This window comes from Pinus tabuliformis, chromosome 4_1, assembly GCF_031772625.1.
Source record: "Pinus tabuliformis cultivar Carrire ecotype Pingquan chromosome 4_1, CPIR1, whole genome shotgun sequence".
Lineage (NCBI taxonomy): Eukaryota > Viridiplantae > Streptophyta > Pinopsida > Pinales > Pinaceae > Pinus > Pinus tabuliformis.
The window spans coordinates 78,287,361-78,353,991 of NC_142303.1; the positions used below are offsets into that span (position 1 = coordinate 78,287,361).

General features: G+C 40.4%; 1 protein-coding gene and 2 pseudogenes across 1 annotated transcript; 2 read left to right on the forward strand and 1 right to left on the reverse strand.

Annotated features, from left to right (window-relative positions):
• LOC149174254 (calcium-transporting ATPase, endoplasmic reticulum-type pseudogene) overlaps positions 1-1,585 on the forward strand; it is a 1,771-nt pseudogene extending 186 nt beyond the window's left edge.
• Positions 1,586-32,079: 30,494 nt separating this feature from the next.
• Positions 32,080-46,233, reverse strand: LOC149174255 ((E,E)-alpha-farnesene synthase-like; annotated as a pseudogene).
• Positions 46,234-50,898: 4,665 nt separating this feature from the next.
• LOC149174256 (ER-bound oxygenase mpaB-like) lies at positions 50,899-52,372 on the forward strand. Its single transcript, XM_089419260.1, has 2 exons — positions 50,899-51,430; positions 51,520-52,372. The coding sequence occupies exons 1-2, from the start codon at positions 50,976-50,978 to the stop codon at positions 52,133-52,135; spliced, it is 1,071 nt and encodes a 356-aa protein (XP_089275386.1). The 5' UTR covers positions 50,899-50,975; the 3' UTR covers positions 52,136-52,372.
• Positions 52,373-66,631: the final 14,259 nt, after the last annotated feature.

Below are 66,631 nucleotides of genomic sequence, written 5' to 3' on the forward strand. Positions count from 1 at the left end.
GATACAGTTGTTAAAATACTTCTGTTGGCAGCTGGCATTTCATTTCTTCTCGCCTACTTTCGTGATAATGTGTCTTCTGAGGAGGGCATAACAGCCTATGTAGAGCCCCTGGTCATTCTCCTGATTCTCATCCTCAATGCCATTGTTGGAGTATGGCAGGAGAATAATTCTGAGAAGGCTTCAGAAGCTCTCAAAGAAATGCAATCTGATCATGCAAAGGTCTTGAGAGATGGACATTATGTTGTAGATCTTCCCTCCAGAGAACTTGTTCCAGGAGATATAGTGGAACTGAAGGTGGGAGACAAGGTTCCTGCAGACGTGAGAATTGTGTCCCTCAAGACATCCACCTTTAGGATGGAGCAGATCTCCCTGACCAGAGAGAGAGCATGCCTGTGGTCAAAAGAACATATCCAGCCACCTTGTGTGACTGTGAGTTGCATTCAAAAGAATGCATGGTGTTTGCAGGAACTACAGTTACCAATGGCTGCTACACATGCATTGTTGTGAGCACTGGCATGTTTATAGAAATAGGCAAAATTCAGGCACAAATTCAGGAAGCTTCAATGGAATGTCATGATACCCCTTTGAAAAGAAAGTTAGATGAATTTGGTGAAAGACTGACAACAGTGATTGGTGCCATTTGTATTCTTGTCTGGATCATGAACTACAAATATTTTCTTTCATGGGAAGTCATAGATGGGTGGCCAAAAAAAATATCAGGTTTTCCTTTGAGAAATGTACATACTACTTTAAGATTGCTGTTGCTATGGCAGTTGCTGCTATACCAGAGGGATTGCCTGCTGTGATTACTACATGTTTGGCTCTTGGCACTTGTAAGATGGCACAAAAGAATGTTATTGTGCGTAAGTTACCGAGCGTGGAGACTTTGGGTTGCACCACAATGATTTGCTCTGATAAGACAGGTACTCTTACAACCAATCAGATGTCTGTCAGTGAGTTTATAGCCATAGGGAACAATGCTGGTTCACTTAGAGAGTTTACTGTTGAAGGAACAACATATAATCCCGGGGATGGAAAAATATTGGATTGGCCTGCACATAATATGGGGGAAAATTTAGAAACTCTGGCAGAAGTTGCTGCAGTGTGCAATGATGCAGGGATATCTTGTCAAGGTCACCAGTTCCGTGCTACTGGTATCCCCACTGAGGCAGCCTTGAAGGTATTGGTTGAAAAAATTGGAGTTCCAGACCCAATGGCAGGTGATACAAGTGTCATTCTCAACAGTGGCACAGTGAAATTGGGCAATTGTGATTGGTGGATACAAAGATCAAAGAGGCGGGCTTTATTGGAGTTTGATTGTGATCGAAAATCCATGGGTGTTATTGTCATGGAACCAATGGGACAAAATCGTCTGCTAGTGAAGGGCGCCATGGAAAATTTGCTTGAAAGGAGTGCTTTTCAACAACTTGCAGATGGATCAGTTGTTGAATTAGATGATGCATCAAGGGAATTACTCTTGAGGAAGTTTCATCAAATGAGTTCAAAGGCTTTGCGTTGTTTGGGATTGGCATACAAGGAAGTTTGGGGAGAGGGCAGCAGAAGGAGAAATTGGCCGAGATTTTAGCTAGGGAGGCAGCACCTGTGCTAGCCACCCTAAGCACATCCATCCCCTCCATGAACACTCATTTTTTCAAGGTTCGGACACAATCTGGTCATGGTTCAACCTTCTACAGGAAGCTACAGGACTTTCTACAGGAAGTTCTGTATTTTTACCAGAAACATCCTGTAGAAGCCTTTGGGCAGGCCAAAATCAATTATGGAGAGGGATTTGAAGCTTGAAGTTTGTTGAGGAGGCATGCAACCACTCTTTTCTTCCATCCTCCACTGGTTTCATCTCCTTTCACCACCATTGCCACCATCATATTAAATATACTTGCACAATCATACCAAAGTTGAGAATTCTCTAGGAAAAGAAGCACAGGCAGTGGGAAGAAGCAAAGAGAAAAGCATGGTTTCATGACTAAGAAGAGGGCATCACTTCAGAAGCTTGGCATGACAGGGAGGCCACCAGGGCCATCAAAGATGAGGAGATATATTGGTTGCTCAGAGGATGAGCAACACTTTCAGTAGGGGGGTGATGATGAGCCCCAAAAATGGATAATTATTTGGGCTCATTCAACCTCCTAATTTGACTTAATCCACCATTCTCATTAGTTTATTGCATGTTTTTGATTATATTTATGCTAATAGAGTGAATTGGGTTAGTCATTATGCCAACAAGTCTAATGTGTGCTTTGTGTAGCCTTTTTGGTCAACTTGGAGACAAAATTGAAGGTCTTAATGAGCACTTGGCAGCCAAATTCGTGGGAGAACAAGCTAGAGGATTTGTAGGAAGGTGTCCCCTTCATTTATGGGCCCTTGCCTCGAATTCTCCACCATTAGCTCGGAGTTCAAGGGCCACCGAATCAATCAACACAAGGGCAGCCAAGCAAGTCAAGTAGGACTACTGTTAACTCCAAGTTTTGGGCAGCCGAGTCCCTAAATTTTAGGAGGACTGTTGGGTCCTCAAATTGTATAAATAAGAAGGCTTAGGGCCTCATTTGGGTTAGCCAGTTAGTCATTTTGTTAGCCAGTGGATGTTAGCTAGTTAGCCAGTAGATAGTAGCTAGTAGTTAGTCATTTCATAGCCTTGTTGTAGTCATTTTGTAAATCGATTTGTAGGCAATAGACTAGCTTTGCTTTCAGCTCATTATCAAGCTCTCCTTGTGGACAGTTTTGATGTAACTCTTCATTCTTGATTAATAAAGATGAATCCAGCTTTGCACCAGCTCTAAATCTCTCTTGGGAGGCTGTAGCTCTTGGGGTTGGGCCCATCTCAAGCGCCCAGTACCTCCCTTGTTTATCTTTATGTGTGTTTGCTGCGTTCGTAAAATAAAATCTGCTCTTTAGATCTTGCTTTGTTATTTTGGTTGTTTTTGTTGGTTAAAGTAGCTTTGTATGTTTGGGAATCGATTGGTAGGAGTTTGTCATGCATTTAGATCTTTCGGAATGTTCTTGCTCACGTGATGTACATGGTTCTCTTTCCAAACGAGGCTGCTGTTTATGCATTTCATTGACAGTTTGATTAAGTTAGCTAGGACTTAGTTTGTTTGCAAGAATTCATTGATTCGGTTGAATGTGCATTGTGCAGGGCATCTCTATCACTCACTCACATGGTCAAGCTTCATCAGAGCCATCTGATTCATCCCATATCTAGGCTTCTCGCTTCACACCCATCCTCTTGCCCACGTAACCCTACCTTCTTCTCCATTGTTGTCTCAACTACCTTAAAGCCAAATCAGCCTTCCACATATCATCTCACCACTCCATCCATCAGTTCCTGGGTCACTTCAGACCCCCATCCTACCTCCATAACCATCCATGCATCTTCCATCAATCACCCATCCTCAAAAATCCCATTTCGAAACATCCTGTAGAAGAATTACAGAACTTCCTGTAGAAACCCCTGCAGACTTCCTGTAGAAGTTCATAAACACAGTTGCATGGCATCCAGACTTTGTGAAACTCTTAGAAAGAATGTTAGGGATCCCTTAGACCCTCTCTGTACCATCCCAACCTTTCCCAAAGCATTTCATCCCTTGATCCATCCCTGCACAGTGGAAAACTAGTTAGAAGCACATGCATGATAATTTCAACAACTTAACCAAAAATACAAAAAGATGTTTTCTTCAGATAGTGATAACTTAGAAACATGCATTTTACCTTCCTAGAAGTAATGGCATCTCTTCTCGTAGTTTGCATTCTCATTTTTGCATCAGTAGGACTAGTTGGTAGAATTAGGGTTTGCTAGGGTTCGCTAGGGTTTGTATTTCTTTTTGGCTTTCAGTTTCTTTCCGCAAGTAGATTAGCTTCCTTTGAGTTAGCTTTCGTCCATCAGTTAAAAAGCTTCTTCTAAGAGCTCATAGAAGTTGGCTTGAGCCCCTAGCGGACTTGTGCCAGCTGACCAAGTGATAGCTGCGGCAAGAGCTAGTACTTGTGCATACAGCACCGTCGCTTCCAAGTTTGTTACGAACTACCGGGTTGATAAAATTAAAGAAGGGAGTTCCAGGAGTTGTAGCATTATTGCTACAATACTGGGGCCCACCACCATCTCATGAGCTTGTATGATGTTATTGAGAATTTGTCTTCCTTCCACATAACCAGTGTGCTCCTCTCAGACAAGAGCTGGAAGAAGTGGCTTGAGTCTGTAAGCGATCACTTTAGAAATAATCTTGTACACCACATTACATAAAGCTATGTGTCTGGATCTGTCCAGTGTCATAGCTTTTTCCTGCTTTGGAATCAAAACTATGAAAGAAGCATTGAGATCCTTCAAAACTATTCTGGATCTTCTGGAGTCTTCCACTACATCAAGGATGTCTTGTTTGAATGTTTTCCAGCATGCCTTGAAGAAGTCCCCATTGAATCCATCTGGGCCAGGAGTGTTACACAATAATTTGTCACCGTTTGTCACCGTCCCTGTTACCCCTCTCCCGCACACTGGAAGACTCATTCCGGGACCTGTGAGAAGTGACATGACCTGAAACCACTTGCATCATATTCCGCTAAGTATGAGCTTCATATGCCCTGAAGACATCTCCTACAGAATACCCATAAAAAGACCTCTTTTTGCATTGGCGTGGTTCCACAGTGTACTGATCGCGCCAATGGGGGAAATCCTCTAAATAGGGCGCGCCATTGGCGCTCTGTCTCAGAGTCGCACTCGTGCCAACCGAATTGGGTAAAGTTTTTAAAAAACAAGCTTCCGAAGGTTCTCCTTAACCCATTCACCAACTGAATCCTTGTTGAGTTAGGATGGTTTGGCTTCGAATCTCCATAGAAGGGAAGTGGTTTGCCACCTTTCATGGAAGCTTCTAAGTGATAAACCCAATCCCATTGAAATTGTGATTGATCTTATCTCCTTCCCCTCTATCTATAAAAGCTTGTCTCTATGCCTTGAGCAAGCTAGTTCCAGCATAGTGCTAGTGATAGAGAATTCCAGGAGTTTAAGAGTTTGAAGCTGCAAGAGCCTTCTTTGCACCCATAAGGCCAAATCTAAGTGAGGAGATTCTTGTCACCCAAGTGAGAGAGGCTTGTTTCCCATCCCAACAAGCTTTGCAAGACTTGTGTAGCTGACTACCTAGCCAAAGGAGGATTTGACGTCAGAACTATGGTTGTATTCTTCTTTGTTATTTATCAATAATAGATGACTATCATTATGGTTCCACTCTCATTGTCCTTTGTAATGATTGATGTTGAGTTATATCTTTTCTGACTGATATATAATTGCATCTATTGGATTTTATGCTTGTATTTGTGTTGTTCTTTGCATGTGCAGGTGTCCAATCACGGAGATCGTGGGGATCGTGACCGGCCGAGGTGAAGGAACAAGAGCGACGTCTCTTCTACGAATATTAGCGTTGGAATCCAAGTAGGTTCTCATCATCTACTTTTAATTTGCAATTAGGAACTTGCGTGATAGCATTGTTTGATTGTTGCTAGACCCGGTCTGGGATAGTAGGGTTCGTCTCTGTCCGCAGAGAGGATTTACCTCCACAACAATTTGGCGACTCCGCTGGGGAGTCTTGTCTCTTTGGTTCTCTCGTTTGATTGCTTAGATAGCTTTCTGGGATGGATTTCTTGCTGTCTCTTGCTTCCTCGTCTGCCTGGATACTGTTAACCAAGCCCTGGACTGTTTTTTTTTTTTTTGACCTAGCAAGCTTGATTAGCGCGCTTTTTTGCCTGACAGTCGCACCAATTGGCGCATGTTTCTCAAAGACAACCCGCGCCAATCCCTTAAAAGCGTGAGTTGCAGCCTGACAGTCATGCCTGGCCTGTCAAATTTTCCAGTTTGCTTGTTTTCAAGCCCTCTGAGCTTGGATTTGTATCTTGCTACATCTTTTTCAATTACTGGTGTGTGTTTGATCCTTGTTTGACTAGTTTTCGACTTCCATCCTTCGGGTGTTTGCCTCTTTCTATCGATTTCACATTTTAGCCCTAGGGCATCTAGTGGCTTTGTGCATCGAGCCTTCCGTAGGAGTCTTGGGTTCTTTGATCGTCCAGTCGACTTTGTGATTACTCTTTTGCATTTGCTCAGTAGTTGTCAAAGCTTTTTATTGTTATTCAAGTGATTTTCTTCTTTTCCGCTTGGATTTCGCTTGGCTTCGTTTGGGCTTAGATCACATAGCTCATAGAGGTCTTTGTGTTTTCTTTTTGGTTTGAAGGACTGCCTTGGTGTTTTGGGGATTTGATTGCGTTCTCATTGAGTGAAATTTGTCTCTTTTACTCGGTGTTATTATCTCTCAAAATTTGTTTAGTGCACTTTGCCATTGAAAAGAAAACGAACAGTCTCTTTTGCGTTGAATTAGTTAATGGAAATTAGAGCTTTTCATTGATTAGTGATCTTAAAAAAAAAAAAAATCGTTTATTGCCATTAGCTGCATTAGAGTGGTTCTTGATTGTTTATGGTCATTCTATTTGATTGAAAAATTCTCAACTCTCTCGTAGTTAGTGTTCATCGAACGAAATGATATTCTTTGGCATATAGCTTGCATTTAGGGAATTGTGAGAGATTACATACGGTAGGACCTGGAAATCGAAACCTAATCAAAGATCAACCGTAAAATGAACTGAATGAACTTAAAAACGCATTGGAACATAACGCTCACTGTTTAGAGGTCTAGGCTAGAGACATGCTCCGGCGTCGTTAAACCTAGTCACTGTTGTTTCACATTGTGGTTGGGTGATTCCTCCTTTTGTGACTCGATAGTGGTCTAGCACGGACTTGAGCTCCCACGTACCGTCGAGTGTATAGGGGAGACCCCAATAGGTTATCATCCTTTATCCACAGGAAGCCGTGTCTGCCACCTTACAAGCCGTAACGCACCGAACACAGCATTCGAGAAGATTGACTGCCGTAGGGAAGTCCTTGGTTTTCATATGACTGCCAAGGTGTATATGCAGTTTTACGGATTTGTTTGGTAAACCCTTTTGCCTAGTTCTCCAGAGTAGTCACTTTTGATCCTTTTCAGACTCCTTAAATGAAAAGGCTCATCTGAGCATTTGTCACTTCGGCCTCACTAAATATTCGAAGGAGACTAGAGTCATCTTTTTGTCCTTTTCTCTACTCTTAAAACATGAAAAGGTCAAGTTGTGTCCTTGCGTCTTAAAATTTATTTGGCCGCGATTAACATTACCTGGTTAGATCTTGTGTGCGTTAGTTTGAGTAGGGTCCTTTATCGTTAGATTCCTTTAGGTTTTGTTTGAAGTTTGTCATCCTGGCTGAACCATCGATCCCATCTCCCGTTCCAAGTGATCAAGGGTCTCCATCTTCCGTTGCTCCCGAGGTACCGGTTGTGAGTGATACTCTTCCTGTTATCCCGAGTATCCAACCGATCAACTCTCGTGCTCCGGACGACGAGGATTACGAAATTCATTGGAACCCCATTTGGGAGCCTGAAAAGGACGATATTCCTTTTACCCCCCCTGGTGTTTCGTCTCCAATGTCTACCTCTCACATGGATGAGACATCTCCTAGAGTAAGTGAGACACCCGTTTTGTCGAATATCAACACTCCTATCCCGGCCACTTCTTCGGTACCCTCACGCTACAAGTCGTTGAGGGATAATATAAGTGCCAGGATCCCCGCTTCAAGTACCATGTGGGACCTTCGTATCACTCCCACTACGGGATCTTTTGTTTCACAAGTCCACAGCACACCCGTCACTTCAGTTCCAACGAATCCAACTGTTTGTGTAGCACATTCAACTCCAGTTGTTAGTGCCGTTACAGCGTCTTCAACTCTGACTACTGGTGCTGGTCCCCCTCACGGGTAAGTGAGTAGCGGCTAGTCGGCACACACACCCAAAGTTGTTCATCCTGCACAAAGTGCACCACCCTCTTTTGGTCCCGTCCCAGGAGGGGGGCCATATGATCAGTATGGGCAAGCTGTTCAGGATCCGAACGCACAAGGTCCATTCTATTATTACGATTCTACTGGTCAGTTCCTTTATCCTTCTAGACCCTTGCCTACTCAACCTGTTGTTGAGGTCTCGGTACCATTATCCGTTGCTTGGGACGCCACCACTTTCCGTGGGGGCCAAGCAATGCCTGCACAGCTTCAGGGATTGCCTAACCAAGGCCAGCCGTCTTATATGCAAACCCCCCAAGGGCAGCAATATTATGGTCAGTCTTACCCAGGACAACCTGGGGGCCCACAAGGACAACCCTATCAGGGACAACCTTCGGCCGCTGGTGGTCCATCTTTTACTTATCTGACTCAACCTTCCGGTTATCCAGGGCAACCTGGTACCCAGCAAGGTTACCCGTCTGGACAACCAAGACAACCTTACATCCAACAAGGTCAACCTGGTGTCCAGCAAGGTTATCCCTCTGGACAAGCAGGATAAACTTATATTCAACAAGGTCAACCGACAGTTCAGCAGGGGCACCCTTCTGGGCAAGGGGGTCAGCCTTACGTATAGCAAGGCCAACCCACTGCCCAGCCTAGTCATCCTTCTGGACAAGCTAGTCAACCTCAAGGTCAACCGGTCGTCCAGCCCGCTCAACCATCTGTTCCGCAAGGAAAAACCTCGGTTGCACAAGGACAACCTAGTACCCAGCAAGCTCGTCCTTCTGGGCAAACAGGTCCATCCCAAACCCAACCAGGACAACCTTCCGGCCAGATGGTCCAAGCTCAACCTGTTCATGGACATCTGTCTGGGCCCCAGACTCAAATTGGTTTTCAGATGCAAGGTGGATTGCAATCCCAACCTTCTTACCAGGCACAGCCTGCTTACCAAGCTCAGTATGGAGCTCAGCAACCGTATGGTTACCAGCAACCCCAGGGGAAAACTCAGTTCACCCCTTATCAAAATTATCAACAAATGCAGGTCACCCCTTATTAGAATTATCAGCAACAGTATGTTGCACCTGCAAGTTAAGTTGCTAATCGGGCAGATCCAGGGTCAGCTGTTTGCTTATGGGCAGAATCCTTATGGACAGAATCCTTATGGACAGAACCCCTATGGGAAAAATCCCTATGGGTAGAACCCTTATGGTCCAGGCCCGTCCGGACAAAGTCCATGGGGGCAACCACCACCTGGTTGGAACCCTGGTACTACCTCTCTTCCACAGCCACAGATGTCCTTCAATCCTCAGTTACCTTTCTTAGTGACATTGGAACTGCCAGATGTGTCCAAATTGACAAATGATCCCATTCTTCATAATCCATATTGGCCACCAGTTCCGACCAAGATACCCGGTGATTGCCCGAAATTCGATGGCAAAGCTGGCGAGGACCCTCAAGCCCATGTCATGACCTATCACCTTTGGTGTTCATCCAACTCATGGCTTGATGATTCCATCCGGCTCCGCCTCTTCCAAAGGACTCTCACCGGCTCGGCCGCTAAGTGGTATATTGAGTTGAATCGCGGAACATTTCAAGATTTCAACTCGTTGGCTATGGCATTCCTAACTCATTTTCAGTTACCCATTCGGTATGAGACGAGGACGCATCTCCTTACGTCTCTAAAACAAGACATGGCCACGCATATATCCGATCATATACATGAATGGAGACGGCGTCGTCGTTTGATCAAGTTCTGGATTCCTGATCAGCTCCTAACCGATTGGTTTACAACCTCCTTTGTCCCTGCGATCACGCGAGACATTGCTATGGGAGCTTGTGTAACTGAAGAGCAAGCTATCGCGCGTGCTCAGTACCTCGACTTAGTTTATTCTCAGTCAGGTACTTTATATGATTATTTTCCAGACGCCCAGAGACCCGGAACATCCAAAGCTCCGCCAAAGCCATCTGTTGACGGTGTTATTGGCTCTGTAAACGCATCTTCAAAGAAATCATCCACGAACCCTGGGAAGCAAAAACTGAACGCTCCTAGCAAAAACACTTCTCAGGGTCAATCTAATTCTGGAAACACTTCCGAGGTTAACGTCGTCCAGTCCACCACGGTGGATAAGTCCTCGAAAGGGAAAAAGAAAGGGAAAGCCAAGAATAAGTCCGAACAGCCCAGACAGGACTCCCCTAAACCTCCACCCAAGGAAGGAGCTAAACGTAAACCTAAGTATCTTTGTCTTATCTGTGACGAGGATCACTATACTAAAGACTGCCCCAGGTGGTCCGAAGTTAGTTGATTGTTGAAAGGTGCTCCTGGGACTCCTGTTGTGCTTAAAGAACCTTTCCCTTCATAGCAAACTCAAATGGTGGCAGATCCATCGCAACCCTCTTCTTCATTCGGCTCTCAAGTATTTATGGCTGGGACGATTCCCGTCCACATCACTACTCGAGCAAAATAATATCCATCTCATGCCGGGAAAGAGCCTGAGGTCTCCTCCAGCGCTCCTCCGTCTAGTTCTGGTCCACTCCACATCGAGAGACCCAGCACTGAGACGACTATCTGACCCCCTCCAAAAGGTGTACTCCGGAAGTCTTCTTACAACCCTAATGCTCGTGCTGCCCAGCACTACAGCATCGTTGAGGACTTAGCTCGGGCCCCGGCTGCTATGTCTGCTCTAGAAGTGCTCCAGAGCTGCCCCTCCCAGAGGAAGTTCTTGCTATCGCCATCGGTGGCATAGACCCGGCTGACTCGGATCAGGTTTCTTTTGACCTCGAGGGCCATATGCCGAGACTGCCTCACCAAATCGCTTTCCTCATACAGGTCATTATCAATACTAAAACGATTCATCGTACAATCATTGATGAAGGTGCCTCAACTTGCATCATGTCTGTTGCCTGTTGGAAAGATATTGGTTCTCCGACATTGAATCAGTCTCCTACGACATTGGAAGCCTTTGATGGAAGAGAGTCCCGTCCTTATGGTATCCTCCAACGGTTGCCCATCTCTTTGGAAGGGAAGACGGTAGAAGTGGAGGTCGAAGTTGTCGATGCTAATCTTACCTACAACCTCCTCCTCGGACGTAGCTGGACATATGCCATGCAAGCCGTGGCCTCCTCTCTTTTCCGTGTCATTCGTTTCCCTCATCAGGGGAAGATTGTCACTGTGGACCAACTCTCCTTCTTCGCCTCCTCTTCCTAAGGCAACGTGCCTTTCGTGGAGCATACCTCCAAATCATGCGAGAGTGTGGGAGCCGGACTCTTTAAAGATCCATCCCTGATGGGTGTCTTTTCCCTCCCACCTCCTAATCTCACTCCTATTAATATGATTTCCGTGCGCTCTGATCCGTGGGTCCTTCCTCCCGCCGATCAGATAGAATCTTGGGGCGATATGATGCCGTTGAGTCCCGCCGAGCTCAACTACGTCAAAATCGTTGCTGCATCGGCTCCCCCTCCCGAACCTGCTCCTCCGAGCAGCGTTCCCGACTCGTATGTTCATTCCCCTTGGCTTGGAGATGATGCTACTTCAGATCCATTAAAGGAAATATTTCCTTCCGATGAAGCCATTATAGAGACCATGTCTCTTGAGGAACCTCCTTGGTCTGATTATCACCACCGTTCCTCGTTCCTCCCTGCCCATCAGGAAATGATCGCCTGTCTCGAACGGTTTGCTTCTTGTATCCCATTTCAGCCCCTTCAAACACCTATTCAAATTTATCAAGTGTCTTCTGAAGGCAATATGGGAAACATTATGCAAACCCAACCCATCGACATCTCTGTGAAACCAGGGATTGTCGAGCACATTCACATTGGAGTCACTTGCACTCCAGAGGAAGTTCAACTCTACACCGATCTTTTTCGTGAATTTCGTGATGTCTTCGCTTGGTCCTACGAAGAGATGCCTGGCATTGACCCTAGCATAGTGGTGCATGAGATACCTACGTATCTGGGTGCTAAGCCCGTTCGTCAACGCCTACGCCCCGTGCACCCCCGAAAGGCTGCAGCCATTAAAGCAGAAGTTGAAAAGCTTCTCAAGGCTGGTTTCATTTACCCCATTCCACTTATGGATTGGGTTTCTAATATAGTCCCTGTGAATAAAAAGCAGGGTACCATCCGAGTCTGTGTTGATTACCGTGACATCAACCGCGCCTGTCCTAAGGATAACTTCCCCACACCCTTCATTGATTAGCTCATTGATGAGTGTGCAGGAAGCGAAATCTATTCGTTTATGGACGGTTTTTCTGGGTATAACGAGATCAATATCGCGCTCGCTGATCAGCATAAGACGGCCTTTATCTGTCCTTAGGGCACTTTTGCTTATAAGAAGCTCCCTTTTGGTTTGAAGAATGCCGGTGCTACCTTCCAACGTGCAATGTCCTATGCTTTTCATGACATCCGTCACATTGTACAGCCATATCTGGATGATCTACCAGCTCATTCAGTCAAACGCCAGGACCATCCTTCCCATCTTCGTGAAATCTTTCTCCACTGTCGACACTACCGTATCAGGCTCAATCCTCATAAATGTGTCTTCTGCATTGAATCAGGCCGACTACTCAGGTTTATCGTCTCCCGAGAGGGCATCCGTCTGGATCCCCTCAAAGTTGAGGCTATCCTGAATCTTCCTCCCCCTGCTTCTTTGCAGCAGTTGCAGAGCTTGCAGGGCAAAGCAAATTTCCTAAGACAGTTCGTTCCGAACTATGCCGAGGTGGCTAAACGTTTTACACGGTTATTGAAGCGAGATACACCCTTTCATTGGGATGCTATCGCTCAAGAGTCCTTCGAGCATCTCAAGGGTCTCCTTGTTTCTGCTCCATTATTGCGACCTCCGAATTACCACCATGATTATACTCTGTATCTGGCCGCCGCCGATACCACTATCGGCATGGTTCTCGTGCAAGACGACGATGATGACAATGAGCACGTCATATATTACCTCAGCCGCAACCTCTTGGATACGGAAACTCGATATGCTTACGTCGAGAAGTTGGCATTGGCCGCCGTTTGTGCCGTCCAACGCTTCCGGCATTATATCTTGTTGCGCACCACGACCGTGATTTTTGATTGCAACCCGATGACGTATATTTTGTCGCGTCAGTTGCTGGGGGGCAAATACTCAAAGTGGATCGTCATCCTCCAAGAGTTTGACTTGGAATTTACTGCTGCCAAGTCTAAGAAGTCCCTGGTCTTTACTGAGTTACTTTGCTCTTTGCCATCTCCTTCTGCACCTCCTCACTCAGAGGATTATATCCTGGACGAAACTATTTTTCTGATTAGCACCCTCGATCCCTGGTATGAGGATATTATTGTATATTTGCATACATCCTCTTTCTGCCCCGCTATATCCAAAGATGCTCGGCGGCGGATCCGTCATCAGTCTCAACCCTATCGTATCATTGGGGATACCCTATACCGTCTCGGCGTTGACTCCATCCTCCGCCGATGTCTAACCCTCGAGGAAGCTAAGAGAGTCCTGAATGACTGCCACTCTGGCGCCTGTGGTGGTCACTTGTCTGGATATGCCACAACTCAAAAAATCCTTCGCGCTGGTTATTTCTGGCCCTCCATTTTTAAGGATTGCATTCTCGTCGTCCGTTCGTGTCATGCGTGCCAGATATACCAGTGAAAGATGCGTGTGCCACCAGCTCCACTGCACCCTGTAGTCACCGCTGACCCTTTTGCAAAATGGGGCATTGATTATACAACCTATAAGCCTCGCTCGGCCAGGGGGCATGGGTTTATCATCGTTGTCGTCGATTACTTTACAAAATGGGCCGAGGCGATGCCCACATTAACTGAAGACGGTCACACAGCGGCGCAGTTTTTGTTCAACCATGTTATTACGCGGTTCGGAGTTCTGCAAGCCATCGTCACGGATCACAGAAAGCATTTCTGTAATCACATGATGACCGAACTAACAACCCAACTAGGCTTACGGCATGATAGTTCGACCCCGTACTATCCTCAGTCTAATGGCCAGGTTGAAGTCGTTAACAAGATTTTGGTTACGATGCTTCAACGTACTGTTGACATGCATAAGTCTAATTGGCATCTGATGTTGTTTTCCGCCTTGTGGGCCTACCGAACCTCTGTGAAGGACGCCACCGGTTTCACTCCATTTCAACTAGTTTACGGATTGGAGGCTACCCTTCCTATAGAATGTGAAATTCCTTCGTTAAAAATAGCCGTCGAGCTGCTTCCCAACACTACTCCGGTAGAGGAACGGCTTCTTTACCTAGAACGGTTGGACGAGACCCGTTGCCTAGCCTCTCTAGCTATCGAAGCTTAAAAGAAGAGAGTTAAAACTCACTTTGACCATACCATCCATCCTCGTTCCTTTGTTGAGGGAGATCTAGTCCTGCTATACGGCCAAGCAGATGACAAGCTGGGGGCAGGAAAACTCGAGCCCATATGGCTAGGCCCTTATATTGTAAAGAAAGTGTTGCAGAAAGGGGCATATGAGCTAGTTGACTACGAAGGTAATCCTCTTGATAAGCCCCGCAATGGGCTATACTTGAAAAAGTACTATGCATGATTCCATGCACTTCGATTTATACATGTGTGTGTGTGTGTGCGTGTTTTCATGTTTTTGGCTTGGTGTGAAGGCGTGATTGCCCCTTATTGTGTTTTTGCTCCTTGTGCAGATGTCGGGTGCACCTTATGTCGGTTTCACTGATGGTGCATGCCGCAGCACTCGCAATTTGTCCTCTGCGGCGTGGGTGATCTACGATCCTCACGTTGAGTTGATAGATCTTCAAGGTGTGTGTTTAGGCTGTACTACAAACAATGTTGCTGAATATAGCGCTGTTATTGAATTATTAGCTGAGGTGATTAATCTCGGTATTCATACATTGGTTGTTAACGTAGACTCTCAACTTGTCGTCCATCAGCTCAATGGGCGATATTCCGTCAGAGACCGTCACATTTTAAGGTTGTACTTACGTGTCAAATTGTTAGAAAGGAATTTTGACTTTATTACATATCAGCATATTCCATGACAATTAAACACATTATCTGATGCATTGGCTAATCATGTATTAGATAGACATTTGTGTAATTTATAATCAAAACATCATACAAGCAAGCACATAAAAACACAATAATAAACCATAGGCATATGTATATAGATATATATATATATATATATATATATATATATATATATATATATATATATGTGTGTGTGTGTGTGTGTGTGTGTGTGTGTGTGTGTGCCACAATGTTTTGCACCGCGTGCATTATATAGTTCAAAAAATAATACATGTTCATCTTGATACATCCCAGGATGACATGTCCCTCAAAAATATGCATAAAAGAAGCCTAGAAGTCTAATCGCAGTGGTGCTCATGATAGCACGTCACCGCGCGCACCAATCGTCTCAGCAGATGATGGATGCGAGTCGGCACCCCCACTGTGTGCCTCTGGTATGCAAAGGGCACATCCACCAGTCTAGCGTAACCCGGATCCATTGGGTGAGTCCCTCGAGATTCTGCACCAGCTCTTCCCCCACGACACCCTCTGCTTGAGGGTCAGCCACGGGCTAGAACCTCTGCGCTACAGGAGACAAGCCAGCTAGTTGCTCTGGGCCAACATCTGCATATACGTACAACTGTCATCAGAACATGCATGTATTAACAAAAACAAAAAATACATAAAACATCAAAAAAAAAAGAGATCATACCCAACTCCTCGTCCCACTCCTCTCCCTCTGGCAGTGGGAGGTCTGGATCCCCGATGAAATTAGTCCTCGCGTATGGCCAATCCTCCACCATGATCAGCTGACGGTGAAGCCATATAAAGAACTTGGGCCGCCAGGACATCTGTTGGCCCCCTCCTCCTCTGGGCATTAGTGCTGCCCAACGAGCCATCCTAGGCTCTCGTGGCAATGGATCAACCACTATAGCTCCCTGAATCTGAAAGAAGGGTAATCGTTCCAAGAAGAACGACACCACAATTGAGCCATACCCGAACTGTTTCACTCCTTCTCGCTTACACTTTGTAAGCTGCCTTTTGATATTGGTGGTCACCGCTGTAACCCAGTCAAAAATGGTGGGGCTGAGGCATTCTGCCGCTAGTAGCAGATGATTCTTGCTTGCCTCATGGGGCGCCTGTACCCTGGCTGCACAAGTGATGGTGAACAGTATCACCTTGAGAACCACGTCCCGAACGGTGGCAATATCCACCTTGGCACTGTTTTTCCCAATTGTGCCCCTGGACACACTCGGGCCATCACCTCACCCATCTTCTCCCTGGAAGGTCTACTTCCAGTTAAGATGGGACTCGCCCCTCTCCGTGACATCCCAGTAATGTAATACACATCAGACACGTCCAGCCCTAAGGTTTGGTCCCGTAAGCGAAATACTTGGTCATCAACATCCCAAGCATCAACTATGAACTGCAATAACTCGGGCTGAGCTCGTAGATAAGATGTGAGGAAGAATTTCTTGAGACCACAGTCTCTTAAAGCATTCATGCATCCCTCATCCTCTATAGCCAAGGCATCTACGGCATCATGTTCCCGTTCTTCCCATTCCACCACCATTTTTGCTTGTTTCCTGCACCCACAAGGATGAATAAATCAATATTGGAACACTGGTAAGCTTTCAATCCAGACGAATTTCAAATGCAATGGGAAAATTCAACGTAAAAATTAGGTTGTGCGGTTGGCGCGACTGTTTCTAAAACAGTCGCACCAATGGCGCGACCCCTTTAGGGAAATCACCCCATTAGCGCGGGTCCGTGTCGGATACCCGCGCCAATGGGGCGCGGCCCTAAATTTTGAAATCCCCCTTGCAGAGGCTCAATCAGGGAACAAAATGCATAAAAAAGGTATGGAAATGGAGCTAAGGGAAGCGCCTCTTACCTGGAACCGACGAAATCCCGAATGGTTGCACGGATTGGCCGTAATCACCGTCTGAAGTTCGCTCCCCAAACAGACCACTGCTACTATTCAAAGAGGTAAAAAGTAAAAGTAATTCTATTTTTTTACCATTTTCACCATATTTATAAACTTTTTGACTTGTACTTAGGTTTAAAAAGTTGTCTTTTGAATATTTTAATATATTTTTGGTCTAAAATGGATTTTACGCTTGCTTCTTGTGCAACGACAGATCTTTTACGCAACTTCAATGGTGAAACGAGTTGTATTTTATACTTTTTCGGATTCGGTAAATACACGAAAATGTCACTGTGGAGTCATCTTTCAGCTCTTTTCTGACTCGCTAAACATGAAAAGATCGCCGAGTTATCCCTCTTGACTCGTTAAACGTAAATAAGAGGCGGTCGTCTTTAAACTCTTTTCCGACCGTGTAAAAAATGAAAAGATCGTCGGACCCTTGTCGTTTCAGGTTCGTTAATGGTCACGAAACGACGTGATATTGATCTCTTTTTTACTTTTTCAGGTCGATGTCACTACATATGAAAAGTACTCCTTGATCGTAATGATCGGGCAGTTCTTTCGAGCATTGTTTTATACTTTTTCGGGCTCGGGAGACACAACTTTACGAAAAAGGACCCCCCTAGAGTTTTCTTTTCTGCTGTCTTTTCAGACTCTCTAAACAGGAAAAGACGTTGAGTTCTTCCTTTGTCAGGCTCGTTAAAACTTAATGACATCGGATTCTGTCGTAATGACACCTTACAAGCATATGCTATACCCGTCAAGCTTGTCATCAAAAAATAATCGGGGTACTGGCCAGAAATGGTGGGGAAAATGGACCCATAATTATTGTCGCATTGGCAGTATGTCGCTCTTGAACATGGCACTAGTCTGCATTCGTGTCTGGGTGGGAACATCTCATCTTGTTTTACACTTGCCTCCATGGGTTTGGGTGATCCTATTTGACCTCTGATCTACTCATTGCCTTGTCACCATGACCTTTGCTCATTTGATGTCAAATACTGCCAAGTCCACTGTCGTGCTGCCGATATGTTCAAGGGAAGTTGACCTTTGCAGAATTACAACCTCCCTCTGATACCTCACATAATTCTGATTCACCACAACATTCTTCCTCTGTCTCGTGTCAATGATGTGGGAAACACTATGGCCCACCTTTGATCAAGGTCACTTCCTGTCGACTTCGGCTCATTATCCAGGAAGCTGATCTAGAGACTCCCTTCCGGTGCCTTGGAGCCTACATGCCTCAATGGCAGGTTCTTCGTGTTCGACGCAAGGTTTTCATCATTGGCCTCCGATTGAATGATTCTATGGGTGTTCGACGCCAGCTCATTGATTCACACGCCGTGGATTGTACCTATAGTACCTTGAGGACCATTGTCATTATTGGTGGTACCTCTCGCATCTGTTAACAGTTTTCACTATTGGCTGGTAATTAGACGATGTTCATGCATGTTTGACTTCAACTCATGTATTCGCATGCCTGAACTTGTACTCTGTTTGGGTCGAGATGGAGCGCAAGACCCTGGATTTTGTTTGTTGGAATCCAGGCTTCGCTTTGTGGCTTATTATGATCATTACATGACTCATTCACTGGATGGCTGCGACCATGCCTGAGTCTATTCATCGATCCTCACTGGATGGCTGCGCCCATAACTTGGATCTAGCTTATTATGTACTCTGTTATGGACGGCTGCACCCATACCACATATCATGTACTTGAGATATCAGTTGTACTTCTTTACGCAGGTTCTCCGGCGGCAGTGTTTTCAGTTACGCATGTTCTTGTAAAGCATTTCACCCCTCTCTCTCCCTCGGGCCTCATGCTTTAGGGGGCATCTGTTACACAGTAATTTGTCACCGTTTGTCACCGTCCCTGTTACCCCTCTCCCGCACACTGGAAGACTCATTCCGGGACCTGTGAGAAGTGACATGACCTGAAACAACTTGCATCATATTCCGCTAAGTATGAGCTTCATATGCCCTGAAGACATCTCCTGCAGAATACCCATAAAAAGACCTCTTTTTGCATTGGCGCGGTTCCACAGTGTACTGCTTGCGCCAATGGGAGAAATCCTCTAAAGAGGGCGCGCCATTGGTGCTCTGTCTCAGAGTCGCACTCGCGCCAACCGAATTGGGTAAAGTTTTTAACAAACAAGCTTCCGAAGGTTCTCCTTAACCCATTCACCAACTGAATCCTTGTTGAGTTAGGATGGTTTGGCTTCAAATCTCCATAGAAGGGAAGTGTTTTGCCACCTTTCATGGAAGCTTCTAAGTGATAAAGCCAATCCCATTGAAATTGTGATTGATCTTATCTCCTTCCCCTCTATCTATAAAAGCTTGTCTCTATGCCTTGAGCAAGCTAGTTCCAGCATAGTGCTAGTGATAGAGAATTCCAGGAGTTTAAGAGTTTGAAGCTGCAAGAGCCTTCTTTGCACCCATAAGGCCAAATCTAAGTGAGGAGATTCTTGTCACCCAAGAGAGAGAGGCTTGTTTCCCATCCCAACAAGCTTTGCAAGACTTGTGTAGCTGACTACCCAGCCAAAGGAGGATTTGACGTCAGAAATATGGTTGTATTCTTCTTTGTTGTTTATCAATAATAGATGACTATCATTATGGTTCCACTCTCATTGTCCTTTGTAATGATTGATGTTGAGTTATATCTTTTCTGACTGATATATAATTGCATCTATTGGATTTTATGCTTGTATTTGTGTTGTTCTTTGCATGTGCAGGTTTCCAATCACGGAGATCGTGGGGATCGTGACCGGCCGAGGCGAAGGAACGAGAGCGACGTCTCTTCTACGAATATTAGCGTTGGAATCCAAGTAGGTTCTCATCATCTACTTTTAATTTGCAATTAGGAACTTGTGTGATAGCATTGTTTGATTGTTGCTAGACCCGGTCTGGGCTAGTAGGGATCGTCTCTATCCGCAGAGAGGATTTACCTCCACAACAAGGAGATTTCCCATTTTGCATCTCATTGATAACTTCACTGACCTCATCTTCAGACACTGACCTATTAAGATTGTGATTGTCTTCCCTTGTTACAAGCTTGGGAATGTACTTCGTGAAATTGTTAATGAACCGTGACCTGTCTAAGAGAGGCTCCTTTGCAATGCTAAGGAAGTGTTGTACTAGGACATATTCCATTTCTTTGTGGGAGACAAGCTCTTTCCCTTGAAAATCTCTAAGTTTTGAAATTTTGTTATTTGACCTGTGATCCAAAGTTGATTTATGAAAAAACTTTGTGTTTTTTCCCCTTCTCTAATCCACTATACTCTAGATTTCTGCCTCCAGAATATCTCCTCTTGGATGCACCTATCTTCCCATTCCTTCTGAAGAGAGTCAGCTTGAGTTTTCCTTTCCTCGGTAAAACCATCTGTGATTATGATCTGATTAATCCCTTGGAGTTTCTGTTCAACTTCTCTTTTGGCTTTAAAAATATTACCAAACTCTCTTTTGTTCCAATCTTTGAGTCTAGATTTGATGTGTTTAAGTCTTTGTTGCAGCATAACCTTTTAGTGCCTTGAATGGGAAAATATTCCATCCACCATATGTCAATATTGTTGGTGAAGTCCGGGTGAGAGAGCCAGAAATTTTCAAACCTAAAAGGTCTATTCCTTGGTGTACATATAAATGTGGCTTCAAGCTGGACAGCCCAGTGGTTTGAGCCTCCAAAGGGAAGGATTAGAGCTGTCATGTCAAGGCCTATGAGAAGGAGGTCCTCTGAGATTAAGAATCTATCTATTTTAGAGGCAACTTGAGAAGCCCCTCCTCTCTTATTGTTCCAAGTGAAAGTTCCATTTATTGTTTCATCATCCACTAGTCTCATTTTATTTATGAAGTTCAGGAAGGCAATGGAGTCTCTGCCTAGTGTTCTGGTGCCACCTTTCTTCTCTGTAAGAGATTTGATCATGTTCAAATCCCCTGCCAAAATCCATGGCATAACAAGATATCTCTCTCTTAGCTCCTCAAGGGAGGTGAGAAGCTTGAGTTTGTCTTCTAGTTTTTGAGGACCATAAACATTTGTAATCATGTAAGTCTCCCTATCACCCAAAGGTTGAATCACCAGCGATAGATAGTTCCTAGACGCTTCCACATCCAAGATTCCATGTTTTTGGGGATCCCAAAGGATAAGAATCCCTCCTGCCAAGTTATCTACCTTAACCTCTAGATACTCATACTTGCTTAACCATTTAATTTGTATTTCTATGATCTTGTCCATCGAACACTTAGTTTCTTGAATAAAAACCATATCTGGTTTTTCTTCTTTTATTCTACTGCTAAGATTTCTTTGTTTCCTTTTACTTCGTAGGCCCCTAATGTTCTAAGTTGTGAGCTTCATTAAGAAAAGTTTATAAAGGAGTAGCTAGTGAGATATCTCATCTTACCTGAGTTAATCATGAGTTTTCCACATTCAGTCAACAACTTATTCTGTCTTTTCCTTCCTCTTTTCGTACCCGGATTCTTGGAAGAGTGCCCCAGTGTTTCCTCCATTGTTTTCATCCCTCTATTCTCCTGGTTTTCATGGTTTCTCTTGACTGTAGAACACTTCGATTGGGATCTCTAGAGGAAGAGTTGTTGAACACTTTAAAACTCCTCCTTGGCAAGGAGTCAACCCCTTTGGCAATACCCTGCTCCAGAAACATTTCTAGATCTAAGTTCTCACTCTCAAGAATCTCCTGTAGTTCATGGTCCTCCTTTCCTGCCTCACTTGGGGTCATCTCATGATCCCTATTGAGCTCCACAATGCTTGGTAGATCATCCTTTTACTGGCTATTCTCTGGTTTGTCCTCCATGCTAGCATCCCTATCCTTCTAATTGGTATTAGTCTCCGCTTCCTGGTTTGCCTCATTGTTTCCATCTTCTTCTTCTAAGATTTTGAAACTATTGTGGCTCGGTTTCCCATTCTCGTTGATTTTCTTTTGGTACCATTTTCCTCCTTTCCCTTTGCCCCCCACCTTAGTGAAACCCTCAGGATCTTTGCTTGTGGTTTTTGTGTTGCTCTCCAGTTTGTTTGATGGGAAGTCCCTATATAGGTGCTCGTGTTCATGGAATTTGCGGCATCTGAATGGGACATGTTCATAGTCCACCGCCTGCACCCATTCTTCATCATATACTTCTAAAATGATCTCATCTGAAAGTGCCCCAGATAAGTCCATTTCCACATAGATCCAGGCGAAAGAGGTGTATTTGCCTCTTAGAGTTGCATCCGATATTTTTATAAAATGCCCTAGTTTATTACCGATAGCCTTTAAAGACTCCGACAGCCAATAATCTAAAGGAAGGGAGTATAGTCTTATCCATACCAGTACTGAAGTGAACATTTCTCGTTCTGGGACAAAGTTCATCACCCATGGTCACATGTAAAGGCCTACAGCAGCGCAAAAATAGGGTCCTCGCTCAAACACTCTGTCTTTATCTTCTAAGATCATGAACACCACCGTAAAGAAGCCCTTGGATCCAAGGTGAAGGTTTATTTCCCCCTTCGGTCTCCAATGGTTTTTTATCCACACGTGTAAGGCCTTTTCCGTCGGCCAAATCCCCATAAATTTGCATATAACCTCTTGTTCCGCCATGTGTTCTATGTGCACCTGTAGCGCTGGATCACTTAAAACAACCCAAGGAATAATGGCCGACTTGGGTTTAAAAGCCCCTATTGCACTCATAGGTGCAACTTTATGACTGCTACCGTCTTTTCTTTTCTCCCTGCTATCTTCCTCATGATTTTCTTTCTGTCCGTGAGGTTTGATATTTCCTATGTTAGTATCCTCAGTTATCACCTCCGGTGTTTATTGAAGCAATGTAGACCAGTTCCCTTGCTTTTGTTCACGGCTATTTGATTGTAGGAGGGAGCATAAATCCCTCCTCCACGACCTGCCATGGTTACCAATTGCCAAACCCTAACTCAAACCCTAGTTCAGATTGCAGATCCCTCTCATCCCAGGTCTGTACCAAAAACTCAAGTAAACCCCAACCCAGTGCTATCTCAACTGTTGATCTCCCCAATAAGGTCTTTCATTTTAATTAGTAAATGATTCTTAAATTATTTCAAACTTTTAAATTAATTAAAGGAATTGGTAACCCACATATATAAAGATAATGTAAAACTTCAGGACTATAGAAATTAAAAATAATAGTATTTAATCATCCATGGAAAAAATATGGCTAATGTGCCTTGGAATTTACACAAATAGCCTACCATTTACACATGGATGTGCCTACGAATGCCACGTCAACTTTCATAGCATCACAAATGACATACTTTCTTATTTTTACTTGTATTTGGGAGGGTTAGAGAGACAGGTTCAAGTACAGTTCGCATGACCAAATTATTTATTTCAATTTTGGCGATGCTAAAGCCATCTTAGTATTTGTAGAGGTGGTAGAAATCTCTTAGAATGTCGGAATCATGTTTCTTGGAGGAGATGGGAACATTGTTGTATGGTTTTAGAAACTCCCAGTTTATTTATTTCATATTTTCCTCTATCATGCTCTTTATGTGATTGAGAGCATCTTCCTCTATTGCTCCAGGGTTGTCCTTCATATAAAATGATATAGACGAAGCTTCTTCACCACGGCTCCGCTCGACCTGCATTCACCATCCCATTGCATGCATTCAACATCATCTAATTTCATTTCAACTCCAAATCCAAAACTAAAACCAGTTAACTGCACTACTTTGTGTTTGATAAGCATAGAACTGCAATGCCAATTTTCGGTGATAATACTAGTGCCATAAGTATTTCTAAAAATCTTTTCATGCACTCAAATACCAAGCATATTCCAATCAAATCTCGCTTTCTGAGAGAACAGGTCCATGAACAAAAGGTCAAACTCGAATATGTTCCCTCAAAGGAACAAATTGCGGACATATTTACTAGACCACTTCCACATGCTTCCTTTGAATATCTTAGACAAAAACTAGGAGTTGTTTTTGCTTCATCACTTTGTTAATTGTTCTAACAAATATTTTCATGTTTAGGGGGAGTTGAGTCTGAAATTACTACAATTTACTTTTTGTATGCGGGTGTCATGAAGTACAGTCACGTATTTACGTGAGTTCTGACCTAGACACTCACATATGTTTCTCTATGATGAAGAAATAGTGGGACAGACTCATGGAAAGGCTCTGATATGTTTCAGACAATTATTATTTGGCATTTTGGTGATGATGTTGATTGGCTACAGTCAATTATTGCTCAGATGATACTTAGAATTGATATTGTCTTATCATGGCCCCTAAATGACATTGCTTCTTTGATGACTTTACTGATTGATGAAGTTTCTCTGATGACTTTACTGATGAACATGATCAATCCTAATAGTGATAGATGACACTGGTCCAGGGAAACATTTTCTATATCTCTCATAGTGCACATTGTTGGCATTTGATTTCTTAAGTATTCCTTGTTGCATAATAATGCCCATATTTCTATTTCCAGATTCTCATCATGATATGGTAAATGATGGTCACTGATGATTATCATGGTCCTGCTACCTCACTATTGAAGTCTTTGGTTTTGGTTATAACTGTCATATTTGTTTCTTGATGTAAAGGTCATGTAAAGACCCATGTTGTAAAATTGTTATATTCAATCATGATGGAAATATTGAAGTCCGGTTCATTATATATGTAATCCCATTATTTTGGGCATTTAATGTAATGATGAGTCAACTATGTAACCCCACTATGTTGGGTAATTGATGTAGGCATGAGTCCTTGGTGGTAAGAAAGGTCATGTCTGGAGTCATGTACTTCTTTGTATACCTTCAGAAAATTCAACATATACTTAGGGGGAGCATGGTCAGTATTCAGTGTTTATACTCAGCCGATCAGATATACAAAGGGAGAGAAGCCTTCATTCAACATTGTTCAACCCCTTTACCCTTGATGTCAAAGGGGCAAAGGAGCTTGGTGTTTGGAGAATTCTTGGTGACTTGGTATATATACAAAGGTGTTTACAGGCATCTACAGGTGGTGGTGACCAAACACCAAAGTGCTGGTTGTCATCAAATCCAAAGGGGGAGATTGTTGGCATAATGACAAATGTGTTTTCCTTTATGGAAACCTACTTAATAAATATTTCAACATGATTATAGCAGGATAAGTATTCATGCCAATACAAATGTGACAGACAACTTGGACAAAGTAATATCATTCCAGAGACAGAGGAATGATAAAGATAATGTTCTAAGAAGTATACTTGGGTCCTGTGAATAGAGGCCGTGTCCATATGCGTGTATGGTGAAGAGAGGTCGCATACAATTTCCGCACCATGGTGTTCTAAATGCCATGGGTCTTTTCCATGGTATTCAACCATAGTAATGAGTGCGACAACAGATATTTGATTTTATCAAAGAATACCATTGACATAACTACGCAATCAACCTTAGGTATTGGCTAAAGCCTAAGTTATATAAGGAGATGGAGATCAAAGTGATAAGTGTGCATGATTTTGTTTATTAATGAATTGGTTGATCTGAATAAGTGTGCACCTAGGAATGTGATGATGCATCAGATCTCATAGATCTAAAATGACTACACATTGAAAAATCTGCTTATGGGTTGATGGATTATGATGATGATGTTATGATATGTGTCTTTTACAGTATGTGCCTAGATTTGGGTTTGATTGATGATATTTTGCCTAGAGAAGGTATTATTCAGTAGTTATAGATATATACACAATTTTTCTTCAGAAAAATCGTGTACATACATGGATCGGATTTGGGTAGTTGCGTATCAATTCTGCATAATGGGAAAATCTGTACGTGGGTATGCTTCTTGAAAGGCACATACTAGAAGTGTCTTATAAGGGCCGCGTACATATGCTAGGGTTTTGAGGTATATGATGTCTAATCAATCTTGTTTTGTTTGTTGTTGTCAATCGATGAACTCTTCCATGATGATCTATGTTTGACAATGCTGATTGATGTTGAACTGATTATGTTATGAATGATGCTTCTATGAGATGATCTATATTTGGTTCAGAGATCTATGACAAGGTCAGTATGCATTTCAATGATTGATTTCAGTAGTGCAGTGATTCAGTTTCAAGGTTCAGTGTTTAGAGATCTATAAGTGGGTTAGTCGAAGGGAAAACGTGTATATACATTGGTATGTATCATAATAATAGCGCATATATTATGATATAAGGTTGACCAGGGTTTGAAGTGACAGGATCTAGTTTCTTTGATGAACAATAGGTGGTTTGACATTTTGATGAGGAGTTTACAATGAATTGAAATGATGTAGTTGCTTTGGTTGTTTGAGATTCGATATTTGGTTTAGTTAATGAAATTTTGATGAAGTTGGTTCAGTGATTTGATACAATGTTGGTTTCAATGTTTTTATCTGATATTTGGAATGGATCCAGTTTGAAATATTCTAAAAAGTGATCTAAAAAGAACATAAGATAAGGGGGTTGTAGCTCCCTTCCCATAGAAGCTGGAAAACGAGAGAAGGTTGTAGCTTTCTGTAGGTGGGTGCCTGCGTACTAGTATGGGTATCCGCTAGTACAAGTATTGTAAGAAATTTCTCTTTGTAGTAAAGGAAGAAGTCAGAGACGACAACAACAATGGTTTTTTTCCCACATTGGGTTTCCATCTAGAAATCTTGGTGTTCGTGTGTTTCTTGTGTGTGATGACTTATTATGTTCTTACTGCACATGATTATTGTTTAATTAATGTTTATTGAAGTATTGATGTACTGGTTCAAGTTAAACATATGATTAATCAACTCAAATAGTTAGTGAACTGGACATACGCTACTTTTCTTCATCACAGCGACTTACATACGCATGTTTACTTCATAACAGTCGTGTATTGAAATTTGAATGAGAAAAGAAAAGTTTAAGTAGTTTAAAATATTCATACACCCCCCTCTCAATATTTTTCTATCACAAAATTCTCGAGCTCTGTGATTTTCTAGGTTGGTGTGATAGGTGGATGTCTATATGCTTATCATTTGGCATCCATCCATGTATTTTTCTCTCCTTTAAGCTCGCAAGGACTTGTTTAACCATGGGTTGAGCTGTAGAAACACTGATTAGATATAGAATTTGTACATTTTGGTATCCATAGAGATGTTTTGATTAAATTTCACAAAGAAACTATAGATTATAAGTTATGATGAATGATACCTTTTATTATGCCTGAGCATGTCCTAGGTGGCCTTATAGCTTGGAAATGTAGAAAACTTATATGTGAAAAAGATGGAGATGATCGTAAAAGGGATGTCAAAAAGAGGGCAATTTAGGACCTTAACAAGAGCCATTGGCAAAGAGATCATGTGGATGTTGTCTTTATATCGAGCTTGCATAAAGCATCTATCAAATTGCCATTGTAACAACATATGAATGTTTTTGATTATAGGTGTACAATGTGGCTATGACAGAACCATTTGAATTGAGACCTGAAGTTCATTCATAGAGAATCTTCAGTTTAAATGTAAATTGAATTTACTCAAGTAATATGTTGAGCGAACCACTAGACATTTTCTTTCTAATGGTGTTGTCACTTTGAGAGAAATTTCCTTCGAAGAAGGCATAAATGAACCCATCAGTCCAGCTCCTAGTATAGGCACCACCATTGGGGGAGGATTGGGTAGGTCACCATTCTGTTGAGAATAAGGTGCATTTGTATTGGTCACGTAATTATAAAAATAAACTTCGTCACTTGCATTTCTTGCACCTCTTTGACGTGTTTTGGGTGTGTTCTGCGTAGGTGCTTATGTACAAATACGAGTACCTGGAAAACCTTTTCACATCCAAAAATGCATGTTTTTCAGATGGAAGCTTCTCAATCGTTTGGCCTATAAAAATTCAAAATCATGGAATGATGTTACTATTTAATCAACCTAACGGAAAAATATATGGCTGATGTGCCCTTGACTTTATACAAATAGCCACCCATTTACACAAAGGTGTGGCCACGAGTGCCACGCCAACTTTCATAGCCCAGAGATGTGCTTTTTTATTTGAATTTGTATCTGGGAGGGTTAGAAAGACAAGAGTTCAAGTACAGTCCGCATGACCAAATTCTTTGTTTCACTGTTGGCAATGTTGAATCCATCTCGGTATTTGTAGAGGTGGTAGAAAGCTCTCAGAACATCGAAAGCATGTTTCTTGGAGAAGATGGGAACATTGTTGTCTGGTTTAGAAACTCCCAATTTCTTTCTTTCATCCTTTCGTCTATCATGCTCTTTATGTGATTGAGAGCATCTTCTTCTGTTGCTCCAGGGTTTTCCTTCATATAGTAGGATATAGACGAAGCTTCTTCACCATGGCTCCGCTCAGCCTACATTCACCTTTAGAAAATTCAACATATACTTAGGGGAAGCATGGTAAGTATTCGATGTTTATACTCAGCCGATTAGATATAAAAAGGGAGAGAAGCCTTCATTCAACATTGGTCAACCCCTTTACCCCTGATGTCAAAGGAGGAGAGAAGCTTGATGTTTGGAGAATGCTTGGTGACTTGGTATATCTACAAATGTGTTTACAGGTATCTACAGGTGGTGGTGACCAAACACCAAAGTGTTGGTTGTCATGAAATCCAATGGGGGAGATTTTTGGCATTCCGACAAATGTGTTTTCCTTAATGGAAACCTACTTAATAAATATGTCAACATGATAATAGTAGGATAAGTATTCAGGCCAATACAAATGTGACAGACAACTTGGACGAAGTAATATCAATCCAAAGACAGAGGAATGATAAAGATAACGTTCTAAGAAGTATACGCGGGTCCTGTGAATAGAGGCCGTGTCCATATGCATGTATGGTAAAGAGAGGTCGCATACAATTTCTGCAGCATGGTATTCTAAATACCATGGGTCTTTGCCATGGTATTCAACCATAGTAATGAGTGCGACAACGGATATTTGATTTTGTGAAAGAATACCATCGACATAACTACGCAATCAGCCTTAGGTATTGGCTAAAGCCTAAGTTATATAAGGAGATGGAGATCAAAGTGATAAGTGTGCATGATTTTGTTTATTAATGAATTGATTGATCTGAATAAGTGTGCACCCAGGAATGTGATGATGGATCACATCTCATAGATCTGAAATGATTACACATTGAAATATATGCTTATGGGTTGATGGATTTGTGATGAAGATGTTATGATATGTCTCTTTTACAGTATGTGCCTAGATTTGGGTTTGATTGATGATATGTTGCATAGAAAAGGTATTATTCAGTAGTTATAGATATATACACAGTTTTTCTTCAGAAAAATCGTGTACATACATGGATCGTATTTTGGGTAGTTGCGTATCAATTTTGCATAATGGGAAAATCTGTACGCGGGTATGCTTCTTGAAAGGCACATACATACACGGAAATGCCTTATAAGGGCCACGTACATATGCTAGGGTTTTGAGGTATATGATGTCTAATCAGTCTTGGTTTGTTTGTTGTTGTCGGTCAATGAAGTCTTCCATGATGATCTATGTTTGACAGTGCTGATTGATGTTGAACTGATTATGTTATGAATGATGCTTCTATGAGACGATCTATATTTGGTTCAGAGATCTATGACAAGGTCAGTATGCATTTCAGTTGTTGATTTCAGTAGTACAGTGATTCAGTTTCAGGGTTCAGTGTTTAGAGATCTGTAAGTGGGTTAGTCGAAGGGAAAACGTGTATATACATTGATATGTCTCTTAATAATAGCACATATATTCTGATATAAGGTTGACCAAGGTTTGAAGTGGCAGGATCTGGTTTCTGTGATGAACAATAGGTGGTTTGAAATTTTGATGAGGAGTTTACAATGAATTGAAATGATCTAGTTGCTTTCGTTGTTTGAGATTTGATATTTGGTTTAGTTAATGATTTGTTGATGAAGTTGGTTCAGTGATTTGATACAATGTTGGCTTCAATATTGTTGTCTGATATTTGGAATGGATCCAGTTTGAAATATTCTGAAAAGTGATCCACAAAGAACATAAGATAAGGGGGTTGTAGCTCCCTTCCCGTAGAAGCTAGAAAACGAGAGAAGGTTGTAGCTTTTTGTAGGTGGGTGCCTGGGTACTAGTATGAGTATCCACTGGTACAAGTATTGTAAGAAATTTCTCTTTATAATAAAGGAAGAAGTCAGAGACGACAACAACAATGGTTTTTTTCCCACATTGGGTTTCCACCTAAAAATCTTGGTGTTCGTGTGTTTCTTGTGTGTGATGATTTATTATGTTCTTACTGCACATGATTATTGTTTAATTAATGTTTATTGAAGTATTCATGTACTGGTTCAAGTTAAACAGATGATTAATCAACTCAAATAGTTAGTGAATTGGAAATACGCTACTTGTCTTCATGACCGTCACTTACGTACGCAGGTTTACTTCATAACAGTCATGTATAGAAATTTGAATGAGAAAAGAAAAGTTTAAGTAGTTTAAAATATTGATTCACCCCCCTCTCAATATTTTTCTATCACAAAATTCTCGAGCTCTGTGATTTTCCAGGTTGGTGCGATAGTTGGATGTATATATGCTTATCATTTGGCATCCATTCATGTATTTTTCTCTCTTTTAAGCTCACAAGAACTTGTCTAACCATGGGTTGAGCTACAGAAACACTGATTAGATATAGAATTTGTACATTTCTGTATCCATAGAGATGTTTTGATTAAATTTCACAAAGAAACTATATATTAGAAGTTATGATGAATGATACATTTTATTATGCCTGATCATGTTCTAGATGGCCTTATAGCTTGGAAATGTAGAAAACGTATATGTGAAAAAGATGGAGATGATCATAAAAGGGATGTCAAAAAGAGGGCAATTCAAGACCTTAACAAGAGCCATTGGCAAAGAGATCATGTGGATGTTGTTTTCCTATTGAGCTTGCGTGAAGAATTTATCAAATTGCCATCGTAACAACATATGAATGTTGTTGATTATAGGTGCACAGTGTGGCTATGATAGATCCATTTGAATTGAGACCTGAAGTTCATTCATAGAGAATCTTCAGTTTAAATGGAAATTGAATTTACTCAAGTAATATGTTGAGCGAACCACTAGATCATTTTCTTTCTAATGGTGTCATCACTTTGAGAGAAATTTCCTTCGGAGAAGGCATAAATGAACCCATCAGTCCATCTCCTGGTATAGGCACCACCATTGGGGTATGATTGGGCAGGTCACCATTCTATTGAGGAGAAGGTGCATTTGTATTGGTCACGTAATTATAAAAATAAACTTCGTCGCTTGCATTTCTTGCACCTCTTTGACGTGTTTTGGGTGTCTTCCATGTAGGTGCTTATGTACAAATACGACTACCTGGAAAACCTTTTTGCATCCAAAAATGCATGTTTTTCAGATGGAAGCTTCTCAACACAATTATGATCCAAAGAATCAGATATTGTTGCTCTAAAATGGTGGTAAATATCTCTACCAATGAAATAGAGAACAATGAATTTATTTCCACGGGATACCTAGTGTTTGGTTTTCAAAACCAAATGTAGACATTTGGCTCGTGTTATAAATCTTTCTTCATAGATCTATTAGACGCTAGTCTATGGTTTTATTTGTTTCTTTGTAAAATTAGTGAGTGAAATATATGAATAACCAATTAATGAAACAATATAGTATCTTTATAAAACAATATTCCCTACCATTCAATAATACCATAAGCGAAAAAATATCCCAGGTTAAAAAAACGCATTTATATGCCATAAAATCTTTCATTTCATTTTCTAAATAATTCTTGAATTAATAGGTAACTCCGCGAATGCTCATTGATAAAAAAGAAATTCAAAATCATAAAATTACGTTACTACTGAATCAACCTAATGGAAATAAACATGGGTAATGTGCCCTAGAATTTTGGGAAAATATTCTTATTTTAATAGTAACGGAATGCAATAAACCTTTACTTTGTACGCAATAATGTCTTTCATTTTAATTACTAAATAAACCTTTGTAGCACGCAATAAGGTCTTTCATTTTAATTAGTAAATGATTCTTAAATTATTTCAAACTTTTAAATTAATTTGTATGCAATAATGTCTTTCATTTTAATTACTAAATAAACCTTTGTAGCGCGCAATAAGGTCTTTCATTTTAATTAGTAAATGATTCTTAAATTATTTCAAACTTTTAAATTAATTAGAGGAATTGGTAACCCATAGATATAAAAATAATCTAAAACATCGGGACTATAAAAATTAAAAATCATGGTATTTAATCAACCATGGAAAAAAATGGCTAATGTGCCTTGGAGTTTACACAAACGGCCTACCATTTACACATATGGGTGTGCCTACGAATGCCACCCAGATGACATACTTTGTGATTTGTATCTGGCAGGGTTAAAGAGACAGAGGTTCAAGTACAGTCTGCATGACCAAATTCTATGTTTCACTGTTGGCAATGCTGAAGCCATCTGGGTATTTGTAGAGGTGGTAAAAAGCTCTCAGAATGTCGAAAGTATGCTTCTTGGAGGAGATAGGAACATTGCTGTCTGGTTTCAGAAACTCCTAATTTATTTCTTTCATCTTTTCCTCTATCATGCTCTTTATGAGATTGAGAGCATGTTCCTCTGTTGCTCCAGGGTTGTCCTTCATATAACACGATATAGACGAAGCTTCTTCACCACGGCTCCGCTCGGCCTGCATTCAATATCATCCAATTTCATTTCAACTCCAAATCCAAAACGAAAAACAGTTAACTGCGCTACTTTGTGTTTGATTTGAGATAGAAGCAATATAGAAGCTGCAATGCCAATTTACCTGGTAGCTGCACACGTCACCTCGTAGTCGAAGGATGGAAGATGCCGCGTCATTGAAACTGGATGGGAAATCAATCTCCTGCAGGACGTGAAGGGGGAGCGGAATATCCAACGTGAGAATGGGTTGCAGTGTGGCTACTCGATACCCAAAACTCACCTTCCCGTTCGCCAAATACTCCTCAAACGTGGGTATATAACCGCTGGACATCCACTTTGCTTCTTCCAGAATGTTGGGTATTTTTGATGGGGAAAATACCAAAAACCAAATAAACAAACACACAGAGGCAATGCTCTGTTTTTACTTTTCTCCAGGATCCTTTTGTGCACAGAAGACTTAAAAAAAATCACAGAGAGACAGAGTATTTCAACACCATAAAAGATTTCTGAGAAATTACTGGGTTAACTGCTGTAAATCTCTTTTTACATTCACTGCAGTGAAAACAACTTACTGCTGTAATAAAAGTTTACATAAGTTTACTGCTGTAAACAAAATTCACACAGACTTACAAAAAAAACTTCACCATTTTCTTTATACACTGTTTGTGCAAAAACCACACATGGTTTTCTTACAACTCCAAAAATTACATCACCTGGTTCTTATCTTTTTACACACTGCTGTGTGTTCAATACATACCACACATGGTTTTCGCTGCACCACCAAATCTTTTTGCTCCTGTGTACACTTACATATCTCCCATATATCAAAAAAAACACAAGCATATGTTATATGTTTCATTACAAAATGGTCAACGTAATTAAAACAAAATACAACATATTTTTACGAACATTAATACATGCCGTATATAAGAAACATATATAAAAATATGTATTAAAACGTGCCCATACTCATATTAAGAGGGCCACCTAAAACTTCGTACCACCATTAAATTCCAAGACATTTCTTCCACAGCGGTCAAACTCAAAAATCAAACACTCCACGCAATGGTTTTAATTTAATGCAAGTTCGTATGCAGCTCCAGGTGATCAACGGCGGAAAACATGAGAGCACATCCAATGGTGGACAACAATATCGGAAACACAACAAGTGCTGAACATTAACCTCCGAGAAAATGGCGTTGCGTTACGTCAGGACTGAACCACGTGTCAGCTCCACATTTTCTCGGGCCCTTGTGTACGAAAACCATTCTCTGCAGGTAGGCGGTCCGAGAAATCTTTAAACCGGTTTGTGGTTTTTGCTGGCGGTTTTGGGGAGCGTACGGCTGCGTTGAAATTAGATTTCAACACTCCCCTTTAATTTCAACAGCTGGGCATTCGGTCATACCGAGACACTTTCTCAAAAATTCAAAGCTCTTTTGATCAAGTGGCTTTGTCAAGATGTCTGCTACCTGTTCTTGAGTCCTGCAATGTTCTAGGACAATTTCTCCATTGTTCACTAATTCTCTGATGTAGTGAAACCTTGTATCAATGTGCTTCGTTCTCTTATGAAACACTGAATTCTTTGACAATGCAATAGCTGAGCTATTGTCACAAAAAATCACTGTCGCTTTTGCCTGCTCTTGGCCTAAGCTTCTCAACATTCTTCTCATCCACACTGCTTGACATGCTGCTGCTGTAGCTGCCACATATTCAGCCTCTGCTGTAGACAATGCTACAATGGACTGCTTCTTAGAAGCCCATGAAATGGCTCCTGAACCCATATTAAAAACATAACCGGAAGTGCTTTTCCGATCATCTACACTTCCAGCCCAATCGCTGTCTGTGTATCCAACCAAATCTGAATGTTCTGAGGCATGATACAAAATTCCAAACATTTTGGTGCCTTTGACATACCTCAAAATTCTCTTTGCTGCCTGCCAATGTGCCTCCTTTGGCCTCTCCATGAACCTGGAAATTAAACTAACAGCATACATTAAATCAGGCCTAGTAGCTGTTAAGTACATGAGACTGCCTACAATACTCTTGTACAAACTAGGATCAAAATCCTTGCTGCTGTCCTCTCTGCTGAGCTTTAATCCCATCACTGTGGGAGTGATTGCTGCCTTGCATTCTTCCATCTTAAATCTGCTCAAAATTTGATTTACATATCTTGCTTGAGATATAAAAATTCCTTTTTCATTTTGATCTACTTCTATGCCTAAGAAGTATCTCAACAAACCCATGTCAGTCATTTCAAATTCATCCTTCATGACTGATTTAAAGTTCTCAATAAGATAAGTATCATTTCCAGTGAAAATAACATCATCTACATACAAGACAACAATTAAAATTTTACCATCTTTTTCTTTGATGTAGACGGTGGGTTCTCCTTCACACTTGTCGAATTCATTATCCAATAGATATGAATCTATCCTGCTGTACCATGCTCTTGGCGCTTGCTTCAGCCCATAAAGAGCTTTCTTCAATTTGCACACTTTGTGCTCTTCACCTTTCTTCTCATATCCGAGAGGCTGTTCCACATAGACCTCTTCCTTTAACACTCCATTTAGGAATGCTAATTTCACATCCATTTGGTAGACTTTCCATTTGTTTTGTGCTGCTATGGACAGCACTGCTCTCACGGTTTCCATTCTTGCAACCGGGGCGAAAGTCTCCTCATAATCTCTTCCATACTGCTGCTTGTAGCCTTTGACAACCAGCCTTGCTTTATGTCTTTCAATCTTTCCTTGAGCATTGCTCTTGGTCTTGTAGACCCATTTCACACCAATGACTTCTTTGCCTTTTGGTAACTCAACCAAATCCCATGTTTTGTTTCTCTCTATGGCATTCATCTCCTCATCCATAGCTTCTATCCATTTCTTATCTTTAATAGCTTCTTCAAAATGAATAGGATCATCAACATGACAATACAAGGCAAATAAGGAATTCATTCCTTCTTCATAAATTTCACTTAGATTTCTAAACTTCTTACCTCGTTCACTTGGTGTGCAAGTGCTTGAAGATGCACTTGAATTTCCTCCTTGTGGTGTGCTTGGAGAAGCACTCTCATTGATCCTCAATGGTGTCCCTTGCTGTCCTTGTGTTGGCGCTGTTGTTTGGGGATGTATTTCAGCCACCTCCTCTTCATCTTCATCATGAGACAAACAGTTCTTGGCATTAACTGTTTTCTCTATGCTTCCATCCCAAGCTTCCTCTTCAATGAATTGAACATCCCTGCTGACAAAGAACTTCTTGGTAGATGGAATGTACAGCCTGTAGGCTTTGGATTCATCACTGTATCCAATGAAGATGCATTTCTCCCCTTTGCTGTCCAACTTCCTCCTTAGCTGATCTGGAATGTGTGCATAGGCCACACACCCAAAAACTCTCATGTGGGTGACTCCTTGCTTTCTCCCACTCCATGCCTCTTCTGGCACCTTGTTCATGACTGCTTTTGTAGGACACCTGTTCAAAATATACACTGCACAATTTACAGCTTCAGCCCAATACTCATTTGGCAAATGCTTTGCCTTCAACATGCTCCTTGCCATCTCCATGATGGTTCTGTTCTTCCTTTCAGCAACTCCATTTTGCTGTGGAGTGTACCTAGTTGTAAACTGTTTATGAATTCCATTTTCTCTACAAAATCTTAGGAATTCCTTGGAGATATACTCACCTCCTCTATCAGTTCTCAAAACTTTTATATGCAGCCCGCTTTGGTTTTCAACAAATGCCTTGAAATTTTGGAATTTCTCAAACACTTCACTTTTGTTTTTAAGGAAATATATCCAAGTCTTTCTTGTACAGTCATCAATGAATGTTAAGAAATATAGGCTGCCAGCTAATGATGGAGCTTGCATTGGTCCACACAAATCTGAGTGGATAATCTCTAAGGGTGCCTTTGCCCTTATACTTTTCCCTGATGGAAAACTCTCTCTATGTTGTTTTCCCAAAATGCAGCCTTCACATAGGCTGTCCGGTTTCTCTATCAATGGTAATCCTTTTACCATTCCTTTCCTGCTCAACAAGTTTAGACCTCCAAAATTTAGATGCCCGAATCTCAAGTGCCATAACCAGTTCTCATCCTTTGGCACGCTTTGGAAGGCCTCTTGGGTGACTGCTGCAATTTCACCTTTGTTCTTCAAGTCTGCCCTGATCCGGAGAGGGAACATCCTGTTCCTTGTCATCTTCACTTCAGCAATGCATCTCTTGCTGGGTGGTATATCCATGATGGTGCACACATCATTTACAAAGTAAACATTGTAACCCTTTTGGATAAGTTGTCCAACACTCAATAGATTACATCTCATTCCGGGGACATAGTAGACATCTGCTATGGTTTTCCTTTCTCCTTGTTTTGTAAATATTTTTACCTCCCCTTTTCCCATAACAGACACTTTACTATCAGTTCCTAGTGTGACCTCTGATTTCAAATTCTGATTTAAGGCTGAGAAGAGGGCAATGTTTCCTGTCATATGGTTGCTGCAACCTGAGTCTAAAAACCATATGTCTTCACTATGTGTTTCAGCCATGTTACAAGCTAACAGGACATTATTTTGACTGCTGTTTTCTCTTGTAACATTTGCATTTTGTCTACTACTCATATCATGTTGTTTCTTTCTACAATCACTTGCATAATGTCCATACTTTTTGCAATAATAGCATTGAACATTAGATTTATCATACCTTTGTCCTTGAGCATGATGTTGTCCTCCTTGTTGGCTGCTGCCTTGGCCTTGGTTCTGATTTGGATTGTTGCCTCTTCCTTGTGCATTTGATGAGTTGTTCCTTCCACCTCTATTCTGGCTTCTGCCTCTTCCTCTTTTGTTTCCTCTGCCTTGACCTCTGCCTCTTCCAAAGGACATCTGGGTCTTGAAGGCTTGCTCAAGAGATGAGTTTTCATTCCTACTCAACCTCTGTTCATGTGTTATCAGTGATGCATGTAGCTCATCAACTGAATAACTTGAGAGATCCTTTGTCTCTTCGATGGTGGTGACTATGGCATCAAACTTTGAGGGTAAGACCCTCAATATTTTCTCCACAATCCTTCTATCTTCAATAGTTTCTCCATGAGTTCTCATTTGTGTGATTACACCAATCACATGAGTGAAGAATGAGTCAATGTTATCTGACTCCTTCATGCACAGATTCTCAAAGTCCTTTCTCAGCAATTGTAGTTTTGTTGTCTTCACTCTCTCCATGCCTTGATAGGCTGTCTTAAGAGTTTGCCATGCTTCATTGGCTGTCTTAGCTGCTGCTAACCTTGGAAACATACTCTGGTCTACTGCTAGATACAACAACACACGTGCTTTTGAGTCCTTCTTCCTATTGTTCTTCAGCAGATCCTTCTCTCCCTGAGTTAATGCATTGAACTCAGTTTCATCTGCTGGTTCTTCAAAACCTTCTTCAACTATTTCCCATAAATCTTGGGAAGCAAGCAGGGCTGTCATAGTTATTGACCAGTAGTCATAGTTCTTCCCATTAAACTGTGGAAGCTGGGTGTTAAACAAACCCATACCAGTGCTTGTGCTGGCCATTCCTTGACTGTGTATTTAAAACACTGACTGTCTCTTCAATAACAAACAAGATAGTTATGAAGAATACCTGAATCCTTTGTTGTCTGAGTCTTCTGTCTGCCTGAGAAGTTTTGCTGCAGCTACAAACCTTCTCCCTTCAGCTTCTTTGTCACCTTCAAAGAGCCTAAGCCTGCTCTGATACCACTGTTGGGTATTTTTGATGGGGAAAATACCAAAAACCAAATAAACAAACACACAGAGGCAATGCTCTGTTTTTACTTTTCTCCAGGATCCTTTTGTGCACAGAAGACTTAAAAAAAAATCACAGAGAGACAGAGTATTTCAACACCATAAAAGATTTCTGAGAAATTACTGGGTTAACTGCTGTAAATCTCTTTTTACATTCACTGCAGTGAAAACAACTTACTGCTGTAATAAAAGTTTACATAAGTTTACTGCTGTAAACAAAATTCACACAGACTTACAAAAAAAACTTCACCATTTTCTTTATACACTGTTTGTGCAAAAACCACACATGGTTTTCTTACAACTCCAAAAATTACATCACCTGGTTCTTATCTTTTTACACACTGCTGTGTGTTCAATACATACCACACATGGTTTTCGCTGCACCACCAAATCTTTTCGCTCCTGTGTACACTTACATATCTCCCATATATCAAAAAAAACACAAGCATATGTTATATGTTTCATTACAAAATGGTCAACGTAATTAAAACAAAATACAACATATTTTTACGAACATTAATACATGCCGTATATAAGAAACATATATAAAAATATGTATTAAAACGTGCCCATACTCATATTAAGAGGGCCACCTAAAACTTCGTACCACCATTAAATTCCAAGACATTTCTTCCACAGCGGTCAAACTCAAAAATCAAACACTCCACGCAATGGTTTTAATTTAATGCAAGTTCGTATGCAGCTCCAGGTGATCAACGGCGGAAAACATGAGAGCACATCCAACGGTGGACAACAATATCGGAAATGCAACAAGTGCTGAACATTAACCTCCGAGAAAATGACGTTGCGTTACGTCAGGGCTGAACCACGTGTCAGCTCCACATTTTCTCGGGCCCTTGTGTACGAAAACCATTCTCTGCAGGTAGGCGGTCCGAGAAATCTTTAAACCGGTTTGTGGTTTTTGCTGGCGGTTTTGGGGAGCGTACGGCTGCGTTGAAATTAGATTTCAACACAGAAACGCATCAAATACGGCTTCCCACTGCGCACCAGTACAGTACATGCAAAGCGAATTAAGTTACTCTGAGTTTGGATGCCCCAATATTTTACAAACCTATGAACATTATGAGAAGAAAATAAATATATTTTTCACTGCAAATGTATGTATGGGTTAATATTTTCCATACCGTATTTCGAGCATAGGTGAGCGTATCTCGGCCTTGAGACTTCTCTGCCTCTCGAGCCATTTGATTAACGCAATGGTAAAACACCATATATATGCCTTTCATATATTCTGGAAGGCACTCCCTGGCCGACGGATCCCATCTGATTGATCATCATACGCACACACAGTTAGTTGCTAATTTTTATTGGATTAAACCATCGATCTAAGGAAGCTAATTAGTCATCACCACCTTTACCTCTTAATTGCGGCTGTGAAGAGTTCGAGCTCCTCCATCGTTCCGAAAGTGTCATAGATGTCGTCCAGAACTATTCCAAGATAATATGTTTTGGCAAAGCCCAATCTGAATGCTGAATGTTTGGGCTCAGTGGCAATGCAGGAGGCCAATGTGTAGAATTCCACGTGACGATGCCGAGTGAATGTCAGTTGAGAGAAACCTAAATCTTTCCACCATCTGCACACAAAATAATATAACATTTTGAATATGAGACCACTCAAATCCGAATTTGTCTGTAAAAAAAAAGACATGATAATCCCAGTGACAGCTGATCATTACCTGGAGAGCTGTTTTAACTCTTTTTGTTGTAAGGAGTGAAAGATATTGAACTCCAATTTTGCAAGTTCTAAAAGCTTCTCGGTCATGGTCGTCGTCCTGAAAAGGTGAATGCAAAGTGGAGTTAACATAAAATTCTTGTAATTTAGATGACTTTGATCAGATAAAACAAGCGCTGCATGCAACCGGTAGTCCCTGCCGGGGTCTGCCACAACAGAAGAATACAAACGCTCTGTGCAACATGTCTAGACTTTCTGTTTCGCTAAAAACCTGTCTTCGTCGAACAAACTTGCTACCTTACCTGAAAGATCTTGCTGTCTCCATGGCATTGAAAGATCTTGTTGTCTGCATCACACAATCGCATAATTCACTTAATCGAATTTCAAAGGAAATACAATTTTCATATTAATTTAATGCGTTCATAGAAGGCTATCACAAAGGCATCTTATTCCAGAACAGAGAAAACAATCACACAATCGCATAATTCACTTGAATGTGTAATAAAACAACGACCAGTGTGTTGGACAAGTTTAATTATTAAATACAAATTATATAATTTAATATTTCAAAATGAACATGGGTGTACTCTTCAAATGAAATAGAAAGAGTGATGAACTTTTATTTTTATATAAGTGTAATTATGGCGAATTAGATATATATTTTTTTATTTTGGAAATTTTATATAATATTTGTGATATATAATTTTTTTGTTATTTTTTAATAAGTAGTTTTTATTTATGTAGACTGAATATTTTAAATCTTTATATTACAAATCTTAATAAATGTAGTTTAATAATCCAGTTATTCCATATATTGTTGTATCAATTTAATATGTTATAGAAGTTGAATGTTTGGGGTATTGATCGTTTCATAAACTTAATCATTTAAGCACTCATGTTTCAGATCTAAACCAACTTTGCTCATTTACATAACAGTCACGCTTTCTAGGATAAAACAACTTCAGTGTGTAATTTTTTCTCTGGTGAATTTGGGAACTATTGATTCTGTCCTTGGAAGAGAACGCAGAGAAACTACAGCTCTTTCCCGTGAGGTCTTTATTCAGAAACGCTGGAGACTGTGATGCAGAGAAGTTAAAAGAATTAGATATTATGTGTATGCTATAGGCTTAAATGAACAATCATATAAAAGAGTCTGGCATATTGTAGATAAAAATGCACAGAGACAGCTAAAGAAATCAATGCTGCCCTTTCTTTTTCAAGAGCTTTCAATAGACTTTTCGAATAAGTTACAAAATTAAATAATCAATTCTGCATTATGAATATCAAATTCGTGTATTTTAGAATGAACAACGAATTCATTAACTTTTATTTCAGAATGAACAACGAAACTTTTAACTATATCATGTATTTCAGAAAGTTTAGTGTCAATGAAAAACTAATTAACTATATAGTATAATAGTCATTGTTACAATGTAGAAATATAAAACATACTTTTTAATTGTTATATATATATATATATATATATATATAATTTATTTGTGTAAAACAATAAATATATGGCGAAAACATTTGAATGACACGTGGGCTTGCATTTATGGCCAAAACATTTGAATGACATGTGGGCTTGGATGCAAGCCACATTCCCTGCATGACAAACCACCTTTTAAACAATAAATATATGCCATATAACGCAATTTGTAAATGATGTAACACAGTTTGTAAGCCTAATAGATGTTTATGTTTTATAAATATAACAAAAACGTCTATTACGCTTACAAACTGCCAACGACCACTAAAAACAAGTTAGTATAATCACATTTCTATCTTAAAATATTTTCCCATTTATTTTAGCAATCAAATGATTAGTGTTAAAAAATCAGTCCGCGTGGCTGTGTCGTCTTTGTTGTTCCTTTGGTATTTAGAGAACGGTCTGGTTCATTTCCAACGTTCTTTCCATTACCTGGCGAGTCGGTTCCCTGCCCTCTTCCTTTAGTCTTCGCACCCTTTTTTGAGCATGGTTTGCAATAGAAAACAAACAGCCTGGATAATTAATTCTTTACATCACTAACAATTTCCAATTGTGTTGCTTGCATAAAAATTAATGCAGATGGGTAAAAACCATGGATTAACTTTCATCACCCTAATCAATAGCATTTATGGTCTTTATTCATCATTTTAATTGATTGGATATGGATTCCAGATTCTGCTGTCTTATCCAGGAGAATCCGCTTAAAATCCATTGTGACTTGTGAGATAAGTGAGCACTATGACTTGTCTATTCCATTTGCCCACGCCTTTGGCCAGCCCTACTTTCTCTGCAACTATATTCCATTTGCTCAAGCCTTTGGCCAGTCCTGCCTTTGGCCAGTCCTACTTTCTCTGCAACTATATATATTTCTAATTCCTTGAATTTCTAAATAAAGTATTAATGAGGTTTTGAGATAAAAATAAACCATAAAAAAATAAGTTTTGCACACTTCCAAACATATTGAGAGAGATGGTCATTAAAAAAAAAATTCTAAACATCATATACCCCAAGATACCCTATAACAAATAAAATGCCCGTTAAATAATAACAATTTATGTAAAATTAACCATAATAATTTTAAGTCAATATGTAACGAGTGTTGCTGCATGGCAGCTTAATTGGAAGTGAAATATGCAAGGCTGAGCTACTGAAACAACAATATGGATTAACACTAGTGGTTGGTTAGCCCGGGCACGACTATCTCATTTACTTTTCTCTGATCCACCAACCCCAATTGGCACAGTGAGCAAAGGCTCTTCAACTTTGTTACGAGTTTCATAACCTCAAGACTTAATTGGAGAGGAATTTGATACTGAATGAAGTCAAGAATCTATTTCTCTAGCTGGTGGATTTGGGAAGCATATTTGAGTTTCTGGAAAACATTAAAACTGATGGCATTTTCGCACTTTTTCAATAAAACAATGTCATTTGAAGATGCTCCGAAACTGCTCATAGATGGGCTTTTGTTTCCTTCTGGGTTTTCATTGATCGGGCAAATGAAACTTTTACAGCCAATCAAATTTATTGTAAAATTTGTTGCATATATCCATTTTGTAAATAGACTATTTGCAAATAAACATATCTATCTTGTAAATGATGTAGTCTACTAGGCTGAGTGGGGAAAACATGACTAAGCAAACCAAATAATTTAACATATTTTTCTTTAAAGTTGGTCTGAATTTCGTTTCGACTTTCTTTGCTATGTTGGTAAATTTTCATGAACATTGGTTTTACCATGGAACTTGAGCACTCATATCGGTATATATGCTAAAATCTATAATAAAAAATTTACCAATTTCTAGGTTCGACTCAATATTTAAATGATACTAAAAAAATTTGGATGACATATGGGCTTGGATGCAAGCCACGTTCCCTGTTGCATGGAAAACCTGCTTAAACCATGAACGGCCACCTTTCAAAAGATTTGATAAAGCTACTATGAACCATATAAACCAGATAACCAAAACATTAGCACGTCAATAAGAGTAATTAATACGACATGCTAACAGAAACCTCCCGAAATGTTTGGGTGGGAATATTGCAGATAGGGAAAAAACCATGGATTTTACTTAGATTGATGCAACTCCTGAAAATTTCTCCACCGCCTTTGAATCGATCCAGGCTAACAATGACAAGGATCAAGTCACGTTGTTGTTTTTCTTGGCGGACAAAGATCCTATTTCAGATGCCTCAACTATTTTTCTTGGCGGACAAAGATCTTTTTTCAAGCCTCAGCTCGTATCCAGGTTCTCATTTCTAATTCCCTCAATCCCTTATGTAGTGAATTTATACAAAACCAGATATCGATAATGAAAATAACAGTAAAATTAGTTGTAAAGAAAGACCCTTCTAATTCCCTCAATCCCTTATGTAGTGAATTTATACAAAACCAGATATCGATAATGAAAATAACAGTAAAATTAGTTGTAAAGAAAGACCCAGAGCGTAATTTTTTGGACATTCAGAGATTGATATTTGAAATTATTGGAGATTGAAACCCTCAATTTTAAATTTATGAGTCTTTAGCTTCTGCAGTTGAAGATTTTGACTTAGTCGTTCCGAAAGGCCCCGCAAAGACAAACCTACCAATCTCTGCGACATAAAAGATTGCACATTTGCAAAAGGCATTCCAAGCCCTTCAAGACCAGAATTGAAAATTGCAAGCAAAGATCAAGTCGGTGCTGACCACTGAAGAAAGAAAGCTTGAGGAACAAATTCAGGTTGCAGACGAGTTGTATTTTCCTTGTTAATTCTGATACATGCTTTCATTCAAAACCATTAATAAAAAAATTCCTCTAAATACATGGCATTCAAAACCATTAGTAAACGTTAGTTCGGTGTCTATCCATAAACCCTTTTAGGAAGTGCTTTGGATACATTTAATAATAATACAATTTTACTGATATTTACCTGGTGTAGATTGACCCGTCCACTATCTTGCGGGTAGTAGTTCCTCGCTAAGAAAATGGTGGGATTAAGGGGGCGACAGACAACATTATGCAAAGGGGATCAGAAAGAAAATGGCAGAGAAGTTTATCAGCATTCCAAATTCTGATAAAGTCAGTGTAGATATATATAAAAAACAATAAGGCGAGATAGAGATAGATGGAGTAGCAGCTACGCAGGCCTTATATTCATATCCTTTTTGAAGTAAAAGAAATTTACAGATATTTTCAACTTTTCCAGGTATCTTAGTCCTAGATGCTTATTTTTATGATATTTTGAAAATTACTAAAATTTAATTATAAATTTTAATATTTAATTATTAGGGAACAAAATCAATTGAACGCACTGAATCTATAATACATATCATTATAAAATGCCAAATTTATATATTTTGTTGTGATTATGCAGAAACAGATACAGATATATATACATTTCGTTTTCACCGTTGGTACTTCCCAATCCAGAAATATTTAGACTCATAATCTTTTGCAAACAGAGACACTCGTCGGATCCCTTTTGATAGAAGCGAACACTAATATTTTAAAGTTTTCAGATAAACGATGACAATGAATAGAATGGGCATAGATTTAAGATTGTGAATCCTGTGAATAATTTAAGTATGCGCACCTGTGAATGATATGTTTGAGACTGCTTTGCAGCTTTGTTCAGACTTCAGAAGAAGCAGATTTCTCCAGACTTCTGAAGGAGCCAAGCTAATGCCTCCTGTAGCAAAATGCAAAAATGCTAATGCCTCCTGCAGCAAAATGAAAAAGGGGAAGGGAAAGACAGGTATGCCGACTGCCATATAGTATTTGAGAAGTATTTGAGAAATCTGCAAAAGGGCGAGCACGCTGCCATATAGCATTTAGAATTGAAGAACAACGGAAGACAAGTGGCCAACTGAAGACAAGTGGCTACTGCCATGCAAAATTCGTGTTGTGGATATGCTCTATTTAACCAATGTTTTATATCCCAAAACTACTTTTATGCAAAGTTTGAATTTGAAGGTCTTATTGCGAGGTTGCATAACTTACTGCATCGAAAAAATCCTGTATCGAAAAGGTCTTATTGCAAGGTTGAATAACTTACTACATCGAAAAAATCCTGTATCCAAAGTTTGAAAACCCTCATGCACATTTATTGAATGGTTGCAAACATTCTAGATTGGAAAAAAACTTTTAACCAAAGTTTGAAAAACCTCATGCTTGGAAACTTTGGATAAAGCTATTACACCGGATAATTCATTGTGGATAATTTTTCAAATGAAAAGTTTGGGTAAAAAGATTACACCGGAATTTCATTTTAACATCGGGGCACGTGAAGTGTGCAATAAGACCTCCAATTCGCAACTTTGGTTATAAATTTCTTACACCGATATTTGCAGACATAAACTTTGGTTAAACTTTGATAGTGCACAATTTTTTTTGGTCAAAGGACTGGGTAATGTATGGTCAACGATCGATCGATCGCTATTAGTCCTAGGCAGGGACTAATAATGGGCCTACTACAATATATAATATAAATATATTGTACGTACTTAATACAGGGACTAGTGTCCTTTCCAAAAACGTCCATGTAATTCCCTGCTTCCAATCTCAGAAAATTTGTGAGCCAACCATATTCAATAACGTATTCGATCTGCCAGCCACAGTATTGTTGCTATTAAAAAATCTAAAAGGCATACAATAAAATACTCTATTTTGTGAATTTGAATTGGTATCGCTGCCTCACCTCTCGTGAAAGACTATCATTGGAGGTCAGAACCGTTTTTAGGGCTTCTTGTAAATATGATGTACAGAATATTTGAGCCTCTTCCAGGACTTTCTCCCCAGGAAAGGCAACAAGGGAGGCCCTAAATAAACTGAGAATGCCTCTCATCTCTACCTCTGTCTCAGCATTGGTAGAGAGTAACCGTCGATTGTGGGGTGCGATACAGATCATTGTCCCTCTCTGGACTCTCGTCATACGTGAAATGATGGCTGAACCTTGGGCCTTACATGCGCGATCAGGACGGTGAGGTGGCAGAACAAATGGGACAGATTAATGACAAAGTGACGAGATGTGGGGATCATAAAATCCAAGTGAGGAGGGATAAAAGTCTCATTCATGCACTTGTCTTGTTTTGAAGCCTCATTCCTGGAGGTAAACGCAAGCTCTTGGTTCTCTATCCTCTGTCTGCAAGAACGGTTGGGAAGTTCTTCTCTAGAGATGTGATCGACCTCTGGTTCATGACAAGTGTAGTCGAGTATGTTGTTTTCCTTTTCTCCCCTCCTTAACCTCGGTCTATTCTATATTCGAATGTCTCCCACAAGTTTGTTGACCATACCTGCAAATTTATTATCATAAGAGAAAGAATTGATTGCTTGACAAGTGAGAAAGTTTATGTGGTTTCTTTTTATGTTGTGTCTGTTGTTTCTATGTCGGTGTCCATTCTCTATGGTATTCTACTACTTCGAATGGGAATGTATGGCAAAAATTGGGTTGGTTGTCTTATGTGGAAGGATTGTCCACTTGATGGTACTTGTTTTATTCTTGATTTGTTAGCCTTGAGCAATGAAGTGTCTTGTAACTCTCTATCTTTGCTTTTTTATGGTTATGGTGTGGTCCTCAATGGTATTTTTCTCAAGGAGCTAGTCTATGGCACCTCCCTTCTGAGGTGACAAACCATTTCTGGCTTCTTTGTGTCTAGTACCCCAATTGAGCACGAGGTGTTGGTTATCATCCAAGAGTGGCATCAATGGCCGCCCTTTTCAACTTGTAGTGTATGTGTATCGCTCGAGCCTAACACAAATTTCTTCTTGCTCTTTTTTTATGAAATTGTGTCAGGTTTTAATAATTTGTGTAACAACCTAGCCCACATGCAGTCATTCTGGTCCTGGATTGTGGCTCAGCTTGTTAGGTTGACATTTTGTAATTTTCTTGATTGGTGGTTATTCCATATGGCTCGTGCTTCCCTTGGTGCTATTACATATGGAAATGGGGGTCGGGTCGCAACAGAAAGCCAAGGAATCAGTGGACGTGGATCTTCCTCCACTCAGCCACCAAAGAGAAGTCGTCGCAAGTCAGATGTCGAGATTATTAATGATGCGGCCCAGGCATACAATATAGGTATCCCTACCCAGGGGAAACATATGATTTGAACATGGGAGGTAGAACTTAACCAACAAGTAGAGAACGAAGTGCAGATAGAAGATTGGTGAGTCCTTGTTCTAGATCCAGGCCACACTCTTGGTCGGCTTATAAAGTATAAACAAACGGTTCATCTTTACTAGTTGATGAAGAGTATTCTAGCCCAAGCTATTATGAACTCTACATGTTCCATTAAGTTTGATCCAGGTTTCCAGGAAATTCAGAAATAATTTCAACTGGTCAAATTACAAATCCAACAACAAAATGTTTTTCTTGGCCATATTGAGAAGCACATTATGTGCTTTCCTCAATCGGAACTACCAAGATCCAGTTCTAAGGACCCAGGCCCGGTGGAGTCCTCTGATGAGTAGTACTTGGTTAGAAATAATTATATAGTTTGTTAGGTGAAAACTAGTTTACAGACATTCATTCATGTAAGGCTCTCTTTGACAAAGCTAAGTTACTAAGATTTTGGATGGCATACAATGTGGTTTGATGGCCAACAGAGCTAGTTTCCCAATGGGCAGGTTGGGGCCACTGAATGTCTTTCATGGATGTAACCTGATTTTTGAAAATGAATGAATGAAAATGTCATACCAAGTTTATATATATATATATATATACAAAGGTTATAATTACTTTTTGGATATATTTAAACTCTTTATCCTAACAACTATTGAAAATATTCCCATAGAAATTAAATCAAGGTTTTAATAAAATTAAAAATGAGAATAATTATATATATACAGATGTGAAGTTTATATAATATAAATAATATTATTAAGAACTAGCATAGATTCATATTAACTAAGGATCCAAGCAATGAGAACAAGCAAAGTGACTAACAATAATTGAGGAAAGATAGCGCAAGACTATTTTAAATTTTTCATTATTGTATTTTATTTGACACGATTGATCCAACATATAGGTTTAACATTTAACAATCAGTTTAGTTTTTTTTTTTTTTAGATACTTTCTTAAACACAATACAATGGGATCAAATTTACAAGAAAGAGAGAGGGGGGAGAGAGAGCGGGGGAGAGAGATGGAGGGAAATAGTGACAGAGGTGGAGAGAGAGAGAGAGAGAGAGAGGTAATATATGGAGGGAGAGAGAGGAAGGAAGGGAAAGGGAGGAGGGGAGAGAGAGATGGTGTTGGAGGGGGAGAGAGAAGAAGGAAAGAGAACCGACATAGAGATAGAGGTGGAGAGGGAGAGGGAGTGAAAAGGGAGAGATGAAGTGAGAGTGAGGGACATGGGAGAGGAGGGAAGAGAGAGGAGACAAGAGAGATAGGGAGAGAAGGGGAAGAGAGAGGGAGACTCAAAGATGGTGGGGAGGGATATCATAACAGAGTTGGAGGTAGAGTGAGAGAGAGAGAGAGAGTGATGGGAAGGGGAAAGATAGAGAGAGGTGGGAGAGGAAGGAAGAGAGGGTGGACTCAAGGGAGAGAAGGACAGAGAGATATGGAATTGGAGGAGGGGAGAGGGGGAGGGAAGAAGAAAGAAATAGATGGAGAAAGTTGGACAAGGAGAGAGGGAGTGAAAAGGGAGAGATGGAGAGAGAGTAAGGGAGAGAGGCGAGTGGGAGGGAAGAGAGAGAGAGAGAGAGAGAGAGAAGGGGAAGAGAGAGAGAGAGAGAGAGGGATGGGCAAGAAAAGAGAGAGGGGCGGGGGAGAGAGGTAGTGGGGAAGAGAGAGAGGGGGAGAGAGAGAATGAGATAGGGAGGGATATAGACATAGAGATGAAGGGGGAGTGAGAGGGAATAAGAAAGAGACACATAGATACAAATATAAATATCATATATTATTATATAACCAACCTAGATCCATCTTAAACCTTGATCTATTAAGTTCCAAGAGGGATCAAATCTCTCAAGGTGAAAATCTTTCCTCAAGTTTTGAACTAAAAAAAGAGGTTTGCACCTCGAGAGATTTGACCCTCTCTTGACGCTTGATAGATCCGGGGTTAAGATGGATTTAGACTGGTATACAATTGATTCAACTCCATTATTCCAATTATTATTAGTTGTTTTATAAGGTAAATATTTCTTTCATTAATCATCAACTTTCAAATTCAAAGTGCTTATTTTGATCAAAGAAGGTCAAAATAGGGAGGCCTCCTTTAAAAAAAAATTATTGCAATTTTATTAAATTAATTTCATAATAAAAAAATCATTATTAAAAAATATTTTGTGCAATACTTGATCATAAAAAATATTTTTTTTATTAATTTTTTTTTTTTTTTTTTTATATAAAAGGTTAAATTTGTGATCAAACATTTTTATTGAAATATGAAATTGAAATTACAACATATACATATAGATGTGTGTACAATGTTTATATATATATTCTTTATTTTATAGCGATAATCCTATTATAATTATTAGTTGTGAATCAATAATTTTTTATTCATGGACTTGAGTTGATTTGTCATTTTTATATATTTAAGAAAAATTAAGTGATAGTAAGGGAGTAGGACTTCATTCATACTAAATGTTTTTAGGTTTTGAGTCATTCATATGTTTCCTTATGTCTTTATATTCAAGGAAGATGAACCTTTAGCTAAGCAAAAATAATTTTAAGTCATAGTACAAAAACAATAAAGAAGTTAAATTTGTACTTTGTTCAATATGTATTTTTCAATCAATTTTACTTAAAGTTTTGAAGCTATTTCCTAGAGTTTGTCATGAAATATGTAGCTTGTACAATAGTAGTGCCCAGAGCCGGAGCGTTTATTCACGATACTAAATTCATTTTATGCAATCAAAAATGCAATTTAAAAAAAAATTACAAAGTCACAATATTTTTTGTTTGCTAGGTTATGTGAGCATTGATCACTCGCACACCTAACCTCTAGTTTAAGTAGTGGTGACCCACTGCAGCTAAATTGTAGTGGTGACCTAGGGGCATCTAAGCCATCAAAAACACCCCGAATGCGAAGCTGTTAACATGGCCGGATTTTTGTCCATTGAGTTTCGAATAGATGACATTTGCACTAAAAAATGCATTAAGAGAATACATTGTCACCATTATTCTACCCATTAGACTAAAATATTACATAAAATTATATTGTATTGAAAAAACAATTTTTTAGTAACATTGTATAAAAAATATATTTGAAACTTGTGAATTCAACAAATTTCTGATAGTGTAAATTACATAACTGGAATTTATACTTTTACAAATTTATATTTATATATTATATTAAAATTAGATTTCATTAAATTTGAAGTTTCGTTTGAGAGGCCAATGGGATTTGAAAATCAGGCGTAAGTGCGGCGTCGGTCACGCAATTATTTATCAAAGTTCGAAAACTTTTGATATGGAAAAAGTGGTCAAACATGGAGGCCGCTGTACTTTGACAGTTAAGTTGGAAATGAAACTGTCGACGAAAGTCAAAACCCGTGTTCTTGAAACAAGAGGAATCCGAGAAATAAGATAACGAATTATACGTAACGTCTGGTAACGTCTTGTACATGCGAGGGCAATAAATAGCGAAGGGGAGGGCGGCGTGTGAAGATAAGCAGAGCAGTTCGTATTATCGAAAGAGAGGAGGGTGAGGCAGAGGCAGGGAAAGCAGTATGTCGGTCCTCTATGTATTCTCTGTGGTGGTGGTGATCATGGTGTCGATGTGGGTGGGCATGTGCCACCACCTCCGCCGCAAACGGCTGCAATTGATATCATCTCTGGATCCCGTGAGAGATGCATTGGCGGTGTGCAGGATGACTTATTTCGTGGAGTTCCCTTTTCTGAGCAAAAAGGCGCTGGAATTCGCTCTTTTCAAGACCTTCGCCATACCCACCATCTCAAAGGTTCTCGCTGCCACTCGCCAGTTCTCTCCGCCTAACGTCATCAAGCGCTACGACGACACCCACATTATTGTGGAAGAGCTCCTCAGCAGCCACGTCGACAGCCTACGTGGCTCCTTCGCGCTCCGCCGCCTCAACTTTATTCACAGCCACTACAACATCTCCAACCAGGATTACCTCTACACGCTTTCCACCTTCATCTTGGAGCCCAAACGGTTTGCAGCCAGGTAAATGCATCCTCTTTCCCTTGCCCTTTTTTCCGGCCCCATCGTTTGACATGTAGGCTAAATAAATTGATGTGTTTAAATCTTCGCAGGTTCGGTTACCGGAATTGGACGGAAAATGAGACGACGGCGAACTTTGTGATGTGGCGCAGCATCGGCATCCGAATGGGCATTAAAGACATCCCCGAGACGGTGGAGGAAATGGAGCGATTCAGCCTCCAGTACGAAGCCGACAACATGGTGTTTGCCCATTCCAACAGAACGGTCGCCGATGGCACGCTGGATCTTTTGCTGTCCATCGTGCCGGCTTGCCTCCGTCCCACAGCCAGATTAATCGTATATGGCGTGCTCGAGGAGAGGCTGATTGATGCGATGAGATATCCACGTCAGCCCTACTGGTTCATTTCCATGGTTACTGGCACCCTTCACCTCTGCCTCGGGACTTTTGTGGGATGGTTTCTCCCTCCGAGACCGCTGACGTGGTCAACACAGAGGATTTCAATGGAGGTTGAGGATGAGGAAGAGGAGAAGGAACGGAAAAAGGTGCATAAACTGAGATACTCAGAGTACAAGCCGGAGAGTTATCCCGATGGTTACCGGATGGATGGGTTGGGGTATGCCCCGATCGGACAGCTGGGCACTGCGTTCAGCGGAGACATCCCCTGCCCCTTCTTCTCTTCCTTTTCACACCGGAAGAAGGTGGCTTGACATATCAGAAAGTTATGATCTAGTAAGATTCTATGAATATGAATAAGGGGAGTTTAGTCCTTGAATTTAATCATAACCATAACCTCTCAGAAACCTGCCAAAGATGTTGTAATTAGAACAGCAAAAGTATTATAATGGTACAACTAAAGTTTGATCTACTACGTTGCCTAAAGGAATCCAACTAGTACCCTAGCTTGCAAAAAAAATTGGTTAGATGACTTGTTACTCTAAAAGTTAAAACAGTAATATTTATATTTATATATGTTGAAAAAATATGTTGTAGAATAAAAATCTTAATTGATTTCAATTTTTATGTTGGTTCACACTCTTGTGAGTCAAGTTTGGCATTGGTTTGAAAATTGATAGGAGTATTCCGTTGATGTGATTTTAAATTTAGTTTTATTAAAAATTCAAATTTTAATAATGATGAAATATAATTTAAAATTGATATAATTGTTGTCAATTTATTATGTTGGAAAAATGTAGTTTAATATTAGTAATGATTAATATAATTTAAAATTGATAATGGTGAAATAAAATTTAATATTGATATAATTTTTTATAATAGGAAAATATCAAATTAAAGTGAGTTTAAAGTTATTTTTATGAAACCATTCTTCATCAGATTAATAATGAAAAATAATTTAAAATGGTTCAACGTCTTGATGCCAAACTTATTACAAACAAAAATATATAATTTAAAATTGATAAAATGGAATATAATTAAAATTCATATATTAAATATTTAATAGAGTTAAACCTGACGTGATTGGCTTGACTGTCTTTAATTGTGTGTGTTTGTTCGCTCGGTCAAAAGCGTGCAAAGTCGATCGTGCACTTGTCGTGTGAACTTCGATCGGATGCAGGTATGCCCTGCTGATTCTTGGGCCTTGACAAAAGAATGGCCTGATAGAAAGTAATTTAAAATTGATAATAATAAAATATAATTTAAAATTGATATAATTGCAATTAAAATATAATAGAAATAATGTCATGGGAAAATGTAATTTAAGATTGATAATAACTGAGTGTAATTTAAAATTGATATAATTATAATTAACATATATTAGAAATAATGTTAATTTTATATGACTTCATATCTATTTTAATCATGTTTCTATCAAATATTTAAAAAGTTGAAATCTTCATAATAATAATAATAGAAGATTAGCATTTAGGATTAGTTTAATTGATCAAGGTCTAGTGGCTAAAGCACCTCAAGATTAAAAGGTCTCTAATTAATTTGACTAGAAATAATGAAAATCTATGATTTAAATTTTATATTAAAAATTTCTTATCACCTTTGAATTAATTTCTATAACATTCTTATTATATAATTATATTTATTAATTTTAGAGGTGGTTTTCATAATTTTTTAAGAGAAATATGTAATTCTTATTACACTTAGATACAATTGATAAATATTATTTAAAAAAAAAAATCAAGTTAAAAATTATTAATAAAATATTTAAATATCTATATTAAATAAAATATTTTTATATTAATTATATATGTGAATAAGAGAGTTTAGAAGGAATCTAGGATGTAAGACCATAGAGGATTATATATATATATATATATAGATATATATATATATATATATATATATATATGATTTCACCTTATAAGTTGTTTGAAGCCACTACATATTAATGCTCACATTAAATTCATGGTAAATAAGCATCTCCCGCACATATATTTGGCTAAACTATAAAATGAGAATTATAATATAATGCCAATATTAGAATGTTCTAGATGATACTAATATCTAGACTTTAGTATTTATTTCAATCAAAATGCGAGCCATTCCTTAATTGTTCTGTCTCGTAGTGATGCCTCATATTTTAGTATTTAATTTTATTTCAATCAAATCTCATTAGTGAGATACTAGACCCGATTCAATCTTACTTGACATTGCATAGAAAGGGCATACATTACATGCCATGCACTCTCTCTTATTTATGATAGCTCAGATCTCTTAAAGAGAGCTTTTGTTTGGCTTGCATGACATCCAATTGTGTCGTCAGCGTCCCCAGGATATCAGTCTTGAAATCTTCCAGTAGATTGCCGATTTCAACTCGTGTAATGCTTTCTCTTGATCTTCGTTGTCTTTGGTGATCACATCATGTCCGGTTGGTTTCAACCTTGTACTGCCTCTAGAAAACCTGATGCACAATTGTATAATATTGTCATAATCCTCTTCATAAATATCACCCTTCCCCATTAAATTTAGTGTTTCTACCCATTGGTCTTTCATGTAGAAATTTTGAATAATTTAACACATATTCAACAGAGATTATCCTGATCATGTACTAGTGCGGAATACATACACAATACATAAGCTCCTCTACATTGATCATCAATATAGGAGCATCAATAACAATAAAACATCAAGAGCATTCACACATTAACACAGTATGTAACCTGGGGAAAGCATCTCACTAAAAACCCCACACTATTTGTATATTAATGATTGAGAACGTGTAACATTACAAAGTACAATGCTTATCACAAGCAATCCAGTACTAGCTCCACCTGTTACACACAATACAACTCAGATCTGATCTCCAAATCTATTCCACTGCTTGCCTGCCTCTCCAGCTCAATACCTGCTCAAGAACTGATGAGAATGGTTTACCAAACTCGTATTTCACCTGCAAAGAATCACTCACACTGTGTTGGACATGAGCACAGGCTACAATTCTTGGTATTGGCCAATTCATTGGCATACTCAATCCCTCTGATTGTGAAAATCATCATGCACAACTATAGTCACAACTGATAGCAATCTGATCCTCTAACACCTGTCCCTGCTGAACTGAACATGCACTGACATGCAACTGAGTTAACTGATGTATTCTACAGTTGCATTATGAGTTAATAACTTGTGAATTAATTAATAACTAATTCACCCAACTCATCTCTAGTCTATTTGCCAGTTAGACTAAATACAACCAGTTTAACAAAGCTAAACTGAACACAACTCCATCAACTGCACCGCCAATCCACTAAACTCAACTCACTTGAGTTCTAACTGAAGTCCTGCATGCAAATATTAGTCATCCCATAGGTAACCACGTATTTCCTTCTGGGATCTGCATGTACCACATCCGTAGCTCATCCTGAAGTGCTCCAAGAGAACAAGATCAAGTTTATAGTCCAAATATTATTATGAGACAATAATATTTGACTTTTCTATTTTTGACAGCCAGTCTAAAAATAGACTTTGATCACTCATACTGTGATCACTCGCACTGTGGTCACCCACACTGTGATCACTCATACTGTGGTCACCCACACTGTGATCATCCCTGCTGGGATCAAAAATAGAACTTGCGCCATAATTTGCCTGCGGGCCCACTTAGTGAAGGCGACTCTTTTCACTAAGCTCCATCATCTTGTTGCAATCTCAACACTCCCTCTCGACAAGATATGGATTATCAGCAACCCCTATCTTGCCTCGGTGGTACTCGAATTTGCTCCTGGTGAGAGCCTTCGTCAGAATATCAGCATCCTGATCCTCCGTTGGAATGTATGAAAGCAACATGATCCTCCGCTGCACACAATCTCTGATATGATGGTACCTGATGTCAATATACTTAGATCTATCATGAAATACAGGATTAGCCAAGAGTTTAATGCAACTCTGGTTATCACAGTAAATCACAGTAGGATCCAAATGAGAACCGAACAAACCAACCAGGATCTTCCTCATCCATATAGCCTCACATGCAGCCAAACTTGCTGCCATATACTCGGCCTCCACTAAACTGAGTGCCACGGATCTCTGCTTCCTACTGTACCAAGGAACTGCTGTCGATCCAATACTGAAGACCCCTCCTGATGTGCTCTTTCTGTCCGTTGGGCTCCCTGCCCAATCTGCATCCATGAAGCCACATAGCTTCAACTCATCCTCCTGTCTGTACCACAAACCATATCCCAATGTGCCTCTCAAATAGCGCAATACATGCTTTCCCGCCTTCTATAAGAGCTTGGTAGGCTTAACCATAGCTTGTGAAAGCTGGTTAACTGCATAACATATATCAGGTCGTGTATTGACCAAATACATCAGCGACCACACCAACTGTCGATAAACAATGGCATCCACTTCTTCTCCCGAAGTGGCATCGTCCTTCCTCCAACCTCCAAGAAGAGGAGTATCAACAGGCTTGCATCCATGCATGTTGAACTTCTCCAGTATCTCCTGAGCATACTTGCCCTAAGAAACTAACAGTCCACCACTGCGCTGCCATATTTCCAATCCTAGGAAATAGTGAAGGAGGCCCAAATCCTTCATCTCAAACTCTGTAGCAAGATCCTTCTTGCATGACAGTATCAACAGCTCATCACCCGTTAGAATCAAATCATCAACATACAGTACAATGATAAGCAACTTACCCTCCACCACAATTTGGTATAGGTTAGGATCCGCCTCGCTCTTGGAGAATCCAAGTCCTGTGAAATAGCTGTCTATCCGTGTGTACCAAGCACGTGGTGCTTGCTTCAACCCATACAGCGCTCTCTTGAGCCTGCACACATGCGACTCGCTGCTGAAGACCTCAAAGCCTTCGGGTTGCTCAATGTACACCTCCTCCTCAATGACTCCGTTGAGGAACACAGTCTTCACATCCATCTGATGAATGTGCCATCCCATCTGTGCTGAGAGAGCAAGAATCGTCCGTATGGAAGAATACCTTGCGACAAGTGCAAAGGTCTCCTCATAATCGATCCCCTCTATCTGTGAAAAGCCTCGGGCAACAAATCTTGCCTTGTACTTCTCCACACTCTTGTCAGCTGCCTGCTTAACTTTGTAGATCCATCTCGAACCCACCACTGATTTCCCTTCCAGTCTAGGAACAATCTCCCGTGCATTGTTTCTAACAATAGAATCATACTCTTCCACCATGGCGTCTACCCATGCAGGATCCTCCACAGCTTCCTCGAAAGAGGATGGCTCAGTCACAACACACTTGCTCATAAGAGCCATGTATCCAGTGTACCGATCAGGTGACTGTCTCTGCCTGCGTTGGGCTGTAGGTGGTCCTACAACTTTCTCTGCATCTTGAGCCAGTCGCTCAGCTTCTGTCAAGCGCTTTCGCCCTCTGATGGTTGGCGCTGCATGAGTGGTCTCTTCCACTCCATGAACCTCGTCCTGTGGCTGATCCACGTCCTGAAGCTCATCCTTAGGAACTAATAGCTCCTCATCTGCATGCAAGTGTAGCTCCCTCTCAAGCGAACACTTCATGGCTTTCTCCTCCTGAAATTTTATATCCCGTCGCACGACAGTTTTACCACTGTCCCTGGTACTCCGTCTGATCTCCTCCTGCACAAGATCTAACCATAGTCTTTCCCATCCTGGAAATTTCTCCCGACCATTGACAGAGTCCTGATAGGAATGCCAACTCTTCGGAAGACGAAGGAGAGCCAAGCTCACCAAGTCCTCATCATCGACAGTAACCCCCACACTTCCCAGCTCATCTCGACAATGAGTGAACTTCGTGAGATACTTGGGAATACTGTCACCCTTCTCGCATTTGATGTTTCTGAGTTTATCTTTGAGCGCCAGCTTCCTCTGATCGCTCTTTCTTTGGAATAATTCTGTTAATGATTTCCACATCAAATATGGAGTAGCCTTTCCTTGGAGGTTGGACACAATGTGATCCTTCACGCCCTCCAACAGAATCCTTCGACATTTTTCGGTCTTCTTTTGCCAAACTTCCACCTCAGCGGCATTAGTAGGCTTTGGGATATCCGTATCTGTGAACTCCTTCAGCCCGTTATCATCTAATACTGCCTCCATCCCGTCCTTCCATGCAATATAGTTTGAGCTGCCCTCAAGAGCATACTCCAATCGCAATTCATTGAAAGACATTGCTGCGTTGTCACCAAGAAAACACTGCTACAAATTCGAATTCCACCAACAACCAACTCAACCGCCTCGGATCTAAGATTCGTGAGAACACAATATTTCTCATACAGAGATTGACTGTATGGGCATTCACCGGATATCTCACCTTCCAAAGGAAGGATGAATCCACATGCTACCTGGCCCGATTACATACTCTGCCTGAAGAAATAGAATGTAAACACTTCTTGAATAGTAGATCTGATGATCAACAACTTTGATATCATGTAGAGATTTTGAATAATTTAACACATATTCAACAGAGATTATCCTGATCATGTACTAGTGCGGAATACATACACAATACATAAGCTCCTCTACGTTGATCATCAATATAGCAGCATCAATAACAATAAAACATCAAGAGCATTCACACATTAACACAGTATGTAACCCGGGGAAAGCATCTCGCTAAAAACCCCACACTATCTGTATCTTAATGATTGAGAACATGTAACATTACAAAGTACAATGCTTATCACAAGCAATCCAGTACTAGCTCCACCTGTTACACAGAATACAGCTCAGATCTGATCTCCAAATCTATTCCACTGCTTGCCTGCCTCTCCAGCTCAATACCTGCTCAAGAACTGATGAGAATGGTTTACCAACAATCTTGCCTTGTACTTATCCACACTCCCGTCAGCTGCCTGCTTAACTTTGTAGATCCATCTCGAACCCACCACTGATTTCCCTTCCGGTCTAGGAACAATCTCCCATGCACTATTTCTAACAATAGAATCATACTCTTCCACCATGGCGTCTACCCATGCAGGATCCTCCACAGCTTCCTCGAAAGAGGATGGCTCAGTCACAACACACTTGCTCATAAGAGCCATGTATCCAGTGTACCGATCAGGTGACTGTCTCTGCCTGCGTTGCGCTGTAGGTGGTCCTACAACTTTCTCTGCATCTTGAGCCAGTCGCTCAACTTCTGTCAAGCGCTTTCGCCCTCTGATGGTTGGCGCTGCATGAGTGGTCTCTTCCACTCCATGAACCTCGTCCTGTGGCTGATCCACGTCCTGAAGCTCATCCTTAGGAACTAATAGCTCCTCATCTGCATGCAAGTGTAGCTCCCTCTCAAGCGAACACTTCATGGCTTTCTCCTCCTGAAATTTTATATCCCGTCGCACGACAGTTTTACCACTGTCTGGCAAATACACACGATAGTTGTGGGGCGTATCAGTGTACCCCACAAATATCCCAACCTCTGTGGTCTGCTCCAACTTCTTCCTGGCATCCTTCGTCAGATGCATGTAAACGTTAGCACCAAAAATCCTCAAATGAGAAAGATCAGGCTTCTTACCAGAATAATCCTCCTCGGGTGTACTCATGCCAAGTATCCTATGAGGACAACAGTTCTGCACATAAACTGCTGTATTGCATGCTTCCACCCACAAGTGAAGGGGTAGGCCCTGATCATGCAACATTGCCCGTGCAGCACCCACAATCGTTCTGTTCTTCCTCTCAGCTACTCCGTTCTGCTATGGGTTATGGGAGCTATGAGCTCTCTTCGAATCCCTTCTGCCTTGCAGAAATCCTTGAACTCGTCCAAGATGTATTCACCACCATTATTTCTCCTAAGAGCCTTCACCTTCTTCCCCGACTCCTTCTCGATCAGTGCTTTGAATTCACAGAACTTTGAATATGTCTCGCTCTTCTTCTGCATGAAGAAGATCCAGCACTTACGAGAGAAATCATCAACAAAAATCACATAATACCTGTGTTTTGCTGTCAAAGCAACTGCGAAAGGTCCACACATGTCTGTGTGAATTCTCTCAAGGATCGTCGTGGTGCGACTATCCTTCTCGTGAAAGGTGGCTTTCACAAACTTCCCCAAAGTACACCCCTTGCACTGATCTGACTGCGCAAGTGTGCCTTTAGGAAGCCCTATAGTGATCTGCTGCAGTATCTTCAAGGCTCCATGGTGAACGTGACCCAATCTCCTGTGCCACAACTCGCCATCATCCCGGCTCACCAATCCTTCTGCCTTGCCCGCCATTGTTGCGCATCCATCTACATGCAACTGATAAAGGTTCCTCACTCGAACCCCTATCTTCCGGGTCTCACCAGTTGTCTTGCTGCGCAGGAAAGCCTTTCCCTCGCTGAAAACAACATCATACCCCTTGTCTTCTAACATCGCCACTGAGATAAGATTCTTCTTCAATCCTGGAACATGCATGACTTCCTTCAATACGAAGGGTTTACCAGACTCCCTCTCAAAGGAAATGGTACCGATACCAGTCGCACTGTATCTACCATCATCGCCCATCTCGATGTGCACTCCAATATCTTTGTCCTCTAGATCAGAGAACAAATCTCTATCTCCTGTCATGTGAAAAGGCGCACCACTGTCCAAGAACCACACTGATCCCATCACACTTGAAACCAAGCATGTGATCAATGAAAAATCAAGCTCAAACTGTGAGGCTAGAGCCTCTCCTGCTGAAGATCCAGCAGCCTGCTTGTTCTTCTTCTTCTGCGGACAATTAGTGGCATAGTGCCCGTGCTGGTGACAGTGAAAACACTTCACCTTGGACATATCCTACTTCTTGCCTTTCACACCAGACTGAGAAGCTTTCTTGCTCTTCCCTTTCTTTACTTTGGCAGCCAAAGCACAATTCTCTTCATCAGCTCCCTTTGACAAAGATTCGTCCCTGGTACTCCGCCTGATCTCCTCCTGCACAAGATCTAACCATAGTCTTTCCCATCCTGGAAATTTCTCCCGACCATTGACAGAGTCCTGATAGGAATACCAACTCTTCGGAAGACCAAGGAGAGCCAAGCTCACCAAGTCCTCATCATCGATAGTAACCCCCACACTTCCCAGCTCATCTCGACAATGAGTGAACTTCGTGAGATACTTGGGAATACTGTCACCCTTCTCGCATTTGATGTTTCTGAGTTTATCTTTGAGCGCCAGCTTCCTCTGATTGCTCTTGCTTTGGAATAATTCTGTTAATGATTTCCAAATCAAATATGGAGTAGCCTTTCCATGGAGGTTGGACACAATGTGATCCTTCACGCCCTCCAACAGAATCCTTCGACATTTTTCGGTCTTCTTTTGCCAAACTTCCACCTCAGCGGCATTAGTAGGCTTTGGGATATCCGTATCTGTGAACTCCTTCAGCCTGATATCATCCAATACTGCCTCCATCCTGTCCTTCCATGCAATATAGTTTGAGCTGCCCTCAAGAGCATACTCCAATCGCAATTCGTTGAAAGACATTGCTACGTTGTCACCAAGAAAACACTGCTACAAATTCGAATTCCACCAGCAACCAACTCAACCGCCTCGGATCTAAGATTCATGAGAACACAATATTTCTCATACAGAGATTGACTGTATGGGCATTCACCGGATATCTCACCTTCCAAAGGAAGGATGAATCCACATGCTACCTGGCCCGATTACAGACTCTGCCTGAAGAAATAGAATGTAAACACTTCTTGAATAGTAGATATGATGATCAACAACTTTGATACCATGTAGAAATTTTGAATAATTTAACACATATTCAACAGAGATTCTCCTGATCATGTACTAGTGCGGAATACATACACAATACATAAGCTCCTCTACGTTGATCATCAATATAGCAGCATCAATAACAATAAAACATCAAGAGCATTCACACATTAACATAGTATGTAACCCGGGGAAAGCATCTCGCTAAAAACCCCACACTATCTGTATATTAATGATTGAGAACATGTAACATTACAAAGTACAATGCTTATCACAAGCAATCTAGTACTAGCTCCACCTGTTACACAGAATACAGCTCAGATCTGATCTCCAAATCTATTCCACTGCTTGCCTGCCTCTCCAGCTCAATACCTGCTCAAGAACTGATGAGAACGGTTTACCAAACTCGTATTTCACCTGCAAAGAATCACTCACACTGTGTTGGACCTGAGCATAGGCTACAATTCTTTGTATTGGCCAATTCATTGGCATACTCAATCCCTCTGATTGTCCAAATCATCATGCACAGCTATAGTCACAACTGATAGCAATCTGATCCTCTAACACCTGTCCCTGCTGAATTGAACATGCACTGACATGCAACTGAGTTAACTGATGTATTCTATAGTTGCATTATGAGTTAAAAACTTTTGAATTAATTAATAACTAATTCACCCAACTCATCTCTAGTCTATTTGCCAGTTAGACTAAATACAACCAGTTTAACAAAGCTAAACTGAACACAACTCCATCAAGTGCACCTCCAGTCCACCAAACTCAACTCACTTGAGTTCTAACTGAAGTCCTGCATGCAAATATTAGTCATCCCATAGGTAACCACGTATTTCCTTCTGGGATCTGCATGTACCACATCCGTAGCTCATCCTGAAGTGCTCCAATAGAATAAGATCAAGTTTATAGTCCAAATATTATTATGAGACAATAATATTTGACTTTTCTATTTTTGACAGCCAGTCTAAAAATACACTTTGATCACTCATACTGTGATCACTCACACTGTGGTCACCCGCACTACGATCACTCATACTGTGGTCACCCACACTGTGATCATCCATGCTGGGATCAAAAATAGAACTTGCGCCATAATTGGCCTGCGGGCCCACTTAGTGAAGGCGACTCTTTTCACTAAGCTCCATCATCTTGTTGCAATCTCAACATTTCATACCTTTGATCATCGTAGTTTTAAGAACTTCAGGAGGTAAATTTGCATAAGGAGATCTTTGCTGATGATATTGAGAACATCCTACATATTCTTCAAGAGTCTCATTAGTCTTAGCTACCATTTGAATGATTTCATCCTTTAGTTCTCTAGTTTGGCAATAATCTTGGTATTTTTTTAGAAAAGTTGTTTTCATTTGGTCCCTGTTAGTGTCAGTCTTTCCAGCCTTCCTCCAGTGATCAAATATGCTCTTACAAAGTGGTCTCAGAGTGTCCAGGTCAAATTCTGTCATTTCAAAGAGTTTTCAACAAAATTTGGTCACTAGGCATTAGGTCTAGGGTTTGCTTTCACTCCTTCTAAAGTTGTCCAAATTTCGGTCCATGTCATCATTCTGCTGAGGTTATCATCATTCATAGGGTTTTCGTTATCATGTCAGTGTCTGATGAGTCATTTTACACCTTGTTCATGCTTCAGTTGCGCCTAGGCAAGGTTCATGTCCCTCTCCTAGGGTTTTGGAGGTAAATTCTCTTGGATGGTCAAATCATTAGCAAAACTTGTATCCAGATGTTCATACACCTTCCCCTATCTTTCATGTACCTTATCAAACACTTCCCATCACTGAGATCCCCCAAATTCCTCATTTTTGCGCAAACCCTAGTTTCTTGCTACAACTTTGCAATTTTCTAGGTTTGGCCTGTGTTTTGCCCTTTTGGACCCCTTCCCCTCACTCAATCTCTAAGATTCCACTTTCCCCTGCTTCCTAACATCCCTCCCTACTTCCAAAAATTTCCCCAAGAATTTAGAAGCCCCTTATCCCCTTCATTTCGCTTCATTTCGACAAAATCCCTTGTTCCACACATCGGGATAAGTTTCACTCAAAAGATGTTTCAGAGCAATCAAAGATTAATTTTGGAAAATTGAGAGAGGTTTTTGTCCAAAACATGCCAAGGAAGAAAACCCTCCTTCACTTTTTACACAGGTGTCATGGTTTTATAGAAATGTCAAAAATATCGTTGCCTCAGGAGAATCGAATGCACCTCTGAAGTGACCTTGGGAAAATCACGTTTTCTCCTAGATTGGTTGGCCAAATGACTTTCTTGATGAGTCAAATGATAACTAGACACAAAGATATTTCCAATGAGCTATCATGAGCTCAATTTGGAGTTGAGGAAGGCATTCAAAAGTTGACTGCAACAACACTCTGCCTTGAGGCAGCCTCATTTGGCACATTTCGACTAGTATTGGGAGATTTGATTTTTGACAGGGCAAATGAACTCCAAATTGAAAAATTATAGTTGGGTTGGAAAGTAGACTCAAAGAAATTTCCAACGAGCTATCTTGCGCCAAATTTGGACACTGGGAAGGCCTCCAAAAAGCATCTGAAAGTCACGCTACACGTAGGGCTCAGGCTCGCTACGCATCAGGGTTTTGGCTCAACGCGTAGCGCGCCGCGAGCTACCCTTAAGTTGGAGAGGTTGGACTCTTGAGGGATAAGCTTAGACTGTATTACTCTTTGTATCTGTGCAATTTTGGCAAAGGAAAGACCAGGGTTTTGTAGCACTATTTTGGATTCCTGTGGTTATTTGTGTTGATGGTGTGTTTCTCTCATGTACTTGTAAGTTTGTTATGTGTATCATTTTCCTACTCTTCTCTTCTGCAAATTAAGTAAATGAAGTGTTAAGGTAGAATTCATGGTTTCTATGCTCTGCCTTTAAGTTTGCTTAATATTTATGTTTTCATCTGTTTAAGGAGAACTCCTGATGGTTTCTTGCTCTCCTTAGCTCCTCACCAGTCATACCTATCCATTCACTTCCTTCAAAGGCATCAAGACAATCTCCTACCTTGCCCCAAAAAGACCTCTGCAAAAACTGTGTCTCATCCCCGCACCCAAAATTTCCGTGCTTAGTTTTCCAACAAAACCCTAAAAATTTGAAATCAAACTTTCCCTATCAGTTTACTAGCCTAAAATTAGTGTTCTTTATTGGTCATCTCAGCCCTTTGAAAACCTTTTCTCGAGATAGACTCGGAGAGAGCCCTCTCCTGTCCTCGTAGGGCTAGCTACGAGGCTAAGTGGTTTGATGTTGCCTTGGATTTTGCCTTCCTCAGCCTGAGGCCAAATTCTAGCGCTAACAATCCCAGTCATTAATGGTACCTCCACCAAACCCCATAAACCAACACAAAGCTGCTCCCTTCAGAGTAGAGGGGAACAGTTTTAGCTTCTGGGGGTCACTAGTGTAATCATATCCCCTACATAAAACATCAAATTCGAAAAGGAATGCATCAGGATCCTTTGAAGTTAGCCCATGGAAGATAGGAATATTATGTAATGGAATGGCTTTGATGGGAACATTGACAGTTGTATCAACGATAGGGTATTGTAATGTAGAGGTATGAGGCTGTCATGGATTATTAGCCATTTGGTCAAAAATATGCCGATATTCTTCAGGGATTTTTGGAGCTAGAGCTCTATTCCTAAGGGGCTAGAAGAGACTTTTAAGATGATTTTAACAACACTACCTTGGTCTGGAACACTGGGTGTCCTTTTTTCAATTACTACTTCAGGAGATTTGGGCTCTGATCATTTAATCCTTTCAGCACTACCTATTTCTCCCTCTCCTTCACAGATATTGCAAGAATTCCCTTCTTGTAAAGGGATAAAAAGAAAATTTTCAGTGTTTTGAAAACTCTGTTCAGGCCCTTTAGTCTTGTTGTGAATCTCAGCATCAGCTGCAGATGGTGATCCTGCGACCTGAAGGGTTACAGTAGGATTTCTTGTAGAAACGATTCGGGGTCCTACTGATGATTGAGACTCAAATTTCCTTATGATTTTGTCGATGAAGGTTGATCGTCCAAGGGGCACCGATCCCTTAGATTTTTCAGATCTGGGCGGAGGAATTAAATCTTTTTCTACTCTTTTCTTCTTAGTCATTCACTCAGAAAATAAAACATTTATTTCTACTTTAATTCCTACGCAACTTTGCTGAAAAGCGGGCATAGGAGCAAGCACTTTACTTGCTCGTACACAGGTTCTTACCTTCCGTTTTTAACCTATTTCTTTCATAGCAAACAAACATCAAACATCCATTCCTACGCAATTATGCTGAAAAACAGGCGAGGGAGCAAGCACTTTACTTACTCGTACGTAGGTTGTTACCTTCCGTTTTTAATACCCAGTTCTTTCGCAGCACACAAACATAAAACACACATCACCTTCTGTGAAATGGAAACACTCTCCTCGGCAACGACGCCAAAATATTGGGCGCAAATAAGGTGTCTTTTCGAACTCTTAAATGCCTCACATTAATGATCAACCTGGGCAAGTCTTTTCGTTTCAAGAGTGTACACAATATGTGCAAGTGATGGCAATCGTTATATCTATAGGGAGTAATGATTTAAGATATCTTATTAATTTCAATATAAGAGTAAACGGAAAAAACCATAAACATCAAGCTTGTAACTTCAAGAAAATTAACTTATTCAAACATCAAAACGCAATCTTAATAAAAACCAAACTCAATCTTTAAAAACTCTAATTGAAATTACATCAACTGAGTGCATCGTAACAATAATAGAGCTCTTTCAGCTGAATCTAAACTTCTGCATAAAAGTGATAAACCTGATTTAACCAGTAACACTCTGGCTTTTAATTAACAAGAAATGATTCTTACCTACTAATGAAATCAATCTACGACATAAATAAATGGAACCAATCAACAGAAATAAGAATTAATGCGATGAATACACAAACTCAACACTAGTGAAAGTAATCTAATCGTAAAGCTATAAAACAGAGTAATTAAACTTGCAGTAAAAGAAAGGTAAACTATAAGACAGGGAACAACAATGAAATCCACCAGTGACCGGGCCCAAGCCGCCAGTGATTACTGCTTCATTACTTCAGAATATCGCGAATGAATAGCAACAAGAATTATATGTTATTCA

Coding starts and splice junctions, on each gene's coding strand:
- LOC149174256 (XM_089419260.1), top strand. CDS start 50,976: ATGTCGGTCCTCTATGTATTCTCTGTGGTGGTGGTGATCATGGTGTCG. Junction 51,431..51,519: donor CCCAAACGGTTTGCAGCCAG/GTAAATGCATCC, acceptor AAATCTTCGCAG/GTTCGGTTACCGGAATTGGA.